Consider the following 72089-nt stretch of genomic DNA (forward strand, 5'->3'; position numbering starts at 1 on the left):
GTCTTAGATTTTTTTTCATATTAATCTGTATAGTAAATGGCCTTCATAAGGTCTGAGTGGCACAAAGTCCAAACAGCAGAGACAGGATTTTTAATGTTTACAAAACAGTGAAGTGCAAATCAAGTCCCCAAAAGATAAGAAAAAAAGTAAAGAACTTTTGTAATCAAAGTTATATTACAGAAAGGCAAGAACTCTTATTATATTAGTTAAGTGTTATGGGTGGCTGATGCCTTGAGAGGGAGAGCAGGGAGGGTCTGTGAGATAAAGAACTCTTGGCAGATGTTGGGAAGTTTCTGCTATCCCTGCCATGGGTTCAGCAGCTGGAACACACAGCCAAGTGGGATGTTCCCCATCTTTAAATTAAACTAAATGACAAAGAGACACAAAGTAACAATTAACAGAGACATTCTATGTAAAATGTTTACAGGTGCCACCACCACAGACAAGAGCTTCAGACCATACTCCTTGTCTGTCTAGCCACAGAAACCTCAGAGTGTTCTGCGTTAACACAACAACAACAACAACAAAAACCCCCCAAAACAAAAAACACACTTCAGCAGAGTAATGTTTCTCCTCCCAGAGTGGATCAGACTAAAGGCTTGGAGACCAGGCAAGGATCGCTGGAGGTTTCTTGCCACCAGTACCTACTCATCACCCAATAAAATGCATGCCTTGTGCTGTATATGCTTTCTTATAAGGAAGCCCAGACAAGAAGCAGCAATGCTTTGTGTGCCATATAAACATGCTTGATTCCTCCTACTTTCATATAAAAAGGCTTGATTCAATTTAGGTGGAAGGACTGGGATTACTAGAGCTGAGAGTGGACTCCCCAGGAAAATTTTTGCCAACGCTGCAAGTGAAAAAAAAAAGGTCCCAATTTCAGTTCCAGGAGCCCCCAGTCCCTGCAGCCAGCGGAGTCTCTGATGCTTACCAAGGAACAAATCCTACTGGGGATCCCTACGGAGTCCCCAAATTTTGTAACTGGATGATCAAAAGGTTTGGGTTGCCTGTCACCACTTGAGCCAATTAAGCAGAGAAAGGGTTGAATCATATATGAGTGTTTATTCCAATAATGCCATCAGTATGGGAGAGCAGTTGGTCACCTAAAAAATCTTCTCTCACCCTCCATGCCACTTGGCTGATTATATACATGCAAGGAAGAAGATAGCTACGTGCAGCTGCGAGCTGCAAGTGTAACATGGAAAGGGGAGGATGAGTCTGCAGTCCGGCCTTTAGGAGCTCAAAGTCTGATAACAAGGTGGCTAATATATGATGTTACAAACAGCTCAGCCCATTCCTGAGACCAAAGAATGGTCAGAATTCCTGAGAAAGACTCCCTGAGGGGGTCAGGGCCCAGGTGCAGCAACCAAATCTAATCGTGTCCTGTCCTGGCCTCTTCTCAAAATGTATTTCTTTGCTGAGTAATGGACCCATTGAGGCATCTTATCTTTTTGCAGCCTTGTTTCATCCTCCAGTTTCCCAGGGTCTGTAAGAAAACTTCTCATCTATAGTTAGTAAGGTGAATAATTATTGAACAACTGTGGCTCTATTCTCATTACATGACTTTCCCCACTCTCAATACCTCAGTCTTAAGCATGCTTTGTGTCCTTAAATCTCATGTTATGGACCTCCTTAGTGATTCTGTAAAATATCTCTAATGGCCAGTAGATATATGTACTACATCCCCTCATCTTCAAATAAAGATGTTTTTTTCTATTGCCTTTCCCCAGATTGAATTCATCTGTATTTTAATGACAAAACTCATTGTTTTCCTTTCCCAAACTGTTTAAAGCTTTTAGTTTCATAAGAGAGATGGCAAGGAAGTCTCTGGGTGGGACACAATGTCTTTTTTATTTATTTTTAATTTTTAAAATATATTTTTATTGATTTTAGAGAGGAAGAGAGAGGGAGAGAGAGATAGAAACATCAATGGTGAGAGAGAATCATTGATTGGCTGCCTCCTGCATGCCCCCTACTGGGGATGGAGCCTGAAACCCAGGCATGTGCCTTTGACCAAAATTGTACTGGGGACCCTTTGGTCCACAGGCCAACACTCTATCCATTGAGCCAAACAGGCTAGGGTGGGACTCAATGTCTTTTATTCAGCAATTAATCTTCCCTTCAAGCAGCTCTGCAACATGAAGGAAGCTTTTTCAGAAAGTTAAAATTGCTTCCAGTCCCTTTGTAACCACAAAACCAGCTCAAAACAGCCATATCCTGTTTAACAAGATACAGATTTGCTTTTCAGAAAAAACAGACGAAGACTTCAAGTCATGTAGCCATGGCATGTGCAGAGGAGAGAACTTTGACTTACAGTCACATTGGAATGAAAGTACTCTTCAACCCTAACAAAAGGACCAGAACATAATCAAAACTTGAACACCAGGACTCTTTCAGAAGCCAAGGATCCATTGTCCAGGAAGATCTTGTGTTAAAGCCCCTTATTATAAACTAGAGGCCCGGTGCAAAAACATTTGTGCACTTCGGGGGCGGGGGGCGGCCCTCAGCCCGGCCTGTGCCCTCTCTCAGTCTGGGACCCTTGGGGTATGCCCACCTGCTGGCTGAATGCCCGCTCCCCAGGGGATCGGGCCTAAGCGGGCAGTCAGACATCCCTTGGGCAGCCCAGGAGCCCTTAGATAGTGTCCACTTGACAGCAGGGAGAAGGCCTAAGCCAGCCAGGGGCAAACTACGGTCCGCAGGCCGGATCTGGCCCATTTGAAATGAATAAAACTAAAAAAAAAAAAAAAAGACCGTACCCTTTTATGTAATGATGTTTACTTTGAATTTATATTAGTTCACACAAACACTCCATCCATGCTTTTGTTCCAGCCCTCCGGTCCAGTTTAAAAACCCATTGTGGCCCTCGAGTAAAAAAGTTTGCCCACCCCTGGCCTAAGCTGTAGTCGGACATTCTTGGCGCTGCTGAGGCAGTGGGATAGGCTCCCACCACCACCACTGTGCTGGCTGCCATCAGCCTGGCTTGTGACTGAGCAGAGCTCCCCCTGTGGGAGCACACAGACAACCAGGGGGCAGCTCCTGCATTGAGCATCTGCCCCCTGGTGGTCAGTGTGTGTCATAGTGACCAGTCATTCCCAGTTGTTCTGCTGTTAGGGTCAATTTGCATATTACCATTTTCTTGTATAGGATAGAGGCCTGGTGCATGGGTGGGGGGCGGCTGGTTTGCCCTGAAGGGTGTCCCAGATCAGGGTGGGGGTCCCGCTGGGGTGCCTAGCCAGCCTGGGTGAGGGGCAGAGGGCTTTTTTCAGGATGGCCACATCTCCTACAGGATGGGGGTCCCCATAGGGTGCCTGGCCAGCCTGGGTGAGGGGCTGATGGCTATTTGCAGGCTGGCCACAGCCCCTTCAGGGTGGGGGGGTCTGCTGGGGTGCCTGGCCTGCCTGGGTGAGGAGCTGAGGGCTATTTTCAGACTGGCCACATCCCCTTCAAGGTGGGGTCCCCACTGGGGTGCCTGACCAGCCTGGGTGAGGGGCTGATGGCTGTTTGCAAGCTGGCCAAGTCCCCCTGAGGGGACCCTCACCCCATGGGGGGGTGGCCAGCCTGGGTGAGGGGCTGAGGGCCATTTTCAGGCTGCCCGGAGCCCTTTCAGGGTTGTGGGGTCTCGCTGGGGTGCCTGACCAGACTGGGTGAGGGGCTGATGGCCGTTTTCATGCTGGCCATGCCCCCCCAGTGACCCAAGCTCCCTGCCTCTCCTTTTGGGCTGGAAGTAGGTATCTGGGATTTATTTATCTACACTAATAAAAGACAAAGATGCTAATTGACTGTACCTTTGCTATGCCCCAAGCCACACCCTCCATCCAATCAGAGTGACTATATGCAAATTACCCCAACTAAGATGGCAGCCGGCAGCCACGGAGTTGGAGCAAGCAAAAGGCTTGGTTGCCCCTGAAATGGAGGAAGCCAAGCTTCCCACCTGCCCTGGCCAGCTGTAGCCTCCACTCAAGACAACAAAGTTTCAATTACAGAATATAAACAAATTCCAGATACCTGCTTTCAGCCATCCTCCAATGGGAGCTTGGGTGGGTGGGGGCCGTGGCCAGCCTGCAAACAGCCATCAGCCCCTCACCCAGGCTGGTCACACCCTCATGCAATGAGGGTCCCAGCTGGGGGGCTTGGCCAGACTGAAAACGGCCCTCAGCCCCTCATCCAGGCTGGCTAGGCAGCCCAACAGGACCATCACCCTGATCCAGGACAGACTTCAGGGCAAACCATCCGTCCCCCACCCGTGCACCAGGCCTCTATCCTATATAATAAAAGGGTAATATGCAAATTGACCCTAACATCAGAACAACTAGGAATGACTGGTCACTATGACACACACTGACCACCAGGGGCCAGATGTTCAATTTAGGAGCTGCCCCCTGGTGATCAGTGCGCTCCCACAGGGGGAGCTCTGCTCAGCCACAACCCAGGCTGATGGCTACCAGTACAGCGGTGGTGGTGGGCGCCTCTCCTGCCTCCTCAGCAGTGCTAAGGATGTCCGCCTACAGCTTAGGCCTGCTCCCCGCTGGCAAGTGGACATCCCTCAAGGGCTCCTGGGCTGCCAGAGGGATGTCTGACTGCCAGCTTAGGCCAAATCCTCTGGGGAGCGGGCCTAAGCCAGCAGGTGGACATCCTCTGAGGTGTCTCAGACTGTGAGAGGGCACAGGCCTGGCTGAGGGACCCCCCTGAGTGCACAAATTTTTGTGCACCAGGCCTCTAGTCTTCTATAATTGTAACTTTGTGGCCTTGAGTGCAGCCCAGGTCCAGCCAGGGTAGGTGGGAATATTGGCTTCTTCCATTGCCTGGGGAAACCCAAGCCTCCTGCTCGCTCCAGCTCTCTGGCCCCACCATCTTAGTTGGGTTAATTTGCATACTCAGTCCTGATTGGCCAGTGGGCCTGGCTTGTGGGTGTAGTGGAGTGGCAGAGTGATGGTTAATTTGCATGTTTCTCTTTTATTAGTGTAGACTAGAGCCCCAATGAACGAATTTTGTGCAAGTGTAGGCCTTCCTTCCCTCTGGCACCTGGGACCTGGACTGCTTCTGTCAAGCCACCTGCAGGCACCAGGGACTCTGGCTGGCTTCCCTTGCACCACCTGCGGGCACCAGAGACCCAGGCTGGCTTGGCTCCAGCACCGGCTTCCTCAGGAAGGATGTCTGGACGATGTGTGGTCTAATTAGCATATTACCCTTTTATTATTATAGATGGCTAAGTTACAAGATCCTCCAATGAAAACATTCCACCAGCACTTCTGCATACCTATTCCCTCAGCCCTTTAAAAACTCCAAGCCTAGTCCACCAAGCTAGATATATGTGAAACACTATTAATTCTCCAATCTTCTCACTTGGTACCTTCTTGCTTAATAAATGTGTGTGTTTTTTGCTTGAAACTCTGAGGTTTTGAGTTTTGTTTTTTTGAAGCATCAGGCACATATACTTTAGTTCAATAATACCTTTAACATACACTTGGTGAAATCCAAGGTGAAAAATTTGTGATTGAGAGCAAATTACTTTTTTGTCTACAGCTCTCAGATTCCATATTAAAATGCTAGCTTACACTCAACCTGTAACAACCCAGTGAAAATAAAATAGAATTTTTCTATCTTGTATGATGTTCATTTTCCAGTCTTTTCCCCATCTCTATAATCAAGTGTTTGCAATTTATTTTTCATGGAATATGCCTCGGTTTTCCTATATTTTGGATTAGTTGGTTGCCCTAAACCTCAACTCTCTGATGAGTCCATAATTTTCTAGCACTTTATTGTTTCTTTGTTTTGTTTTGTTTTCCCCTCTCTTTTTAGCTTTTTTTAAAATTTTTATTTTATTTTATTTTTATTGCAGAGAGAAAGGGAGAGGGAGTGAGATAGAAACATCAATGATGAGAGAGAATCATTGATAGACTGCCTATTGCACACCTCCTTACTGAGGATTGAGCACACAACCTGGGCACATGCCCTTATTAGCAATTGAACTATAACCCCCTGGTTCATGGGTTGATGCTCAACCACTGAACCACACCAGCTGGGCTCATTTTAGCTTTCTATGTCGTAAGTGGAAGCTGTAACCCTGTATATATATTTTGAATGATTGTGAAGAGTAGCAGAATATGCTACCCAAAAATATGTTTCTTTAGCATAAGGATTATTTTGAGTTGATTATTTTGAGAAACAGAAGTCAGGAGGAGTTCTGAAAACAGAATAGAAGTTAACATTTTGTAAGGAAAATTTACATTTATAAAGTAAATTTCCATTTGTAAAGCTATTTCCCACTTTGAACAGTAAGAGAAGGCTGACTGTAGATCACAAGAGACTCTTACCAATGGAAAAGAAAAAGATTCAATCTTCATGACAAAAATTTTACTTGTTCACCTTGCTTTTCCTGATACTGTCCTCATATTTGGCTTCTCTACACCTTTCTTTTTTTTTGATTTTTACTTGAAGATGGTATTAAATCTTGTGGTTTAAGTTAGTAATTTTTCCCTGGGTATGTACCATATATATGAAACTGATTAAAAATTATAATAGACTACTGTAGACAAAAAAAAGGACCACATACTAAACATGACAAGCTCAGATGAGGGCTGCAAAATGGGCTTCACAAACTCAGAGATATAAAGTATCCACATAGGATTGTCTGAAATTAAAAATTTCTAACTAAAAGCAAGTCATAGTGTATAGTCATATTGTAGGACAGCAACTTAACTGAGCTCATAGACTGTCTTTTTGTATCTATGATAACATACCTTTGGAATGTCAGAGTAATCCTATTTTTTCTAGATACCCCAGGACACAGTCTACCATGAGAATATGAGACCACAGTACCCTTCATTGTTATTTTATTTTCCCACATACTGATGTTGTAGGCCATTAGACAGATATGAGCAGAACAAGGACCATGGGCCAAGTACAGAAGGTCACCAGGATGGAACACCCTGGACACGTAGTCTTAAGAAAGAGCTGGTAGAGCAGATATTAGAGATATTCAATTCAAGACCTTGCCCCTAAGACCTGTCTCCAACCTAGAATGGCAGGTATTGCCCCTAGGAACTCTCTTTATCCTAGAATGCTTCCAGCCATGCAGGTGTAATTCTCCTTACCTTTTCTCCTCTGGCATGTGGTTAGTCATGTGGCAGATTCCCACCCATAGAGGAGAACAAGTGGAGAGGGGCTGGAAGAAAGCCCCATCTAACTTCCATGCAAGGACAGAAGACCACAGGGCAGTCCCTGATAGGTCAGTTTGAATAAGAAAGCAGTTAATTCCCCTCCCAGGGTTTAAAAGGGACCCTAGCCCACTCCCCAGGGCAACTCTTTGAGCTGTCTGCTCAAAATTTATCTTCAAGTGTACTTTCTCTTTGCTTGTTCAAATAAATGTTCTCTAGCAAGTTTGGGTCTTTGTTCTGAATTCATTTTTTAGCCAGAACTCAAATAGCGAGGTTGCTGAACCCAGGTTTGGTCTGACCCCACCAGTCAGATAACTGGTACCATTCCTACCTCCTATAACACCACTCTGTGTTGTAAATATTAATTATTAATTATCCTATACTCACTAATGTAAAAGAAGTATATGTTTCTCCATTTTACTTTTTATTCAATCTCAGAGATTTCCCCACTTTGCTTTCTCCCCCTCCATAATCTATTACCAGTGGATTTCATGTAACCCATTTATGTCCTTTGATTCTGATGTATAAAATGAGTGGTAAAACCGCCATTTTCTGGAGCATTTTTTCAACCTGTTGATATTTTACTTCCTGGCAATTGTTGTTGTAAGGCTTTTCTTTTTCTGTGCTGTGGTCTTCCACAGCACAGAAAAGCACCTGGTAATTAAACCCCAAGATTGATAGCTCCTCTGATTTAAACAGCCAATATGTTCAAACTACAAGACAAGATAAGTTACTCCCAAGGCTACATTCTTGCATTCCCCCTCCTCCCTGTTCAGAACTCAGGGATAATCCACACCAAGGAATTTCTAGTTAGTATAAAGTTCCCTTCCTCCTTCCCCTTCATACAGGCCTCTTTTGAACTCTTTATAACTTTTGCTCTAAGAATGTTTTACAGGCTATGGAAAAATACTGATAAACACCTCCCAAAGACACCTGCTGGACTGTTTCAGCCCCAAATCCTCCTCCCTTCCTTGTCACCTAGCAACAGCAATTATTACCCTTTAAAAGTGGAAATCACCTTATGTTTCTTTTCTTGCCCTTGTATTATTTATCAATGCTCTGGCCCTTTAGCTTTATGGAAAGTAAAATAAACTTCCTCTCTGCATCTTTTCTTTTAGTTGTGAATGCTTTCACAGCCTGAGTCACTGGCCAAAACCTAACAGTGGTCAGTTTGGCTCAAATAAACTCATAAAAATTCTGTACAGATTTGGACATTTACTACATTGACACAAAATATATAAGAATTTAGCTTTCAGTTAAAATTATTAAATTAGCCATCTTGAGAATCATAGCTGCACTGGAATGTAGTCAGGCTCTGGGGCCTACAACCTGCCTCTAAAGAAAGTTTCAGAAGGTATACTCTGCTTAATATAACAGAAGACTATAGTCTATTAAACATGTATAGCTCAGTTCTTTTTATTTATTTTTTAATCTTTATTGTATTGCAGATGTCCCCCTCCCACTGTCCATTACATCTGGTTCCATCCATTCCCCAGGACTTCACCATCCTATTGTCTTGTCTTTGTCCATAGGTAATGCATATCTTATCTAATAAAAGAGAAACATGCAAATTGACCATAACCTCGACACCCTTTCCATTGGCTAATCAGCAGGATATATTCAAATTAACTGCCAACCAAGATGGTGGCCAGCAGCCAGGCAGCTGAAGTGAATAGGAGGCTTGCTTGCTCCAGTGACGGAGGAAGCCAAGGTTCCCCGCCTGCTGCTGTCAGCCTCTGAGCTCCAACTCTAAGAAACAATGTTGCAAATATAGAAACTAAACACTCCCCAGAAACCTGCTTTCAGCCAGCCAGGCTTCAGCCAGCAGGATTGCAACAGTGTTACAATTATAGAACCCAAACAAACCCAGATCCCTGCTTTCAGCAGCTGAGGTCTCAGAGCTGGAGGTGAGCCTGAGAGCTAAAGCCAGCTCTCAGCTCCAGTGACAGCCATAGCAGGTAAATAAATCCCAGAATAAAAAAAAAAAGAAAAAAAAGGAGAGGTTGGGAGCCTCAGTTGACGCCAGCCTGAAAACAGCCCTCAGCCCCTCACCCAGACTGGCCAGGTACCCCAGTGAGGGCCCCCGCCCTGAAGCAACAAGATGGCGGCTAATTTGCATACTGAAGGCAGGCGGCAGCGGGCAAGGCTGTCCATGGTCTGGGACCGGATCTGTGACCCTGCCAGGTGGAGGGCAGTGCTTGAGACTGTCTGTGGTCCCGGGACGCAGATCCGTGACCCTGCTGGGCGAGGGGCAGTACTTGAGGCTGTCCACGGGACCAAGACATGGATCTGTGACCCTGCCGGGCGGGGGGTAGCGCTTGAGGCTGTCCATGGTCCCAGGACCCAGATCCATAACCCTTCCCAGCAGGGCGGCAGCTCGCACAGGGGCGGATCGGCCCCGGTTGGGCAGGGCAGGACACCTGGCTTCTGCCCAGCCCCAGTCACTCTGGGCAGGTGAGCAGTACAGAGAGCCTCTGGACAGGGGAGGCAGGCCGCCGGAGGGCTCCCTGTACTCCCCACATAGTGGTGGTGACAGCTGGGAGTGCTCCAAGCAGAGCCTGCGGGCTGAGCTGAAGTAGACCCTGCAGGCCATCATCTCGAAGGAGTGGCTGTGCAAGATCCGCCTCCTGGCCCAGAAGGTGCAGGATTGCAGGGACAGCCACTGTGGCGGGCCAGACTGACATCCTCCTGGCAGTACCATGGGGGTTTGCGAATCTGCAAAGCCAGAGGCCTCTGGTGTGCACATCCCCCCTGGCATGCGAACATCCCCCAGCACACTGTCACCCTCCCATGCCTGCAACAGTTGCAAACCAAGGACTGCACAAGTTCCCCCCGCCTCTCCACTGCATTTCCATCAACCCAGCATGCCTAATACCCCCACAGGATGTGCACACATCCCCTCTGATGCTCTCACATCCTTTGGAGAGTGTCTGGGTGTTCTGGCTGCTGAGGGTGGGCACCTGTGAGATGACAGTGAGAGGGCAGAGTGGTGATGCCCTGTTCCCATGGAGGCCAGTGCAGCTACAAGATCACCTCTGGGGGGTTAATGCAGGTGCTGAGGCAGGAGCAGATGCAGACAGACACACCTGGTGGGTGCGGGCAGCCCTAGCTGAGGTGCCTTCGGTCAGCATTCAAGATCAAGAACCCAGAGGTGGAGAGGAATTCCGTCCTCTCAGTGAAACGGTGGGATAATCGGGGCAACTGTAGAGGAGGAATGTGCACTTTTGGTGCCAGCACCCATGGGCAAAGGCTGCCCTGAATGAGCCTCGCTTTCTTGGGGCCTAGTGCACTCCTGCCAGGCAGCGGGTGACAGGACGTGCTTTTCCAAATTAATGAGAGAAAACGTTGATTCTCCTGCTGCCCACGAAGGTGGAAAGTGAAGTGGGGAGACATGGGGAATGAGCGAGGTTCCCTGTCTTGAGGTTCCAAATCTGCTGTTGGTTTCTTTCACCGCTGACTAGAGATATACAGGGTGTCCCCCCAAAATTTATACACACTTTGAATACCTGCTAATTCCAATGGTTTTAAGCATAAGAAAGAAACAACGATGGAGCTTTTATCTGTTAAAAGTGTGGTCACAAACAGGTAGTTTGACATTCCCTGAGGGGTCTCAGATTGTAGAGGGTGAAGGCCAGACTGAGGGGCCCCTTTCTGCCCTCTACCCCAGATTATTGCAGTTGTTCCTCTTTTTTTCCCCCCAATAGCTCCCACCCCACCCTCTGCCCTTACCGCCACCACTGTCCTCATCAATAGATGTACGATTTTTGTCCAGTCTCTTTCCGCACCCCTAACACTCTTCCCCCCCTAGAATTGTCAATCCACTCCCTTTCTATGCCCCTGATTCTATTCTATTCACCAGTTTATTCTGTTCATCAGATTATTTATTCACTTGATTTTTAGATTCACTTGTAGATAGATGTGTATTTGTTGTTCATAATTTTTATCTTTATCTTTTTCTTCTTCTTCCTCTTCTTAAAGAATGCCTTTCAGCATGTCATATAAAACTGGCTTGGTGGTGATGAACTCCTTTTGCTTTTTCTTATCTGTGAAGCTCTTTATCTGACCTTCAATTCTGAATGATAGCTTTGCTGGGTAAAGTAATCTTGGTTGTAGGTTCTTGCTATTCATCACTGAATATTTCTTGCCACTCCCTTATGGCCTGCACAGTTTCTGTTGAGAAATCAGCTGAGAATCATATGGGTACTCCCTTGTAAGTAACTAACTGTTTTTCTCTTGCTGCTTTTAAGATTCTCTCTTTGTCTTTTGCTCTTGGCATTTTAATTATGATGTGTATTGGTGTGGTCCTTTTTGGATTCTTTTTGTTTGGGGTTCTCTGCACTTCCTGGACCTGTAAGTCTATTTCTTTCACCAGGTAGGGGAAGTTTTCTGTCATTATTTCTTCAAATAAGTTTTCAATATCTTGCTCTCTCTCTTCTTCTGGACCCCCATAATTTGGATGTTGGTACGCTTGAAGTTGTCCCAGAGGCTCCTTACACTATCTTCATATTTTTGGATTCTTTTTTCTTTTTGTATTTCTGGTTGGGTGTTTTTTGCTTCTTCGTATTTCAAATCTTTGACTTGATTCTTGAGATCCTCTAGTCTGCTGTTGGATCTCTCTATATTATTCTTTATTTCAGTCAGTGTATGATTAATTTCTAGTTGGTCCTTTATCATATCCTCGAGGGTCTCACTAAATTTATTGGCAGTTTCTAGGCAATTCTTGAAAAACCTTATAACCGTGGTTTTGAACTCTATATCCAGTAGCTTGCTTTCCTCCATATCTGTCATTTGTGATTTGTTTCTTTGTCTCTGCGTTTTTGCTGCTTCCCTGTGTTGATAGAGTGGCTTTGTGTGCTAGGTGTCCTATAGGGCCCAGTGGCTCAGCCTCCCCAATTACTTGAAGTGGACACTCTTGGTGCACTCCTTTGTGGGCTTTGTGCACAGTTTTGTTGTAGTTAAGCCTTGACTGTTGTTGGTATCACTGGGAGGAATTGACCTACAGGCCAATTGGCTGTGAGAATCAGCTGTGTTTACAGTGGGAGAACTTCTGTGCTAGAGACACCCTTATGGGGCAAGCCTTGCTTCAGTGGGGCTTTGGTGCTCACTGAGTCTGCCCCCTGAGTGTGTCCCTTATGGATCTGAGGAGTTGTAATCTGGATGGTCCCACTCTGACCACTGGGTACACTGGCTCTTGGATCTCTAAGGAGTTGCTAATTTAGCCTCTTCCTGAGGCTACCCAGCAGGAACTATGGAGAGATCTGCAGATTCCTCTTCTTTGTATGGGGTTTGGAGGTGCCCAGATGAGGCCCAGCTGTGAAGCAATGCAAGCTGCTGTGGGGCCTTGGGCCTTCTTTTGGAAGTTCTGGGTCTCTCTGACCCAGCTGCAGTTTTTTAGGTAATTTTAGATTACAAAGGGCCAGGCCATTCATATGCAAAAGCCTCTGTGCACAGCCTGGGTGGGGCGGGGTCTCAGAGAATCAACAGGGCAGAGCAAACTGCTATGGCTTATCGTCAGCCCTGCCCTAAGGGGCCCCGGGTCTCAGTGTCCAGCGGTAATCACTGCAAGCACCTCTGAGAGAAAGCCGCCCTTGAGTTCCGCCCGATGCCAGACAGTCCAGTTTCTCCCCATATGAGTCTGAGTCCCCAGGGACTCTCCCAGAACTGGAGCTCAGAGAAGTTGGGAGCTTGTGTCTTCCTCCCAGTTGAAAAAGACAACCGCTTTCTCAGTTGCCAGCCCTTTCCGCGTGCACCTCTGTACCTCTGCACTTTACTTCCGTACCTCCTCTGAGTCTCAGTGTGTTTTTCTCTTTCCTTCTAGTTGTAGAATTTCCACTCAGCCAGCCTTCCTGTGGTTCTGGATGATGTTCGTTTTTGTCTTTTAGTTGTAGTTTTGAAGTGGTTGTTTGCGGCAGCAATTTCAGGTGTTTACCTATGCCGCCATCTTGGTTTCTCGTCAGTGAAGCTCTTAATATCACCTTCAATTCTAAATGATAGCGTTGCTGGGTAGAGTAATATTGGTTGTAGGTCCTTGTAACTCATCATTTTAAATATTTCTTGCCACTTCCTTGTGGCCTGCAAAGTTTCTGTTGAGAAATCAGCTGTCAGTAATATGGGTGCTCCCTTGTGGGTAACTAACTGCTTTTCTATTGCTGCTTTTAAGATTCTCTTTGGCCCTAGCTGGTTTGGCTCAGTGAATAGAGCATCAGCCTGTGGAATGAACGTTCACAGGTTCAATTCTAGTCAAGGGCATGTACCACGATTGCAGGATCCTCCCTGGCCCGAGCCCTGATGTGTTTCTTTCACATCAATGTTTCTCTCTGTCTTTTCCTCTCTCTTCTACTCTCTCTAAAAATCAATGGGAAAATATCCTCTGGTGTGAATTAAAAGAAAAAGATTCTCTCTTTGTATTTAACCTTTGGCATTTTAATTATGATGTGCCTTGGTGTGGGCCTCTTTGGGTTCCTCTTGTTTGGGACTCTCTGAGCTTCCTGAATTTGTAAGTCTATTTTTTTCACTAGGTAAGGAAAGTTTTCTGTTATTATTTCCTCAAAGAGGTTTTCAATTTCTTGATCTCTCTCTCTTCTCCTTCTGGCAACCCCGTGATGTGAATATTGGTACACTTGAAGTTGTCTCAGAGACTCCTTCCACTATCTTCATATTTTTGGATTATTTTTTTCTTTTTGCTATTCTGATTTGATGTTTTCTGCTGCCTCATCTTCCAAATCACTGATTTGATTCTTGGAACCATCTATTCTATAGTTGATTCCCTGTAAATTATTCTTCATTTTAGTTCATGCATCCTTCATTTCTGTCTGGTCCTTTTCATGTCCTTGAAATTCTCACTAAGTTCTTTGAAATTCTCACAAAGTCTCTTGAAGATATTTTTAAGACCTTGAGCATCCTTATAACCATTGTTTTGAACTCTGTATCTAGTAGTTTGCTTGCTTCCACTTCATTGAGTTCTTTTTATGGAGATTTCTTCTGCTCTTTCATATGTGAAAGGTTTCTTTGTCTCTGCAGGTTGGCTACTTCCCAGTGTTTGTTTCTATGTATTAGGTAGAGCTTCTATGTCTCCAAAAATTGGTAGAGTAGCCTTGTGTAGGGTCTGGTAGTTCAGCCTTCCCAGTCACCTGAGCTGGGCACTCTAGGTGCACCCCTGTGTGGGCTGTGTGTATTGTCTTGTAGTTGAGCCTTGATTACAGTTGGTGTCATTGGGAGGAATTGACCCCCAGGCTGTCAGGACAAGCTTCAATTACAGTGGAAGAGCTGCCATGCAGGATATACCTCTATGGAGCAGGACTTGCTTCAGTGGGGCTTTGGTGCTCACTGAGTCTGCCTCTTGAGTGTGTTACTTGTGGATGTGTAGAGCTGTAATTTTGAGTGCTCTGAAGTTGTCCACTTGGTGCACTGGCTCTGGGGCCTCCTGGAAGGTATAAAGTCAGTTACTGCTTGGGGCCACCCAGCAGGAGCTATAGAATTACCTGCAGATGGCTGCTACTTGTGTTGTGTTTGAAAGTGCCAAGTTATGAATCAAGGCAGGCTGCTGCTAGTGTCAGGCTTGGGGCTTCTTATTGAGAGGTATGCAGCACACTGATGCCAGCTGCTGCTTGTTTGAGAGACTTGATGAAAGTCTGAAGCCTGAGCCAGGACAGGCCATTGATATGGAAAAGCTGCTGCAAATAGCTTGGGTGGAGTCTCAAGGAATCACCACAGTAGAGCAAACAGTGTGAGCCAGGTTCATAGACTCAGATATGGTGCCTGCCAATCAGGTCTGTGATGGGGGAGGTCTCAGCATAGGAACAATGACCCCTGGGAGCACCTCTGTCTGGGAGAAAACTTCCCCTGAGTTCTTACTCTGATGCCAGACAACTTATTCCTCCTTGTATGTCCCTGGATCCTTTCAAGCTGCTCCCCCAGCACTGGGGCTCAGAGGGAGTGAGTCTGAGTAAATTCCTTTAAGAGAAAGTGCCTTTGTCTCCATCAGGTTCCCTCTCACTCAGCCACAATACCAGCTGGTTTTTATAGCCCAAAGTTCCAGGGGCTTCTCTTTCCAGCACTGGAATCCTGGGCTGAAGGGTCTGGTGTGGCTGGAACTCCATGCTCCTTAAAAAGAGGCCTCCTAAGCTTAGATATCCCTCACAATTTTAAAAATGCCACTGTGCATGTCAGACCAGCCCTTTCTGCATTCTGCCCTTCCTACCAATCTAGATGTGCTTTCTTCTTTACATCCGTAGTTGTAGGGCTTTCACTCAGTTAGATTTCAGGTGGTTCTGAATGATGGTTGTTCTGTATTTTATTTGTAATTTTGATGTGGTTATGAAAGGAGATGAGTAGTGGCATTTACCTACCCCACCATCTTGGTTTCTCTTCTAGATATGTTTTTGTTGTTGTTGTTTGTTTGTTTGTTTTCACCCTTAAGATAATGTCCCTGACTCACAAATATCAAGGTGCTCTCTTTCTGTTTGAGACCCGCTGGCCATAGTCATGTGGACACAGACAAAATGACACCAGGAGCTAAATAAATTAGATTGCTGAAACTTGCATAAGAATTCACTAGTCAACATAGCCTATGATCCTAAACATTTTACTCATAATTACTCATGATTTGGGGCCTTAAAAGTCCAAGCTAAGCCATTGGCAAGTTTTGGTTTTAAATGATATAGCTTTCCATTGTCCTTGCTTAATGCTCTGCAAGTAAAATGACTCTAACTCAGTGTTCAGTTTTGACTCTACTGTGCTCTTAGAGGGGGTGTTATAGGCAGTAAGACAGACATGAACAGATCAAGGATGAGGGGACAGGTACAGAACCTCACGAGAACAGAAAGCCCAGATGCCTATAAATGGGAAAAACTGGGAAACAGGGATCTTGCCTCCAGAGTAACCTTTCCTCCCTAGCATATTATGGGTCATGTGGTTTGGACCCTTGATCTTTTATATTCCTGGTCATGTGGTTTAGACTCAATGACCTTGTCGTACTTAAAGATAACATCTAGGCCTCAGTTTTATTTTGGCTCCAGGCCCAGAAAAGTTGCACAACCAGATAAATGATGCTGTGCCTGCCTCAGGATCAGCTACATCCGTGGTCGGAAAACTCATTAGTCAACAGAGCCAAATATCAACAGTACAACGATTGAAATTTCTTTTGAGAGCCAAATTTTTTAAACTTAAACTATACAGGTAAGTACATTGTTATTAACTTAATTAGGGTACTCCTAAGCTGGCCTTTGCTAAAAACATCCTCAATCTGATTGAGGTAAATTCGCTGAGGTCGACCCCTTCCAACTCTCCCATTCACACTCCTCTTGTATACTTGTTTCAGATAGACGAGTGTGGATAGGAGAGTTGGAAGGGGTCGACCTCAGCGAATGTACCTCAAAACAATGTACCTTCATTGACTGGCTTATTTCTTGTATGCATGCATATAAGCATAACCAATGGACATAAGACACTGGGGGATAGGGGAGGCTAGGGGACTGTCAAGGGCGGGGGGAAAAAAGGACACATATGTAATACCCTTTGTAATACTTTAAGCAATAAAAAAAATAAAAAAAATAATAATAATATTATAACAACTACATATGGTGCCAGTTAGGTACTTGAAACATTGAGGGAATTACTTTGTAAAGTATATGATTTTCTAACCACTGTACTGTAAAGCTGAAGCTAATACAAAATATTGAATATAAAAAACAAACAAACAAAAAAACAATGTACCTCCCCCGCACTGCATATCCCGTGGCCCGCCTGCCCTGCCTCTCCTGTCGCCCAACCGACGGACACCCCCCACTTCTTCTACCGCCACTTCTTCAAAATAGACTCGCCCAGGCCGAAAACCAACTTCTGTGCATGGGCCACGAAGTTTCAATCACACTGTACGTGTATGCCCGCACTGGTATTTTGTGGAAGAGCCACACTCAAGGGGCCAAAGAGCCGCATGTAGGCCGCGGTTTGCCAACCACTGAACTACATTGACTGATGACTCCCTGTTCTGGCATTGATCAATCAGTGGAGACCACAAACCTGAGAAAGCACACCTGGAGAGCTGATGAATATTCTATTAAGCCTCTCTCCTGAGACCTCCCCTAAGATTTCTACCTACAAGAGAGAGGTAAATACATTCATGATGAAGACCTCAGTGTTTGCTCTCCACCCCAGAGATGGGGTGGGGGGGAGGGGGCATAACTGTGCCATTCCCTTCCCCTTGTTTTCTCTAAGGCAGTGGTTCTCAACCTTGCACATTAGAATCACCTGGGAATCTTTTTAAAATCCTGATTTCTGGGCCTCATCCTCTGGAAATTCTGTTTCTTTGTAATGGAGTGGGACCACAACATTAGTAACAAAGAAACAATTGCCGGAGGATGAGGCCCAGAAATCAGGATTTTAAAAAGATTCCCAGGTGATTCTTACATGCAGCCAAGGTTGAGAACCACTGCTCTAAGGGAACCCATGGGACTTACAACCAGGGGAGCAATGGGCAGCAGCAATTTGTCCAGGACCAAACCTCTGAACCTGTATCCAAGGCCTCCTTTTCTCTGACTTTTCAGTGAGCCAAAGCAGCCCAGACTAGGCTTTCCTATTACTTCTTCTATGCCTATCCTTGTTTCACTATCCTAAGTATGTATTTGCTGAGGCCAATAAATTTTTACTTACTTTTCTACACTTTGTCTCTTGATTGAAATCTTTCCTCCAAGAAATAAGAATTGAGGTCTCATCATCTGGCCAGTAATGGGGGTGGGAGTGGCACAAACTCTCCTCCTGTTGCTTTACATATACATGTGGTATACATGTTAACATACTTCTGTTTATTTTTGTCATGTTAATCTGTTTTGTAAAGGATATCTCAGACAAGAACTCAGAGGTATACATTATTTTTTGTTACCCTACAATTTCAATTTCTTTGAGAATATAGTTAAATATATTTTTATTTTTCAAGGAACATATACTGATAGAAAGCAAACTTTAAAAATAAATATTTCATGCACTTAACAAATCAATATGTATTTTAGTCTTACCCAGATTTGAGAATAGACAACACATTTTTATATAGCTATAAAAAAATACTTTCTGTTCTATCCTGAAATTTAGGAAATAGGAATTTATCCACTTCACTCAGGTTGTCCAGTTTGTTGGAATAATGTTGTTCATAGTATTTGATTGCTATCTTTGTATTTCTGTGGTATCTGTTGTTATATAGCCTCTTTCATTTCAGATTTTATTTATTAGGGTCCTCTTTGTTTCTTGATGAGTCTGGCTAGGGGTTCATCAATCTTAGTTATCTTTTCAAAGAACCAGCTCTTGGATTTATTGATCTTTTGTATTGTTGTTGTTTATTTTGTTTTGTTTCTATGTCATTTATTTCCGCTCTGATCTTTATTATTTCCTTCTTTCTACTTCCTCTGGGATTTTCTTGCTATTCTCTTTATAATTCATTTAGTTGTAGGGTTAGATAGTTTATTAGTTCCTTTTCGTATTTATTGAGGTAAGGCTGTAATGTTATGAGCGTCCCTCTCAGGACTGCTTTTGCTATGTCCCATAGGTTTTGGGTGGTTGTGTGTTCATTTTCATTTGTTTCCAGGAAGTGTTTAATTTTGAGCTTTATTTCACTGGTAACACATTCATCCTATATAATAAAAGCCTAATATGCTAAGTGTCTGACCATTCCTTCAACCGTTCGACCAGTTGCTATTATGCACACTGACCACCAGGGGGCAGATGCTCTGACTGGCAGGTTAGCTTGCTGTTGGGGTCTGGTCAATTGAGACTGGGCTAGATGGGCCAGAAAAACCCTGGAGCCCTCCCACAGTCCCTCCCCGGCCCCGATCATGCACCAGTGGTATTCCTTGGCCTGGCCTGTGCCCTCTCACAATCCGGGAGCCCTCAGGGGACATCAAAGAGCTGGTTTTGGTCCGGTCTCCACATGCCTGGCTGAGGGACCCCACTGGTGCACAAATCTGTGCATTGGGACACTAGTTTTTTAATAACATGCTATTTAGCCTCCATGTATTGGAGTGTTTTTCAGTTTCTTTATTGTAGTTGATTTCAAACTTCATGCCATTGTGATCTGAGAAGATGCTTGGTATTATATCAATCATCTTGAATTTGTATAGACTTGTTTTGTGCCCTAACATATAGTCTATATTTGAGAATGTTCCGTGTGCATTTGAGAATAATATATATTATGTTGCTTTGGGGTGAAATGTTCTGTAAATATTGGTTAGTTTCATCGGATCTAGTCTGTCATTTAAGGGCTCTGTTTCCTTGTTAATTTTTTGTCTAAAGATCTATCCAGTGATGTCAGTGGTATGTTATTTCTGTCAATCTCTCCCTTAAGTCCATCAAGAGTTTTTTAATGTACTTGGGTGCTCCTACATTGGGTGCATATATGTTTACAAGGATTATATTTTCTTGTTGAACCATTCCCTTTAGTATTATGCAGTGGCCTTCTTTATCTTTTGTTATGACCTTTGTTTGAAGTCTATTTTATCTGATATGACTATTACTATTCCAGATTTTTTTCCTTTTGATTTGCATGAATATATTTTCCATTCCTTCACTTTCAGTCCTGTGTGTATCTTTGTTCTGAGGTGAGTCTCTAGTAGACAGCATATATATGGCTCATGTTTTCTTATCCATTCAGTCACCCTATGTCTTTTGACTGGAGCATTTATATTTAAGGTTATTATTGATAAGTATTTATTTATTGTCATTTTTATTTTTATTATGCCTATGATCCCTCTCTCTCTCTCTTTCTTCTTCTTAAAGCAGTCCCTTTAACATTTCTTGCATTGCTAATATGGTGGTAACGTACTCCTTTAACCTTTGTTTGTCTGGAAAACTTTTTATTTCACCTTCAATTTTAAATGATAGTCTTGATGGAGACAGTAGTCTTGGATTTAGGTCCTTGCTTTCATTACTTTGAGTACTTAATGCCACACCTTTCTGGCCTGAAGTATTTCCCTTGAGAAGTCAGTTGAAATTCTAATGGAACTCCTTTTTATGTTATTTCTCTCTCTCTCTCTTGCTGCCTTTAAGATTCTTCTTGTGCTTTAACATTTTCCATTTAATTATGATGTGTTTAGGTGTGGGTCTCTTTGAGTTCATCTTGATTAGGACTGTCTGTGCCTCCTGAACTTGTGTGACATTTTCCTTCACCAGATTGGGGAAGTTTTCTGTCATTCTTCTTTTTTTTAAATATATTTTTATTGATTTCAGAGAGGAAGGGAGAGCAAGATAGAGACAGAAAGATCAATGATGAGAAAGAATCATGATTGGCTGCCTCCTGCATGCCCCCTACTGTGGATCTGGCCCATAACAGGGTCATGTGCCCTTGACCGGAATCACACTGGACCCTTCAGTCCACAGGCTGATCAGCTCTATCCACTGAGCCCAACTGGCTAGGGCTATCATTATTTCTTTAAAACAAGTTTTCTTTTCCTTGCTCATCCTCTTCCCCTTCTATTATACTGTAATGAGGATGTTGTTATATTTTATGTTGTCCCAGAGCTCCCTAAACTGTCTTTCTGCTTTAAAATCCTTTTTCTATTTGCTGCTCTAATTGGTTATTTATTGCTACCTTATCTTCAAATCTCTGATTTTGGTCTTCTTCTTCCAATCTACTTTAATCCCTTCCAGTGTGTTTTTCATGTCAGATATATTTATTCTTCTTTCATGTATTCATGCTTCGTTGTTAATGGCCTCATTTCCATTTTCACTGCTGTTCTATTTTACACTAAGTTCCCTTAAGCATCTTATAACCATTGCTTTGAACTCTACTGATAGGTTGCTTGCCTCCATCTCATTTAATTCTTTTTCTGGAGAGTCCTTTTCTCTCATTTTGGGGTTGTTTCTTTGTCTCCCCATTTTTGCTGTCCCTTTGTATTTGCTTCTATGTATTAGATAGAACTGCCATGCCTCCCAGTCTTTATGGGAGAGCCTTATGTAGAAGGTATCTTGAGTGGTCCAGTGGTGTACTCTTTTTGTTAACCTAAGCTGGACACTCTAGGAATTCCCCTTGTGTGCATTTTTGGGGCTCTCTTGTTGTAATTGAGAATTAAGTATTGATGTCCCATGTGTGCAAGAACTTGCTGCCAGTTAGGTTTGACCCCAATGTCTTCTTGCCATCTGTCCTTAGTCAGAGACTCCTTAGCCCAGAGGCTGGGTCTGCCTTGAGTCTCATACCTTGACTGACCCTGTTTTGAGCTATACTTCCTTCATCCATGGAGCTGGTGTCAGCTGCAGGCACTTGGGGTCCCACTGGCTTTTGCCTCTTGAGCAGTTTGGGATGGCATCTGCAGCAGGGACCAAAACTTTTATTTCTGACTAATTAGATTAGGCTAAAAGCCTTCAGAGAACCGCCTCTTCCTGTAGACTGATTGAATCCATTTGGAGTGTCCTCAAGCCATAGTCCATAGGTGGGTTGTGAGGCCATTTAATAGGGTGGGACAATTGCTTCTGCCCGGAGCCTAATTGTTATTCTCAGTCTCTTAATGAGCCTTAGAAATTCCATTGGGTAGGGCAAGGGATTTTAAAATAGGGTGGGTCACCTGTCTTCCTCACAGTCAAAAATGGCAGGATAGTAAATGTCTGCCTGAGAAAGATACCCTCCACAGCATGAGGAATTATTTAGCACAGGAAACTGGGGTTTCTGCTTTCCAAGTTCTAACCCCAGATCCCCCCCCACCCTGGATTTTTCTCACACAGCTCCAGTTTAATCTGCCCTCCCTCTGCTGGAGCCCAACGTGAGTGGCTGCACACTAAATTTTGTGTATTGTCCCTTTAAGAGAGTACCTGCATTTTCAGGCATCTCTCCCTAGCAGTCAGCAACATTGCTGATTTTCACAACCAGATGTTATGTGGGCACCTTCCTCAGTTCTGGTGCTCTCTTCTGGGGAGCTCATCATGGGGATTATACCCCAGAGTTCTCAGTGGCAACCCCCCCATAGCTGAGATATATGTCCAGAACTTTAGCTGCTGTCTGTGGAAGCCCAGCTAGCACTTTGGCAACTTGGCCCTTTCTACCAGTCTCTATGCAGTCTCCACTTTCTGCCCTTGGTTATGAGAGTTCTCTCCAGGTAGCCTTCAGTTGACTATACAGTGTGCTTTTATTTTGTATTTTAGTTTTAATTCAAATTTGGTCCTGGGATCATGCCTGTGTAGCATCCTCTTATTCTACCACCATTATTTCCTTTTTTTTTTTGAAGTTTTTTTCTGTTATTTTTAAATTCCCTAATGAACAAATAATGAAAATCACCTTTTTAACTTTCACTTTCTGTATTTATCATATATATATATATATATATATATATATATATAATATATATATATATATATTATATATATATATATATAATTGTTTTATACCCCATTCTACACTTGACCAAATCACTGTGGTTTTTTTTTTTTTTCATTCAAGATAAGATCCAAACCTCTCCAGCTTTGTGATCACAGCCTTTCCTTTTCTAACTCATTTATACTATAATAATGCAAGGGATACAATTTACTCTCACTTATATTTTCTCAGCCTGAATTTGCCTATTGGTAAATGGTAAACTAAGGCTTATTGACAATTTCATGTTTTACTTGAGCATAAAGAAATTCAAATAAGCAGCATCCAATCTAGCAGATAGAAAGGATCTCTGAGGAGCAATAAAAAATGAAAGACTTTTAGAAGCAGAATGAAGCAGGAACAAGAAATTTATGCTGGGCAAAAATATGGGTTGGTTATTGCAAAGGTACTTTGCAGTGGTTCTCAACCTTCTGGCCCTTTAAATACAGTTCCTCATGTTGTGACCCAACCATAAAATTATTTTCGTTGCTACTTCATAACTGCAATGTTGCTGCTGTTATGAACTGTAATGTAAATATCTGATATGCGGGATGGTCTTAGGCGACCCCTGTGAAAGGTTTGTTTGACCGCCAAGGGGGTCGCGACCCACAGTTTGAGAACCACTGCTTTAGAGGATGGCAATGGTTTATCAGGCAGATTACTTCACTAGTGCTGAGCAGACAATTCCTGATTAATGGTTTGATTTCATTTCGGAGCGAGCCAAAACTGTAAGTGTAGTCTTGTTTTTCCGATGTGGGACTTACCACCAGGAACTACATTTTTGGCCTATTCTATTATTATTAACATTATATTTCTGGCTTATACTTACTCAGTCTTCAGATTTTAATCTAAATAGCATCTCCTACAGGAAACTTTCTTCTTAGATGAGTATATCACAAAAACTAGGTACTCAGTCAGCATTTCTTGAATAATTCAAAAATAGATATGAATTTTTAGATCACCTATGTGAAAAATCCAAATACAAGTGTCACAGAAAATGGCAGTGCTTATTAAAGCTTAAGCAAGATTATTGTGTGTGTTTTCTTTTAATGTGAGGTGCTTCTTGAAATCTTTCGTGAGGTTCCACATGAAAAAACATATTCACACTAAAAAATGAAAGTAAACCCTACTCAGTTTCAGCAACAGTATCCCATCAAATTAGTTCTGAAAAGCCTACCACACAGCAAATGTGATTTTCTAGAGCTCCCGTGATTAAAGTGTACTGTAAAGAAAAGGTGTTGATGTGTTAAGACTTGTGTAGTCAAGTCCTCTACTAGCCCATTAAGCAAACGCAAAGAACCCTAAGGTTAGGAGGACTCCTACTTGTTGAATTTACAACTAAATCACTCTATTTTTTCACATTGGTAGCTACATTTGCCTACTTAGCAGTATGAATGGTCACTTGTTATTCATGCACCAAAGTGCAGATGACTGAATGCAGCTCTATGTGAATCCTCATTAATGCACAGCACTTTTATGTCTGCCACCCTTTAATTTATTTTGAGATCCTCAAGGCACACAATAAGCTGAGCTTTACAGTATTCTGAAATACACTTAACATTGACCAAATGTAACTTTGTCATTCATTCACAAATGTAAAATATTTTTAAATTTTATAAAATTAAGATATTTTTCTAAATAAATTATGTTAACTCTGTACAGGTGTATAAACTACATGATTTGCATGGTAAGACATGCACTTTACAAACTTGTTTTGAATTTCTAAGTACTTATATTTCCATTACTATCCCAAAGCTGCAGGTGCACAGGATATTTAGACCAAAGGAAGGAATAATGTATGAATTATTCCTTCTTGTAGCTACTTCCCCTCTTTACTTCCCAGCCTGATAGTCTGATAGTAAATAGGACTGTGTTCAAAAAAGAGGGAGAAGAAAGAAACTTTACAGTTTGTGCCAAATGATTTTAATACATCTAAGAAGGGCATAAAGTAATCCTCTCACCCCACTCCACTTTCAACTCTGAACCTGAAGCTAGATACAGTATCTTTGCCTTGGGTTTTTAAGACTTCTCATTCTTAATTAAATTGAATAACCTTCACTGATTTCAACCACTAATTAGTTCAATTTATTAAGAATATATATTTATGGCTATCTTTCTTTTTTAATGTAGACTTAATTAAATATATCTGCTTATGTTGTTTACCCACGAAAGAGAAAATTTGTTTAGAATTCCATGTGCATTAAACAAAAGAAAACAGATAAACAAGACCTAGGTTTATTTCAAAAAGCCCTATGGTTTGTTAATAACACAAATTGCTGTTGAGTTACTGACACAACAAAGAGTAGCCTCCTTCTATCAGTTGTTTGTTTAAATGATGACATGTTTGTACTTTAAAATATAAAGATATAAAGTTTGATTTCCTGGCAATAACTTTGAAATGCTGTGAGTGATTTTATAAAGAAAAATATTTAAATATCCAGTCAGAATAAGTGCTTGGTGAATTTTGGTGTGGAATGAGGAAACAATGTAAAGAATACTCTTGTCTTTGTACTGTACTAAATTATTTTTAACTGCAGAACCATGTCAAAATGGTCTTACACTGTTTAATGAGATACTGAGTTACTTTTCAGAGACAACAGATCAAAACTGCAAATCATGCAGCCAAAGCACATGCAGAAGAGAAAACTTTGACTTTCATCTGTACCCACAACCAAAGTCTTGCTTTCTCCATCCCCAAACACACACAGTGAATCAAAGGACTGGGACACACTGGAATCCATTCAGAAGGAAAGAGTCCATTGTCCAGGAAGGTCTGGTGCTGAAGCCCCTTACCATAATGGCCAAGCTCCAAGATCTTCAAATTAAAACTTCTCTCACCAATGCTTCCATATATCTGTTTCCCCATACCCTTAAAAACCTGCTTCTAAACCCTGAATCAAAGAGTTCAGGCTTTTCAGCATTAGTTTCCCATTCTCTTGGGTGGCACCATTCATGGTAAAATAGCCAATCTTTCTCTACTATAATTCTCAGTGTTTACTGTCCAGCTCTGCTAGAGTTGGATGGATGAACTCTTCCCGTTTAGTAGCAATCTGAGATTTGTTGGGATACAATTATATTCAAATAGAGAAAGAAAACTGATAGATCCTCCCTTCCCCCAACTGGTAGGCGGAGTATGACGTAACCTGCAGCCCAGAAATACCTGAGTGACTAACCAGGTACCTTATATGGACTATACATTGGACCACCAATCCACACCTGCCAAATACCCTAAGCCTTTGTCCTATATGGACAATGCAGTAAGCCACCAATCAGTGTGCGCCCCACCTCTTCCCATTCCGCCCCTCAAAAGGCGTGCCCACCCCTGTACGTGCTGCTGTCCTCACCTTGCGAGACAGCCTGGCAGGTCCTTCTCCTCTAATAAAGCCTGTAGTCCTGGTTTTTCGGCCTCTGTCTGATCTTTCAAAAACATGTTCTTTGTTCTCTCTTTTTTTCTATTTTTCACAAAATGCCATTATAAACTCCTTTGTAAAGACTAGTTAATTTTAGGTTCTCATAGAAGATTCTCAGACATATACAAGCCAATAAGTTTAAGCACAAATATTATGTTTTAGGCAGTTTTTAAATTACCTAATGAATAAATGAATGAGTGAATGAATTATCTATACATATAAAGAGGTAATATGCTAATTTGTCCATAAATGTGTCCCCATAATGACCTATTTGCATATTGATGTGGGAGCAGGAGGGGCCGGGCAGCCTGAGCCAAGTTCCTGGGGGTCTGAGGAGACTGCCTGACAGGAGCCCAGACTGGAAAGAAGGAAGAGGATGCGGCCATGGGGAGCTCTTCCAATCCCCTTGCACGGACACCCTACCCCAGCCCCCACACCCTTGGCGGGGGGGACAGGCGGACATACTACACCAGCTCCCACACCCCCAGAGGGATGGGAGGCTAGCTGGACAGGGAGAAGACCCAACCTCAAGGGTAGCTGCAGCCCGCACCTCCAACTCCTGATTTCTTCCCCTGCCACCCCCACCAGGGGCACCCACAACAATAGCATGCTGGCGACCACTGATCAGCACCTCCAGGTCCGCAGCCTGCCACTGCTGGGTCCCCTCTGCTGGGGCCAGGCATGCCTCTCCTCCCTACAACTCCAGACCTGGTGGAGGCAGGCCTGAGCTTACCCCCAGGGTCAGACCCTTCCTTCCCCGCCATCCCCCACAGCAGCAGTGCTGTCTCAGCAGAGGAAGCACGCTGAACCTCACCGGGAGCGTGGCTAAACCTGCCCTCCTAGCCCACCTGGCTCTGCCCTGGCCCTGCCCCCGCCCTGGCCCAGCCCCCATCCCACTCCAGGGGATTGGAGCTCCGCCTTGAGCAGGTACAGCTGTGAAACAGCCACATACAATTTAAAGAATGGCGCCAAGCAGGAAGGTTTGACAGTTACCTCCCCTTTGGCCTTGCCCCCCCCTAACTCCCTGCCCCCTGCCAGCACCTCTAGGGATGACTACCGCTACAGGGCTGCTGGCCAGAGCCCACCCCTCCGAGGCCTGTTGAACCTTCTGCAAAGCTTCCATAGCTACAGTCCAGGAAACAATCATGTCCTCCTCCCCTAATCAGCACCTGCTACCTGCGAGGATACCCGTGAGCTTAAAAATAACAATCCTTTCTGGTTTAGACATCACTTACTTGATGAAACATTTCTAGGTTTATTAGCTCAGAACCTCCTCATGACAACCCAGTGAGGTAGGCGGAGAAGAGATTACAATTCCCAGGGTATAAGCGTATGTATTCAGAAATGAAGCTCAGAGAGGAAAAGTGTCAAGCCCACTGGTTCCCAAGGTGAAGCACACACCCCAAGTGGAGGGCAATTTGCTTTTAAGTGGGGGCAATTAGAAAATAGTTAACAGTGAATTTTTTGCATTTCTCATGGTTCTAGGGGGCCTCATCTACAGCGTATCCTACATAATAAAAGGCTAATATGCAAAGGACCAAAAGGTGAAATGACCAGTCACTATGCACGCTGACCACCAGGGGGCAGACACTCAATGCCGGAGCTGCCCCCTGGTGGTCAGTGCACTCCCACAGGGGGAGAACCGCTCAGCCAGAAGCCAGGCTCAAGGCTGGAGAACACAGTGGCAGTGGTGGGAGCTTCTCCAGCCTCCATGGCAATGCTCCTTCAGTCGGACATCCCCCCAGGGCTCCCGGACTGTGAGAGGGCACAAGTCAGGCTGAGGGACACCCCCAAGTGCACGAATTTTATGCACCAGGCCTCTAGTATATATATACGAGGTTGTAAACTATGAACTAGAAATTTCAGAAGCAGCACCATGGAGGAAGCTAAGACTTAGGAACTGTGAACTTTATCTTTGCTTTTGATTTGTTTGTTTTTCATATTCTTCATATAAACAGATATGTTCCTTTTGTCAAGCAATAGTCATTGAACATACCTAGAGAGTGGAATTCCTCCCATGCAAAGCGTGGCACTTTGTATTTATTTTTATTAAAAAATACACTTTTTAAAAAAATTTATTTCAAAGAGAGGAAGGGAGAGGGAGAGAGAGTTAGAAACATCAATGATAAGAGAGAATCATCCATTGGCTGCCTCCTGCATGCCCCCATGTGCCCTGATCAGGAATGGAATCAGTGATCTCCTGGTCCATGGGGTGATGCTCGACCACTAAGTCACACCAATTGGGCAAAGTTGTTACTTTTTATTACATTTAGCAGCAACTAAAGGAGCTCAGAACTTGTTACCCCAAAATATGCTGCTCTAGCATATTGACTCTTTTGTGTTTACTTGAGTAACAACAAATGCAAAAAACACATTTCTTTTTTAAGCAGGAGATGAAATTTCCATATGGAAGGTGTCCTCCCTATACTAGTACACTAAGGTAAATAACATTGTCATTACTAAGGACAAGTTGAGACTGAGAGAATTTTATACAAACTGGCTGGTGTGGCTTAGTTGGTTGAGCATTATCTATGCACCTAGAGTTGGCTGGTCTATTCTCTGTTGGGGCATATGTCCAGATTGTGGGCTTCATCTCAGGTAAGGGGTGTACAGGGGGCTGCTGATGGATGTCTCCCTCTCTCCCTCTCCCTTCCTCTCTCTCTAAAATCAAGTAAAAAACATATTAAAAAAATTCTTGTCTTCCATTTAACTCTCAAGCCCAGCTGAAAAGAACTATAAGAAGGTAGAGGTACAAATTTGCCTTCCCTACACAACCACCTTTTATTAAACAACATCCAGGCACTAGGCACTATGTTTATGCTGGGGAATATAATATTGAACAAGACATTGTGATTTTATAAACCTTAGTTATGGAAATACACAAAAGCAGATAAAAAAAATGATTACTCTTCCTATAAAACAAACAGAATAATCTCAATCAGTATTTTGATCTTTCTACTACATTTATAGCTCTGTTACTTTTGATAAAGGTAATTTCAATTTATCTTTGTCTTTTAATGAGTATGATTATATTGATTAGTGAATACTGAAACAGAAGAAAAATATAATACTCTTTACAAATACTTTCCTATATCTCAAATTATAATATAGCTAGGGGTAATTATTGTGAAACTGGTTTACTAAATTAAATCTGCTTCTATTTTCTATCTAAAAAGATTTAGAATAACAGTTTTGTTTTTAGAACTACATGAAGCTTATTATTATGAAAGTGAGTGGAAAAGTATTATATAAAACATTTTGAGTTCTTGGTAGAGAATAAGACGTATTTCTGAACTATGTTAGAATATTGTTATGAAAAGAAGCATAAATGATCAACACACTGCTAGGTACAGGTAGATTTAGTCATTTGACAGTTCTGAGAAAAGAGAGTAATATAACTGTCCTAGAACATTATGTGCATTTTCTCTGTAATGGAACAGTTTTGATGAACTTCAAATCTATGCAAAATTATTTCTGTTTTGTAATTCTGATTTCTAACTTTGTCATTTGTCAATATACATATCTAGGATGTTTTCTTAGCATTTGATACCAATTTAAAATATACTATGTACATTAATGACTATCAAGTGGCAGTTCTTTTTTTATAGAAAATAATATGCAAAAACAATATATAAATTCATAAAACCCCATAAAAAAGACATTGATATTCTTAGTTATTTTCCAATAGCACAGCTTCAATGGTATTAGCCACAATTTACTCTTTTGATATCCTCTATTTATATCTAAACTAGAGGCCTGGTGCACGAATTTGTGCATGGGTGGGGTCTGGCTCGCCCTCCCCAATGGGGGCCCATTGGGCTGGGCTGGTGGGGGGGAGGGTCCATGGGTGGTTGGAGAGCTGGCCCCACCCCCAATTGATGTGTTGGGGGCAGATCAGGGGCCTGGCCAGCTGCGGGGGCAATTGGGGCCCAGATCAGGCCAGTTAGCTGCCACAGTGCTCACCATAGCCACCGGTTGTTCTGGTTGTTCCGCTGCTCCAGTTGCTGGATATATATATATATATATATATATATATATATATATATATATATAGAGAGAGAGAGAGAGAGAGAGAGAGAGAGCCTTCCTATGTGGCAAATTTTAGTCATTTCTTGGTGGGTAAAAAGATTATTGTCATCGTTGTTTTTAATAACTTGCACTTATTCTGTGTCATATGTCTTATTTTTGTTATCTTTTAATTGCAATTATTTGATTGATTATAGCTAAAATAAACACCTATACTTGCAATTAAACTATTTGTATTTAAAGATAATTTATGATTGATATACCTTCATCTGAAAAGGTACTTGGTCAGTTGAAAATTGTGAAAGACATGTTCTTAAGGAGCTGAGTTTTAAAAATTACAAATTAACCTGGCCAATGTGGCTCAGTTGGTTAGAGTTGCTCTGTGTACCTAAACATTGCAGGTTTGATTTCCCATCAGGGCACATACCCAGTTGCTAGTTCGATCTCTGGTAGGCCACATGATGCAGAAGCAGCTGATGTTTGTTTCTCACATCAATGTTTCTCTTTCTCTCTTTCCTTGTCCCTTCCTTTCTCTCTATAAAAATCCATAAAAACATATTCACAAATGAGAATTTTTTTAAAAATACAAATTAAAACTAAAAATGTTTATTGTTTCTTCATAAAACAAATGTGCTTGAGATATAATTATTTGACAATGCCACAAAATACATACATTTACGCTGTTTACCAATCCCCCTCATCGCAGCAGATGAAAATCTTAAAACTCAGCTGAGAAGGGTGAAAATAGAAATAAATGAATAGGTCATGAAGGATCTAAATGATTAATTTTCTTTGGAAATAGTAATAATATAGCAAATTATTTGTAGTTATTTTTATACATTTTAAATATCATAATTTTTCATATAATGTCTTATTATAACTTTAGCAAAGTATTATAAATAGGGAACTGTATATTTCAAATATTCTACTCAAGTAATCAGTCCTGTTATGTTTAAAAAATACTGGCTACAGATTATTCATGAAATTTTTAGGCTTGGCTTTTCTTTCCTATTGACAATATTTAAAATTTTACTTGAAGTTAAGAATTGAAATAACCACTAATTTTGCGTTATGAAGACTAAAGGGTTTATTCTGATGGGTCTTAAGACTATGCCAACTAAATCTAACCCAAATGTTTAACTTGCATGGATAGATGAAAATGAAATCCTTCAGTTTACATTATTTCCTTTGAGGCTGTTTAGAAATTTGCAGTGTTTCTAAAATTGAACATGTAGCCACTGGATGATTAATTTTTAGTTTTCATCCAGTGCCATCTCAATAGCAAAGTATACACATTTTGTATTTGTTTCAAAATTGTCCTTGTTAGTGTGTACTCCCAGATAACAAAAGATAAACTTTTGGAAACAGAATAACCGAAGTTAAGCCCTAGTTTATTCTTACCTGGATTTGTGACCTTGGCAAATATAGTCGAATAGCCTATTTTTTTTTCTTATTTGTAAATTATTCTGTCTCGTAGAATATTTGCTTGATTTTTGGATGGGCATCAGAATTGGCGATACTCTTTGTAAATGATTAACATACACATACACACATACTTATGATAAATGTGCATAAATACTGTATCTATCGCTCTGTGATTATATTTCCAGTTAAAATTAGTGTTCTATCTATCTATCTATCTATCTATCATCTATCTATCTATCTATCATGTAATCTCCTATTTCTATTTCTTAAAATTATGGCTAAATGTGCACCATATAGTTCCACATTAAGATTGCCTACTTAGATTTTCTGGTTGATGGCAGGTGGGGTATAAAAAGGAATCAGTTAATTGAATATTTTAAAATTAAGCCAATCTATAATAATAATATTATTTTCAAGTCTTTTTGGAAAAATGTTAATCCCCTTGCTCTGTATGAAATACAGGGATTTCTTCATTTCTAGCACCTGTGTCTATCAATCACTCTTATGCACTATTAAACTTCTAGACATTGAATTTTAACTCTCTAGTCCTCAAAGATTGATTGGTAGGTAAACTAATTATTGGCATTTGGTATCTTTGCTACCATTATTTTATTCATATTATATGAATCAATAATATCAGCTAATTATTGACTAAATGCCACTCAAACATGAATCATTTTTAAAGAGCATATTTTGATATTTTTTATTAGCAATCTCTTATTTGAATGTTCTGGCATTAGGCATATTTGTTCTCAGTAAAATTGAGTCCATAAAAATCTTTTTTTTTTTTGAGGAACCACACCATAGATTTCTTGACTTCTTAGCAAATATGTCCATTTCATAAATGTACAGACATCTATTTATTTGAATTATATTACAGTCAATTCTGCAATAATGTTGATGTATGATGGTGTAAACCTTCACTGTTATTTGAGGACAATTTTAGATAATTAAGGTCCTGAAAATTGGAAATGTTTATAGTATTACAACCAATTCTTCTGTAATCATTGTCATTACCTATATGGGGGTGAAAAAATAATTTTTATCACAACTTTCTAACTTATCCTGACTGAGATAATAATCAAATTAGCATGACACAGATTAACAGGAAAATGTCCAAAATTTATTACATATACATGTGATAAATATTTAATTAGTATATATATATATTTTTGTACACTCTATTTTAATCTAATAAAAGAGAAACATGCAAATTGATTGTACCTCAGCTACACCCAAAGGCCACGCCCACCAGCCACACCCACCAGCCAATCAGGAGCGAGTATGCAAATAAACCCAACCAAGATGGCGGCGGCCATGGAGCTGGAGGTAACAGGAAGCTTGGGTTGCCCCTGGCAATGGAGGAAGTCAAGCTTCCCACCTGCACTGGCCAGCTGTAGGCTCCGCTCAAGGCTACAAAGTTTCAATTATAGAAAATAAATAAATCCCAGATACCTACTTCCAGCCGCTGTGGCCTCCACTCAAGGAGGATCTGGGAGCCTGGGTTACCCCAGGCCGTGGCCAGTCGGCAAACAGCCATCAGCCACTCACCCAGGCTGGCCAGGCACTCCAGCAGGGACCCCACCTTGAAAGGCGTGTGGCCAGCCTGAAAACAGCCATCAGCCCCTCAACCAGGCTGGCCACACCCCCCCAGTGGGGACCCTCACCCCCATGGAGCATGGCTGGCCTGCAAACCACCACAGGCCCCTCGCCCAGGCCGTCCCACATCCCAAGGGAACCCCCACCCTAATCCAGGACACCCTTCAGGGAAAACCAGCTGGCCCCCACCCATGCACCAGGCCTCTATCTATACTAATAAAAGGGCAATATGCTAATTAGACTGGGAGACCTTCCAGAAGACTTTCCAGACGTCCTGTACAAAGCCATGGTGGTGGGGCCAAGGTAGAGGTGGTTAGAGGCCAAGAGGGGAGGGCAGTTGTGGATGATCAGGCTGGTGGGGTGCAGGGCTGTTGGGGGTAAGCAGACCTGCAGGGGAGCCAGTTGGAGGCAAGAAGGATATCAGTGGGGGTCAGTTGGAGTTGATCAGGACAGCAGGGGTCAGTTTGTAGTGAGTAGGCCAGCAGGGGGGCATTTGGGGGTGATCAGGGTGGCAGCGGGGGCATTTGGGGGCAAGCAGACTGGCAGGCAGAGTGGTTAGGGGCAATCAGGCAGGCAGGCAGGTGAGCAGTTAGGAGCCAGCAGTCCTGGATTGCGAGAGGGATGTCTGACTGCTGGTTTAGGCCCGATCCCTGTAAACTGGCAGTAGGACATCCTTCGAGGGGTCCCAGATTGGAGAGGGTGCAGGCCAGGCTGAGGAACAGCCCCTCCCCTATGCACGAATTTCGTGCACCAGGCCACTAGTGTTTTTATAATTGTCTACACTTCCCCATTGAAATCCTAGACCTCTGCCTCTCTCTCCTTTGACCAGAATAGTATATAAACCTCAACTTCCAATGAGACCTGACTGGTGAGATCTGATTGATAAGTTGAGGTTTATATGTTTTTCTGGACAAAGGAGAGGGATGCAGGGATCTAGGATTTAGTGGAAAATTAGGCAAATTTATAGGTAGATAAGAAAGAGCAAATATGTGGTAAACAAATTTTTGCTGGGCTCTCTAGAAACAATGGGACATAGAGGGCAGTCCAAGAAACATGCTATGATAGATTTCTCCCTGTCTGCCACAGCTACATATCTACATGCAAAACAATGAATTGAGTCACTTCCTCACACTATATATAAATTGAACTTGAAATGGATTATAAACCAAACAGAAGAGCTAAAATTACAAAATTCCTAGAAAAAAAATCACAGGTGTCAATTTGGCTTACTCAGTGGTTTCTTAGTTACAAAGCCAAAGTATACCAACAAAAGAAAACATAGATAAATTGGAACACAACAAAATGAAAAATTTTGTATTTCAAAGGACATATTGAAAATTAAATATCCCATAACATGTAAAAATATTTCTAGATTGTGTATCTAATAAGGAATGTACATAGTGAAAAGAAAAAGAATTCATATAACTCATCAATAAAAAGACAAGTCAGTTCTTTTTAAATGGGCAAAAAATTTAAGTGACATTTCTCTAAAAAAGATATTTGAATGCCCAATCACACATGAAAAGATGCTCAACATCATTATTCATTGAAGAAATGCAAATTTAAGGTACAATGACATCATTTTACACACATTTACTGATGTGGAGAAATTGGAACTTCCTTCCATTGTTATTGGGGTTTTAAAATGTCCAAACCACTTTGAAAAACAGTCTGGTAGTTGCTTGAAATGTAAACAGCCTTGCGATGGTTACTTTTATATATCAATTTGGTTAGACTATGGTGTCAAGTTGTTTTGTTAAACAGCAGTCTAACTATTACTGTGAAGGTATTTTTTAAAAGATATAACTAATATTGAAGTCAAAAGACTTTAAATAAAGCATATTATCCCTTCATAATGTCAGTAGGGGCCTCATCTAATTTTTTGAAGATCATCAGAGAAAATACTGAGGTTTCCTGAAGATGAGGGAATTCTGTCTCTAGACTAGTGATGGCGAACCTTTTGAGCTCGGCGTGTCAAAATTTTGAAAAACCCTAACTTAACTCTGGTGCCGTGTCACATATTGAAATATTCATATTTTTTTTTATATTTGCAACCATAGTAAAAAATAGATTTATATTTTTGGTATTTATTTTATATATTTAAATGCCATTTAACAAAGAAAAATCAACCAAAAATATGTACAAAATGAACAAAAACAGAAAAACAATGTATATTTAGGAAAAAATAATAATGAAAACAGTGATAATCAAATGGTACAAAAACTAGAAATGAGTGACTTTTTTGGTGCTGAAGTTTGTCTGCTAATTCTTCGATTGCAGGTTCATACTTGGTGCACTTCAAGGCCAAGCAAGCACCACTAACTTCATCTGTTAGCTGGTTTCTTTTGTTCATTTTAATATTATTTAATGCTGAGAAAAAAGTCTCACAAAAATATGTTGATGAAAGAATTGTTAGCAAAGCCATCGCTAGATTTTTTATGTCGCTAAAAGTGTCAGGTACTCTGTTCCAAGCACTCAAAATTTCTTGTTCGTAGTTGCACTCTTCTTCATTATTCAAACGATTTCGTTCCAGATTTTCAAGTTTCGACCTCAAGTTGACAAACACATGAGTCCAAATGCTACCTTGAAAATCTGAAAGTTGCATCTCTAAATCGTCAATTTGCATCCATTGGAAATCCTTCAATTCCAAAGTACTGTAAACAACTACATCCAGATACTTAATTATTTTAATCGTCTGTTCTAGGCTTCTAAATTGGTCGAATCTTTCGCTGAACTGTTCAAATAATGAGTTTACTATATTCTGGTACATAAGTATGGACTCCATTACACTCATTGTAGTGGCCTTCTCAAAATACTTTTTTTATCTGAGGAAAATACTTATAAGTTTTAGTTTCAACATCTTGCTTGAAAATTTTAAGTTTACTTTCAAAAGATTTGACGTCAAACAGAATGTCAATACTTTTGCCAAAACCTTGTAATTTTAAGTTCAGTTCATTCATATGAGCAGAGAGATCTGTAAAAAACATCAAATTGCTGATCCACTTATGATCATTGATCTGAGGAAAGTTTGCCAGATCCTTATTCTCAATAAATACCGTAATTTCTTCAAAGCACTCCACAAATGGCTCAAGTACTTTACCTCAACTCAGCCATCTCACATTATTAAACATCAGTAGTCCACTGTAGGTTGAATCAACTTCCTGTAAAAGTGCAGAAAATTCTTGCTTGTGAGGGGGCCGAGAAGCTATAAAATTCACAATTTTTGTTACAACTGACATTAAATCATTCAATTCTGAGAATCCCGATTTGGCACACAACACCTCCTGATGGATAATGCAATGAAAAGGTACAAGTGGATGTCTAATAGCTTCCATAAACAATTTCAGGAATCCCACATTTTTTCCCACCATATTTGGTGCCCCATCTGTCGTGACTGACACAATTTTAGAGATATCAATGTTTAGGTCACGGAATGCTTTTATAACAACCTTACATATTTTGTTTCCTGATGTACTTATTGGCACTGATTCTAACTTTATCAACTCTTCTCTCATTGTGAGACCATCAGAATATCTAGCAATAATGGCCAACCGAGCATTTGATGTGACATCAGTAGTTTCATCAAGAGAAATCAAAAAATATTTACAACTATTTAAGTCTTTTTTAATTGATGTTGTATGTTTTTGTTAAGATCTATTATTCTGTCTTTGATAGTATTTCTACTGAGTGGTAACTCAGAAATTCTTTTTATTATCATCTTTATTTTTCATATTGTGAAATAGAGCTGGTGCACATCTTAGAAATGTTTCCTTAATAAATTCTCTGTCACTGAGGGCTTTCCATGCTGAGCTATGGAGTGAGCAATACAGTAACTTGCTGATGTTAAATTTCTAGAGCATCTTACAAATTTAATGATGGAATTTGATTGACTTTAATAGAGGTGTAGCTGCCTAGAAATGTATTCCTTCCTTTCATCGATACTTTTTTTTCAAGAGCTGACAATGATTAGTTTCAAAATGTCTCTTTACATTCCACGTTCTGCTTACTACCGTTTCATTACACAGTATGCACAAAGATCTGTTGTTTGTCGACAATCCCGTACACCTCGGTCCATATGACTTGAAAGAGTCGCCTATTGCTACTTCTACTTTCTTTATCATTCAATCTTGCTTTTTTATTTTTTGATTCTCCATCACAAGGCTGAAAAAATAAATAAATACAAATCACGGCTTTTTTTATAAAAGGTTGATAGGTTTCTTACCTATTAACTTTTTGCAGTGTTGTTGCACTGACTCCTGGTGCAAAACAATTCAAAGATAGCATGTATAACCAACAAATATATGGTGCTATAATCAATTATCTGACACGCAGAATGTCTCGTTTAGCACTGTTGCACTGTATATCTTTTTCTTCTAACCCTCCCACTCCTGTTTCCTAATGAACATGGCGATCGAGTGTGTCTGTTTGCCGAATGCACCCGAATGCACAGGAAGCTTACCCGAGGCACATGTTGACAGTAACGAGGCCGTTTCCAGAATTAGGCATTTTGTCACTGGAGTAAAAATAAAATGTCATGAGTAAAGATTAATCTCTTTATAGTGCAGTTCTTAAGCTTTTTATATTAATGTCAATATTGGAGCAATGTATTTTGGATGTTTTCACTATGTATCTTTGCTACACAACACCGATGCACATGTTTATGTCCGGTTTTAGAATTGCATTATTGATCATGATTAACGTGAGTAATAATATTACTCAAGTGATGCCCAACTCTGGCTGTTGAGAGAGACAAATATATGAATTATGCAATTTTTTTAATTATGCAATTTTTTTGTCTCTGTCGATGCGTATCACCCAAAATGAGTTCGCGTGTCACCTCTGACATGTGTGTCATAGGTTCGCCATCACTGCTCTAGACTGCCCTTGGACTCAAAACTGCAATAGCAACTCTGGCCAGAATTTCCAACGCACTGGTTTTCCCTAAGGATTTTAGATTTGCCAGGTCCCACTAGCCTGTGAATCTATTTCCTCAAAATTATCTCTCACTTATTGATTCTGTTTCTCTGGAGAACCCTCACTAATGACTAATACAAATTTTGGTACTGATAATGGTTCTAGTAGAATAAAACCTTATGGATGAGTTTTGTAAATTAGTTCTTGGGTTTCTGAAATTGGTTAGCTAATCTCATTCTTTTTAAAGGCACTAAGGACTCTTTTTCCAGTAGTAAAAACAGCACTGGTAGTCCATAGCACGTTGTGGAAATGGAGATATGCATAATACCATCTTGGACACTCTTAATCCAATACTTTAAGGTTCTGGATGACCGTGTATTTGATACATTTTAACATTTTTTTTGTCGAATTAATGAGTAAATAAGATAGGCTGGTTGCTCCTAAATAAGCTGGAGAAAATAAGGAAGGAAAAGAACAAGCTTAGGGATTTGAGTTCCAAGCTCACATATGGCATAAATGCCCTAAAAGTTTCTATGTCTGCCCTCAAATAAACCCTTATTTACTGAAACTGTATATCTGGGATTGTTGAAAAGCAAACCCAGAATGTCACCCTTCAAGTGGCTTATTTTCAGCAGAAATTGAATTATCAAGCATATGGGATATTTATTATTAAACTGAGTCCCCATACCAATTCTGTATTGTTTTTCCAGGTCTTTAATGCATAATAGGATGTACAAGGGTTGGCAAACATAGGTTTACAGTTGTTTGTAATAAATAATAAAATAATTAAAAAATAATAATATAAGAATAAACTCTGTGTTTCACATACTCACAAGTGTGAATGTACTTTTGCCCACCCCTGTACATGCTCAGCAGTTGATGGTTTCCTGATCTGTGGAGTGAGGGCTATTTTGGTGGGAAAGGCCAAGTGAAACCACAAAACCTGCCTCTACAAATAAAAATAGTAAACCTAAAACAATACTGCATTCTTGGAAGGACTGCAGAAATTGGTTTCACCATCAAGAACTTGAAAGATCTAGTGGTGCTGAGTCCTTCCACATATCCATTTAACTCACCTCTTTGGACTGTGTCAAAAATAGATGGATCTTGGAGAATGACAGTAGATAATCATAAAGCTTAACCAAGTGGTGACTCCAATTGCAGCTGCTGTATCAAATGTGGTTTGACTGTTTAAGCAAATTGACATATCCCTTTATAGCTCATGTGCAGCTATTGATCTGGCAAAGATTTTCTCCATATCTGTTAGAATAGACTACCAGAAAGAGTTTGCTTTCAGCTGGCAAAGCCAGAAATACAACTTACTATCCAACCTCAGAAGTGTACAACTCTCCAGCCCTATTTTATATTTGCATTTGCAGTGAATTTGATTGCTATTCTATTCCACAAGGCATCACACTGGTTCATTATACTGGTGACTTTATGCTGACCAGACCTAGGGAACAAAAAGTACCAGCTAATCTAGATTTAGTGGTTAAGGAAAAAAAAATAAAAAGCATATTAGTGGATGTGAAATAAATCCAACAAAATTCAGGGATAGTTACTTCAATGAAATTTCCAGGGATTAACTGGGGTGAGAAATGCCATTTTTAACCCTTCTATGATGAAAGATAAATTGTTGTTCAAGAATCCTCTTACAACCAAAAGAGAGGAATGATGCCTAGTAGGCATGTTTGGATTTTGGAGGCAACATATTTCTCATTTGAGTTTTACTCTGGCTCATTTACCAAGTGATCCACTGTTAGTTTTGAGTGAGTTCTCTTTTTTTTTGGGGGGGGGCTATATTTACAAATTTTATTATTTTTTATCCCAAAATACATATAAATGAAAACCTGCTCTTCAAATGCAGGGAGATTTTACCTATAATGTAGCATTACATTTATATCACAAAACAGCCTCATATGAAAATCAGTTGCAGCTCTTTCATACACAATTAGATATATATTCACACTATATATATGTAAGTAGTTATGAATTATCTACTTACGCAGATTCCTTTAGTGGAAAATTAGGAAATTCCCATGCTTTCCAGCCTTGGGAAGGTAAATACCACCTCTCTAGATGTTTTTAAAAAGATGAAACATGTAAACTACACAATCTCCTTTAGACATGTACACATGTTGCTAGAAGAAAGCAAGGACCCTGCCACATAAATAATAGTGTGTTTCTCAAAAGAGAAAGAGATAACATTTGAATAAAAATGCAAAGTTGAAGAACAGGTAAGATGGTCAAAACTTTTATGTACACGCTCCATGGAGAAATGAGAATTCTCTCACAGGAAACAGATCCTCGATGCATCTCAGCCTCTCGTGACATTAAATCGGCCCCCACTGGCAGTAGTCATGATCTTCCTGTACAGTCAAATGCTTAAGCATGCTCCTTAAAGCATCTGTTTAAGTCCAACAGTCAATAATGAGGTCATGTGGTAAATTCCCACCCCCACCCCCACCCCCCAAAAAAAGAAGTGCAAAATCAACTTCTGTGACTCAAGAGCTCAACCAGGTCAAAGCTTTGGTATATACAGGAGGCTGTTTTGGTGATAACCAAAGCTTAGAAAGATTCTGTTAAGGGATTTGCCCCAGGAACAAAAACAAAACAAACCCAGTCCACAAAACCTATAAATAAAGTAACTGTACAAAGAGAACAAGCCACAATTCCCCTTTAGACAAGGGTTTATAGTTTCCTAGGCAGCAGTTCTGAAAGCACCAACTAAAGCCACAATGCTTCTACGAGAACACAATGTGTTGGTGAGACTGTTCTGAAAACATATGCCCACAGGCAAGTGGCTAATGTGCCACAGAAAAAAGTTCAAACACAAGTCAGTTTTCTTACATTAAAACATAAGCTGGTCAGCAACCGAAGAGAGACTTAAGGCAATAAGAGGCGTTACAAAGCGTGCCACGGTGCTCGAGTCAATCAAAAAGCCTTCGCAGAAAGGAAAGGTCTCTTAAGAGTTTGGGTTGTTTATTAGTTTGCTAGCTGTCAGATACTTCCTCCTCCTCCTCTTCATCCTCATCTTCTTTCCTGTCTACTTCAGAGGTGTCAGAGGACTCATGCAGCAGAACATACTCTCTGCTGCTGAACCCAAATTTAAGTACGTCTTTTTCCTTCAGTTCGTAGTATCTCTGTGGCTCAATGCGCTTGTTATTCAAGAATGTTCCATTGCCTGAACCAAGGTCAATGATGTAGGGCTTCACCCTGCGGCCAACTGTCCCATCAGCACGGGTGTATTCCACAAGCCTATACTGAAAGACCGCGTGCTGCTTTGAACAAGAGGGATGATCGATTGGAATGTCTGCAATACGGCGGTGTCGCCCCAGGAGGTAAGCGCTTTGTCGATGGATGTACATGATTGGAAGCACCTCATCATTTTTAAATGGGTAGAGACGCCACCGTTTTTTAGGGATACGTGCTTCGGGGGGCTCGCTATATTTAATGACTACACCTCGGAAGGTGTTAGTGTCCTCAAGAAGTGCCCCAGAAAGTTCAAAGCTTGGCTTTTCCTTGACGGGCACCTCTTTGTTTTTGTTGTTGCCACCAGGTGGAGGAACCAACTCCTGAGACTCATTACCTCTGGTACTGACTTCATTCTTTTGGCGATGCTCCCGCCTTCGGGCATTATAAAACTCCCGCTCTGCTTCCTGAGCCGGCAGGTTCTGAAGGTCTAGATCACGTCCCTGAGCCGACCCACTCCCAGGTCTCTCATTAGAGGCTCTCCTCTGGTGGGAGTGGCCCCTGTGCCTGCTTCGGTCACTATTCCTAGCTCGCCTGTGCTCCTGTTCCGATGCTTCCCGGTGCTGCCGATCTTCCCGTTCTCTCCGGGGTGGATGATCTTCACGCTCCTGCTTCACTTTGACTGTCGAGTGGTGAGGACTTCGGCTTCTGTTACTCCGAGGAGACTTGCTTCTTCTCCCTGAGGACGTTTTCTTTTTGGCTGGGGACCGGCTGCGTCTCTGCGCTCGGTTCCCGCGGTGACCAGGGCGGCCCGGCTCGCGGGCCGGCTGGGACGCGCTGCCGCCTGAGTCAGGGCGGCGGTGAGCAGGAGGAGCGGCCTTGGGGCTCAGGCGCTCTTGCTTCACCACCACCGTCGTCGCCGCCCTCGCCACCGCGTCCTCATCCCGGTGCCTGCGCCGGCTCCCCCGCTCCCGCTCGCTCTTCACCTCTTTCATGATGCGATGTCCGCGGAGCGCAGGGGAAACTCGGCCGTTGAGCTCCCCTCGTAGACAGGAAATCTTGAGTGAGTTCTATAAAAAGAAAATGCTCTATAGTAGATCCAGGCTGCTGTGAAAGCTTATCTGGCTCTTGGGCCATATGATCTAGCAAATCTAATGGTGTGTCAACAGTCAATAGACAATAGGGATGATGTTTGAAGATTTTGGCAAGTCTCTATTGGTGAATCTAAATACAGACACATAAGATTTTGGAATAAAAACCTGTCTTCCTCTGTAGAAAATAATTTTCCATTTGAGAAACAGCTTTGTGCTTAATACTGGGCCTTAGTAGTGATTGAGTGGTTAGCCAAGATCCACCAAGTTGCCATGCATTGTGAACTGGGTTAGTGAATCATGAACTGGATGTTGTCTGATCACCAAATCATAAAGTTGAATGTACTCAACAGAACTCCATCACCAATTGGAAGTGCTATGTACAAGATCAGCCATATGAAGACAAAAAAGAACACATACGTGATATGAAAAAGTAGCCTAAATACCTGTGCTTTGACTGCTACGATATTACCTTCTCTCTTCTAGTTTGCAGCTATGGCTTCCTTGAGATCTCCCAAAGATTATTTGACAAAAGAAAACTTGAAATTGGTTTACAAATGATTCTGAATGATATACAGGCACCACCAGAAAGTGGACAGCTACAACACTATAGGCTGTGACAAAGAGTTTGGTTTGGGTGGTCAGGAACTTGGAAGAGACATAATTAGAAAATTGGTGACAAGGAAATCTTTTTTGTTTATGTGATTTAAAAATGTTTTGTTTTATTTTATTTATTTACTTTTTAATTCTTCATTGTTGAAAGTATTACATTTGCCCTCCTTTCCCCCATTATCTTCCCTCAGCCCGCCCCTGCCCACTAGCCCAGGCCTTCACCACCCTATTGTCAGTGTCCATTGGTTATGCGTATATGTATACAAGTTCTTTGGTTGATCTTTTACCGCCCCCCATGCCCTGCCCACCCTCCCCTTACTTCCCCTTGTGGGTTAACAGTCTCTTAGATGCTTCTAAGTCTCTGGATCAATTTTCGTTCATCAGTCTATGTTGTTCATTATATTCCACAAATGAGTGTGATCATGTGATACTTATCTTTCTCTGACTGGCTTATTGTATTTAGCATAATGCTTTCCAGGTCCATTCATGTTGTTGCAAATGGTAAGAGTTCTTTCTTTTTTTACAGAAGCATAGTATTTCATTGTGTAGATGTACCACAGTTTTTTAAACCACTCATCTGCTGATGGGCACTTAGGCTGTTTCTAAATCTTAGCTATTGTAAATTGTGCTGCTATGAACATAGGAGTGCATATATGCTTTCTGATTCGTGTTTCTGGTTTCTTGAGATACATTCCTAGAAGCGGGATTACTTGGTAAAATGGCAGTTCCATTTTTAATTTTTTGAAGAAATGCCATACTGTTTTCCACAGAGGCTTTAGCAGTCAGCATTCCCACCAGCAGTGCACAAGGGTTCCTTTTTCTCCACATCCTCGCCAGCACTTGTCCTTTGTTGATTTGTTGATGATAGCCATTCTGACAGGTGAAAGATGGTATCTCATTGTCATTTTAGTTTGCATCTGTTGAATGATTAGTGACTTTGAGCATTTTTTGATGTGCCTCTTTGCCTTCTGTATGTCTGCTTTCTAGAAGTGTCTATTTAAGTCCTTTACCCATTTTTTAATTGGATTGTTGATGGTCCTTTTGTTAAGTTGTATGAGTTCCCTATAAATTTTGGAAATTAAACCCCTATCAGATGTAATATTGACAATTACACTCTCCCATGCAGTGGGCTCTCTTGTTGTTTTGTTGATGGTTTCTTTTACTGTGCAGTTTTTTATTTTTATGTAGTCCCATTTGTTTATTTTCTCCTTAGATTCCATTATCCTAGGAGATGTATCGGTAAACATATTGCTATGAGATATGTCTGATATTTTGCTGCCTATGGCTTCTTCTATGATTTTTATGGTTTCCCATCTTACGTTTAAGTCCTTTAACCATTTTGAGTTTATTTTTGTGTATGGTGTAAGTTGGTGGTCTAGTTTCATTTTTTTTGTATGTATCTGACCAATTTTCCTAACACCTCTTATTGAAGAGCCTGTCTTGACTCCATTGTGTGTTCTTGCTTCCTTTGTCAATTATTAATTGACCATAATGGCTTGGGTCTATGTCTGAGTTCTCTGTTCTGTTCCATTGAGCTGTATGTCTGTTCTTGTGCCAGTACCAGGCTGTTTTAAGAACCATGGCTTTGGTACGAGCGCAAGAGGGCATGGGGTCAGGGTGTCAGACACCATTGTGTGACTCCATTGCGTCGGAGACCGAGGCACGGTGGGTGACTACTTTCTTTTCTTAAACTTCATTTCGTTTTTACTAGCAAGAAGAGAGTCCTCTTTCCGTGCCTAGCATAGCCATGACTCATGGTCCCAAGAAGCATCTGAAACGTGTAGCAGCTCCAAAGCATTGGATGCTGGATAAACTGACCGGGGTATTTGCTCCTCGTCCATTTACCGGTCCCCACAAGCTGAGAGAATGTCTCCCTCTCATCATTTTCCTAAGAAACAGACTTAAGTATGCCCTAACAGGAGATTAAGTAAAGAAGATCTGCATGTAGCGGTTCATTAAGATCAATGGCAAGGTCTGAACCGATGTAACCTACCCTGCTGGTTTTATGGATGTCATCAGCATTAATAAGACAGGAGAGAATTTCCGTCTGGTCTATGACACCAAGGGTCACTTTGCTGTTCATCATATAACACCTGAGGAGGTCAAATACAAGCTGTCCAAAGTGAGGAAGATCTTTGTGGGCACAAAGGGAATATCTCATCTGGTGACCCATGATCCTTGTACCATCCGCTACCCTGATCCCCTCATCAAGGTGAACGACACCATTCAGGTTGATTTGGAATCTGGCAAAATTACTAATTTCATCAAGTTTGACATCGGTAACCTGTGTATGATCACCGCAGGTGCCAACCTGGGAATAATTGGTGTGATCACCAACAGAGAGAAACACCCTGGTTCTTTTGACATAGTTCATGTCAAAGATGCCACTGGCAATAGCTTTGCCACCCGGCTCTCCAACATTTTTGTTATCGGCAAAGGCAACTAACTATGGATTTCCCTTCCCCGTGGAAAGGGTATTTGCGTCACCATTGCTGAAGAGAGAGACAAGAGTCTGGCGGCCAAACAGTTGGTGAAATGAGCTGACGTGACATGATTAGAAGAGTCTTTGTACTTAATTAAAGATAATGCAGTATGGGGTGGGGGTGAAGATGGGGGAAATGGACATGCCCACTAAGATGCTAATAATTCATAACCTAAATTTCATTCCCTTTTCCTGTGGAACTTAACAGCTAAATGAGTATGACAGTCCTTTACCCTAAAGTCATTCTCACTTCAGCCTCTTCCTTTTTTTATATACCTGAGTTAGTTCATTTTACTTTTCAGTTTGTAACCAGCTATCTGCTCCTGAAAAGCACTTATTTCATTTATTTGTTTATTCCCTTTTAGTCACATTTCTTACTTCCTATCTCATAGCTGCATGGACAATTACTCTAATGTATTTTCAGCATATATTTGAATTTGTAGGTTTCTAGTTTTGTTTTGACTGTTTATGTAATTGCAATTGAAATGCAAATACAGACTTTAGTTAGTGGTAATGTATTAATATTAAATGTAACAAATACACCATACCACTGTAGGATGTTAGTAACTGGTGAAACTGATGCCAGGTACATGACAGCTCTGTACTATTTTAGTTTTTCTGTAAATGTAAAATTACTTTAAAAAATAAAGCCTGGGAGTGCCTGTTGTGGTAGCAGGGCCTCCTTTTCCAGGATATCCCAATCTGCCAGTCCCCAAGACTCCGGCGAGATCTAACTGTCCCTCACTCACCCCCCCCCCCACACACCACATACATTCACATACTACCTTCTTACTCCTTTACTTACATGCTCTCCTCACTGCAGTCCTGCTGCCCACCATGTTAGGATCTCAGTGACAAGGAAATCTTAAGAAAATGTATATGGATAGATCTTTATGAATGGGTAAAAAACATGTTAATCCTCAACAAAGAGTTACCTCAGCAGGGTAAGATTTTAATAATCAAGTGGATAGAATGATTTATTGAATATAATTTAACTTATTTTTTCCAACAAGTCCTGTCATTCACCAATGGGCTCATGAACAAAGTGACCATGTGACAGAGTTGGAGGTTATGCAAGGGCTCAGCAACACAGACTTCTACTACCCAAGGCCATACTGGGTATAGCCATTGCTGAGAACCTGAGACTAATGTTAATATTTTACATAATCATGGTATATTTACCAAAATTTAGAAATTAATATTGATATATAATAATAACTAAAATACATATTTTATTCAGATTTCTATCACTATCCTTTTATTCTGTTCCAGGATTCAATAAAAATACCACATTACATTTAGTTGTCACATCTATTCTTTTTGTTTCAAACACAATAATATTAATGATGTTCCTGAAATTTAGGTTACATAATAACTTCTGGCTGAATGAGAACCAAACGATTCATGAAATTGAAACCTGCATTTTGCATGTGTTGTTTAATTCTTTTAAAATATATATTTTTTATTGATTTCAGGGAGGAAGGGAGCTGGAGAGATAGAAACATCAATGATAAGAGAAAATCATTGATAAACTGCCTCCTGTACATCCCCTACTGGGGATGGAGCCCACAACCCAGGCATGTGCCCTGACTGGGAATTAAACCATGATCTCTTGGTTCATAGATTTATGCTCAACCACTGAACCACATTGGCCAAGCTGTTTAATCCTTTTGAGTAAGTCTAATCATACCAGATTGGCAGAAATTGGGATGTTCTATTGTTTCCAGAAGAAGTGATTAACTACCTTGTGTCTCATAAATTCTGTCTTATCTTGTCAAATGTATCATTGCCTGAGGAAAAAAAATATGTTTGAAAAGATAGTCAGGATGTTCACCCAGGCACCCAGCATTTAAACATATCAAAGGATAAATAAGATGAAGGATAATAAACATGTAATGGTAGGGTAATACTTGAGCATGAGTTAGAGAGAGAAATTGATTTCCAAGTTATTATTTTGCTTATTCAACAAAGTTTGGGCTAATTAATTACATAGCACTAAGATAAATAAGAACATATTTTTATTTATATATTTAATACTAGTAGCCCGGTGCATGAAAGTCATGCACATTAAAAGGGAATTAATTGCCCTAACCAGTTTGGCTCAGTGGATACAGCATCGGCATGTGGACTAAGGGTCCCAGGTTCAAATCCGGTCAAGAGCATGTACCTTGGTTGCAGGCACATCCCCAGTGGGGAGTATGCAGGAGGCAGCTGATTGATGTTTCTCTCTCATTGATGCTTCTAACTCTCTATCCCTCTCCCTTCCTCTCTGTAAAAAATCAATAAAATATATATTTTTTTTTAAAAAAAGGGAATTAATTAGCAGATATATTTTAATATTGTTATTTGCCCTTTCTCTATAATTGAAGTGTGAGAGATGAAAGGAAATTAGTAAAATGTATATGAAAATAATATATACATTTATTAATAAATAAACAGTAACAAAAGGATATAACAACAGAGGCATGATATAAAAACAACAAAAACATGATATGAAAACAACAAAAACATGATATAAAAACAACAGTGATGCAAACAAAGGCTGATAAAGTGATTAAACTTATCCTAATATCTTCCTTTACACCACATTAAGAGTGAAAACACTTTCAGAGTACTTGACTAATTTCCCTTGTGATGAAGTGCTTAGAACTTTAACTGTAACATCACATGCTCTTCAAACTTGAGAGAATGCAACATATAACTGACCATGTGCAAAAACAGGTTCAGGTAGGAATATGCCTACTTTGTCTAGAACTTGTCCTTGTGATTTATTAATAGTCATCACAAATGCTGGCATCACGGGAAACCGTCGTCGAATCAATTTAAGTGGGAGGCCAGTGTCAGATGGAGACAAATTAATTCTTGGAATCAGAACAGCCTCTCCCTCTGCAGATCCTGTTAACACTTCAGCTTCAATAATGTTAGGTCATAATCTTTTGATAATCTGGTACCATTACAAAGACCCCATTTACTATTAAGATTTCTCAATAGCATGATGATTGCACCCACTTTCAATTTTAATTTATGACATGGCATTCCTGAAGGAGTAATACTATTAAGAAATTTGATGGAAAAATTTTTCTTTTCAGCATCATCTATGGAATCAATGGAATCATCACTCAAATATGTGTGAAAATCTCCATTTGAGTATATCCAAAATTTCTTCCTTTAATTTTTGAACATGCTCATTTTTTTTTGGACAAAGAATTGCACGTTTATATATATTTTTAATATTATCTATAGCAGTGGTTCTCAACGTTGGCTGCACATTAGAACCACCTGGGAATCTTTTTAAAATCCTGATTCCTGGGCCTCATCCTCTGGAAATTGTTTTTGTTATGGAGTGGGGCCACAACATTAGTAACAAGGAAACAGAATTAAAACTTTATTGTGGGGAGCCGCTACAGTGTTTTGGACAGGTTCAAGCCTTGCATTGATGAGAGGGCACAGTTCTCTCATTGCCACATGCAAGTCCCAGCTTGGAGGGCAGAGCCCTCCCAGCACAATTATAGCCAACAGCTGTAGTTGTAAGCTTGAACCTATGGTCCAAACATGTGGCCCCTCATGCCTGAGTGATGTAGGCTTGATAGAGTTCAGGTGCATGTAGTTGAGTGGGATTGAAACCCAGGAGAATGTTGTAAACATCTTGGTCATGCCCTTACTTTGCCTCGTAGCATCTGCTATAAAATAAAGGTATGGCTGTGGGTGTGGTCACTGTCTCAGAGAAGCATCGTCCCACCGAGACCTAGCTTTCATTCTCTTGTCTGTATTTTCTAAGCCTTTCAGCCAGCCCCACTCAGGTTCACCCCTGGCCATGCTGGCGTGGCACACTTTAGAAAGATATGCCTCTACGCTCCCAGGGCAGGTTCCTGCCTCAAACTCCGCCCTTACAGGAAACAGCTCTGGGAAACAGCAAGGTGGAGGGAGCAGCAGTTGCCAGAACAACCCCTGAAGGACTGACTTCCTTCAGCTTGGCCGTGGTTCTGGTCGTGAGGACCACCACCCAGGGTTTTTATATAAGTAGATAAGTGTGTATAATGCTTACTATGTGCCAGGAAGTTTTCCGACATTATTTCTTCAAATAGGTTTTCTAACCCTTTTTCCTCTTCCTGTCATTCTTGCACCCCTATCATTTGTATGTTGCTTCATTTCATGTTGTCCTAAAGCTCCCTTAGGCTCTGCTCCTATATTTTATTTTTTGTCTCCAATTGCAGTTCAGTTTGGGTGTGTTTTGCTTCCCTGTCTTCTAATTTGCTAATTCGGTCCTCTGCTTCTCCTGGTCTACTGTTTAAATTTTCCATGGTGTTTTTTATTGCAGCTATATCACTCTTTATTTTTTCCTGATTCTTACATAAGTTGTTGATTTTTTCATCCATCTGGTTGATGAACTGCATGACCCTTATTCTGGGTTTTATTTTGACATATTGCATGCCTCCGTTTCCCTTAGCTGCTTTTCTGGCAATTGCTCCTTATCTTTACTTTGCATGTCATAATAAGCGATCAGACTCAGACTGTCAAACCTCAGAGGGAAGGTAGGGGAGGGAGCGGATAAGGGGGAGAGATCAACCAAAGGACTTGTATGCATGCATATAAGCCTAACCAATGGACATAGACAACAGGGGGTGAGGGCATAAGTGGGGGGGTTGGGGGAGTATTGGGGGTATGAGGACACAAATAATAATAATTATAATTTTATATATATATATATATATATATATATACAGAGAGAGAGAGAGAGAGAGAGAGAGAGAGAGAGAGAGAGAGAGAGGTAAGAAAGGCCACTTCATAATACTAAAGGGATCAATTCAACATGAGGGTATAACCCTGGTAAACATATATGCACCCAATGCAGGAGCATCCAAATACAAAACAAAACAAAACAAAACAAAACAAAAACTGCTGAAATATATCAAGAGATCAAGGGACAGATCAACAAAAATAAAATCATAGTAGAGGACTTTAATACCCCACTGACATCACTGGATAAATCCTCTAGACAAAAAATCAGCAAAGAAATAGCAATCCTAAATGAGTCACTAGATCAGATGGACTTAATTGATATCTTCAGAACATTTCACCCTAAAGCCACCGAATATACGTTCTTCTCAAGTGCACATGGGACATTTTCAAAAATAGACCACATATTGTGGTCACAGACAATGTCTCTCCAAATTCAAGAAGATTGAAATCATATTGAGCATCTTCTAAGACTACAATGGCATAATATTAGAAATAAACTACAATAAAAACAATAAAAAAATACAAACTCTTGGAAGCAGAATAGCATGCTATTGAACAATAATTCGGTTATAAAACATATCAAAGAGGTACCATTAAAAAATCAAAAACATCCTGGAAATGAATGACAATGAAAACACAACAATCCAAAATCTATAGGACAGTGAAAGCAGTCCTGAGAGGGAAGTTTATAGCTTTACAGGCCTACATCAAAAAAAAAATAAAAAATGGAAATTAATCATCTAACTCTACAACTAAATAATTAGAAAGAGAGCAATAAGAAAAAGCCAGAGTGAGCAGAAGGAAGGAGGTAATAAAGATCAGAGCAGAAATAAATTACATAAAGACCAAAAAAAAAAAAAAACCCATTACAAATATAATGAAACGAAGAGCTGGTTCTTTGAAAGGATAAACAAGATTGATGAACCTCTAGCCAGGCTCACCAAGAAGCAAAGAGAGAGGACCAAAATAAATAAAATCAGAAGTGAAAGAAGCAAAATAACAACAGACCCCACAGAAATACAAATGATTGTTAAAAAATACTATGAACAACTCTATTCCAACAAACTAGACAACCTAGAGGAAATGGACATATTCTTTGAAAAATGCAACTTCCAAAACTCAATCAGGAAGAATCTAAAATTCTCAATAGGCTGATAACTATGGAAGAAATTGAAGCAGTCATTAAAAAGCTTCCAGCAAACAAAATCCCGGGGCAAAATGGCTTCACAGGGGAGTTTAACCAAACATTCAAAGAAGATCTAAAAGCTATCCTCCTCAGACTATTCCAAAAAATTTAAGAGAAAGGAACACTTCCAACCTCATTCTATGAAGCCAGCATTACCCTAATCCCAAAACCAGATAAAGACAACACAATGAAAGAGAATTATAGGCCAATATCCCTCATGAACATAGATGCCAAAATCCTCAACAAAATTCTAGCAAATTGGATCCAGCAGTACATCAGAAAGATCATACACCATGACGAAGTAGGATTTATCCCAGGATGCAAGGATGGTACTATATCTGCAAATCAATAAACATGATACATAACATAAATAGAGAGACAAAAATCACATAGTCATATCAATTGATGCAGAAAAACATTTGACAAAATCCAACACCCTTTCCTGATAAAAATCCTCAGCAAAATGGGAATAGAGGGATCATACCTAAACATAATAAAAGCCTTGTATGATAAATCTATAGCCAACACCATACTCAATAGGCAAAAACTAAAACCATTTCACCTAAGAACAGGATTGAGACAGGGATTCCCACTTTCACCACTCCTGTTCAACGTAGTAATGGAAGTGCCAGCCATAGCAATTAAACAACAAGAAGAAATAAAAGGTATCCAAATTGGAAAAGAATATATAAAATTGTCATTATTTGCAGATGACATAATACTGTACATAAAAAACCCTAAAGACTCCATCAAGAAATTATTAGACCTAATAAATCAATTGGGCAATGTAGTGGGGTACTAAATTAACACCAAGAAATCTATGGAATTTTTATACACCAATAGTGAACTTACAGAAAGGAAGACTAAAAAAGCACTTACATTAACCATTGCACCAAAAAATTAAGATACCTAGGAATAAACTTAGCTAAGGAGGTAAAAGATCTGTACTCGGAAAACTACAGGACACTAGAAAAAGTAGATAGAAGAAGGCATAAACAGATGGAAGAACCTACAATGTTTATGGATTGGTAGAATCAACATCATTAAAATGTCTATACTACCCAAATGTCTGTAGATTCAATGCACTCCCCATTAAAATACCAAAGGCATATTTCACAGACCTAGAACAAACTCTCCAAAAATTCATGTGGCATAAAGAAAGACCCCAAACAGCTGTAGCAGCCCCGAGAAAGAAGAACAAAGTAGGAGGGATCTCAATACCAGATATCAAGCTGTATTACAAAGTCACTGTTCCCAAAACTGCCTGCTACTGGTACAAGAACAGACATGTAGACCAATGGAATAGAATAGAGAACCCAGAAATCTATCCAAACCACTATGCTCAATTAATATTTGACAAAGAAGAGAAGAACATATAATGGAGTCAAGACAGTCCCTTCAATAAATGGTGTGTTGGGAAAACTGGACAGATATATACAAAAGAATGAAACTATACCACTAGCTTACACCATACACAAAAATAAACTTAAAATGGATAAAAGATTTAAACATAAAACAGGAAACCATACAAATCTTAGAGGAATCTACAGGCAGCAAAATCTCAGACATATGCTGAAGGAATATCTTCACCGATGCAGCTCCTAGGGTAATGGACACTAAAGAGAAAATAAACAAATGGGACTACATCAAAATAAAAAGCTTCTGTACAGCAAAAGAAACCAAAAACAAAACAGCAAGAAAGCCTACTGCATGGGAGAACATATTTGCCAATGTTATCTCCGATAAGGGTTTAATCTCCAACGTTAATAGGGAATTCATACAACTTAACAAAAGGAAGAAAAACAACCCAATCAAAAAATTGGCAACAAACCTAAATAGATACTTTTCAAAAGAAGACAGTAGGAAGGCCAAGAGACATATGAAAACATGCTCAAAGTCACTAATCATCTGAGGGATGCAAATGAAACAACAATGAGGTACCATCTCACAACTGTCAGATGGCTATCAACAAATCAACAAACGACAAGTGCTGGGGAGGATGCAGGGATAAAGGAACCCTCATGTACTGCTGGTGGGAATGCAGACTGGTGCAGCCACTGTGGAAAACAGTATGGAATTTCCTCAAAAAACTAAAAAATGGAACTCCCATTGGACCTAGTGATCCCACTTCTAGGAATATATCCCCAGAAACTATGAACAACAATCAGAAAAGATATATGCACCCCTATGTTCATAGGAGCACAATTTACAATAGCTAAGATTTGGAAACAGCCTAAGTGCCTATCAGCAGATGAATGGATTAAAAAAACAGTGGTAAATCCACACAATGGAATACTATGCTGTGGTCAAAAAAGAAGGAAATCTTACCATTTGCTACAGCATGGATGGAACTGGAGAGCATTATGCTAAGTGAAATAAGCCAGTCAGTGAAAGATAAATATCACATCTGTGGAATATAATGAACAACATAAATTGATGAGCAAAAAGAGATCCAGAAACAGAGAAATAAAATCTTCAGACAGTCAAACTTAAGAGGGAAAGTAGGAGAAGGTGGGGGTAAGGGGGAGAGATCAACCAAGGGACTTGTATGCATGCATATAAGCCTAACCAATGGACACAGACACCAGGGGGGTGAGGGCATGAGTGGGGGTATGGGGGGAAATGGAGTGATATGGACACATATGTAATACCTTAATCAATAAAAAAGAATACCCTTCAACATTTCATATAATACTGGTTCGGTGATGATGAACTATTTTTAGCTTTTTCTTTTCTGTGATGCTCTTTATTTGTCCTTCAATTCTAAATGAAAGCTTTGCTGGGTAGCGTAATCTCGGTTGTAGTTCCTCTCTGTTCATAACTTTGAATATTTCTTGCCCCTCCTTTCTGGCTTGCAAAGTTTCTGTTGAGTAATCAGGAGAGTTGTATGGGCACACCCTTCTAGGAAACTAACGTCTTTTCTCTTGCTGCTTCTACTCTCTCTAAAAATCAATGGAAAAATATCCTCTGGTGAGGATTAAAAGAAAAAGATTCTCTCTTTGTCTTTAACCTTTGGCATTTTAACTATGATGTGTCTTGGTGTGGGGCTCTTTGGCTTCCTCTTACTGCGGATTCTTTGCACTTCCTGGACTTATAAGTCTATTTATTTCCCTGAGTAGGGGAAGTTTATGTCAGTATTTCTTCATATAGGTTTTCAATATCTTGCTCTCTCTCTTCTACTTCTGGTACCCCCATAATGCAAATGTTGATACACTTGAAGTTGTCCCAGAGGTTCCTTACACTATCTTCATATTTTTAAATTCTTTTTTTCATTTCGCTCTTCCAATTGGGTGTTTTTTTCTTCCTCACATTCCAAATTGTTGATTTGATTCTCAGAGTCTTCTACTCTACTGTTTAATCCTTGTAAATTATTCTTTATTTCATTTAGTGTATGCTTAATTTCTAACAGGTCCTTTTTTATGCCTTTAACATTCTCATTAAGATCCTTGAAACCTCTCATGAAGACCCTTGAGCAACCTTATAACCATTGTTTTAAACTCTTGTATCTAGTAGTTTTCATGCTTCCATTTCATTGAGTTCTTTTTCTAAAGATTTCTTCTGTTCTTTCATTTGTGGCAGGTTTCTTTGTCTCTGCATTTTGGCTGTTGCCTTGTGTTTGTTTCTATGTATTAGGTAGAGCTGCTATGTTTCCTAGAATTGTAGAGTGGCTCTGTGTAGTAGGTGTCCTGTAGGACTCTGTGGCTCAGCCTTCGCAGTCACCTGAGCTGGGCATTCTAGATGTGCCTGTTTGAGGACTGTACGCACAGTCTTGTTGTAGTTGAACCTTGATTGTTGTTGGTATCTCTGGGGGGAATTGACCCCCAGGCCAATTGGCTGTGAAAACCACCTGCAACTGCAGAGTGAGAGCTTCTGTGCAGGAAAAACCCCTATGGTGCAGGACTTGTTTCAGTGGGGCTTTGGTGCTCACTGAGTCTGTCCCTTGAGTATTTTGCTTATAATCTGGCATGTTGTGAATCTGTCCACTAGGTGCACTGGATATGACAAGAGCTATAGAGCTATCTGCAGATGGCTGCTACTTGTTTGGGGCTTGGAAGTACCCAGGTAAGGCCAAGTTGTGTAGCAAAGCAGGCTGCTGCTAGTGCAGGGTCTTTCTGATGTTAGCTACTCCTTGTTTGAGAGAATTTAGGAAAGTCTGAAGCCTGAGGCAAACCAGGCTAGCCATATGGAAAAGCTTTTGCAAATAGCTTGGATGTAGCTGCTAATTGGATGAGGTGGGGTTAGGTGGCGTGGGGTGTCAGGGAATCACCAGGGAAGACTGAACAATGTGAGCCAGTCTGATGGAAACTCAGATATGGCACCTGTCGGTCAGCTCTGTGATGGGGAAGGTCTAAGCATAGGAACAATGACCCCTGGGAGCAACCCTGTCTTGGAGAAAACCACCCCTGAGTTCTTGCTCCAATTCCAGATAATTTAGTTCCTACCCATATGTCCCTGGTTCTCCCCAAGCCTCCATCCCAGGACTGGAGCTCAGAGGGAGTGGAACCATGTAAGTTTGTGCACCAACCTTTAAGAGGTACTGCTTGGGTCTCCAGTAGCCTTTGTGTCACTCAGTCATAATACTTATTAGTATTTACAGCCCAAAGTTACAGGGACTTCTCTTCTCAGTCTGTAGCCTTGGATTGAAGGTCTGGTGTGGGTCTGGGACCCCTTCCTCCTCATCAGAGACTTCTGCAGCAGAGACATCCCTCCCAATTAAAAGAACACTTTCCATAACATTAACCTTTGTCCCAGACTCAATGTGCTTTCTTCTTTAATTTTCTAGTCATTGGACTTCCATTCAGCCAGATTTCAGGTGGTTCTGATTGATGGTTGTTCTGTATTTTAGTTGTAATTTTGATGTGGTTGTGGGAGGCGGTGAGTACTGGCATTTACCTACACTTCTATCTTGGTTCTCTTTTCCCTCGTTCCACCTTTCAGTGACACTGTATGCCAGGGGGCATGGGCCAGGGGAGCTTGCCACCACAGGCACCAGGTGCAAGAAGTTCTCTCCATGCCTCACAGACAAGTGGAAATTCCACAACAAGTACCCAGCCATGGAAGCCTCCTAACCCTCCTCTCACCATACCCCACTCTACCTCCAAAGGCCTGAGACAACCTTTCTACCACCGGAAAATATCAGATTACTTAGGTCTGGAGAGAAGACTTCTGCCCCATCATGCAGCACCAGCAGGCACCAGCATGAAAAAAATAAAAAATAAATAAAAAAACACAAAGTAAACCAAAATAACACTACAAATGTTTTGAAAATTCAATTGTTCTTGGAAGGACAGCCTACAAATAATAGGCTAGCACCTGTATGCTAAAGCTAAATATGGTGACTGATTGATAAAAGATTTATATAGAACCCATATTCTCCTATATATAACCAAACTATTCAGTACATAATAGGAAATCAGCCATCATGCAATGAACCAGGAAAATGAAAACTTGAATGACAAAGCACAATGAAGTGACGCCAACATTGAGATGATGAACTCAGATGGAAATCAAATGGAATCAGGTTATGAAAATTTCCCAGAAGGAAACCACCATAACAGATGGTCTACACATGAGTTTTATCAAATTTTCAATGATCAGAGCAGACAAGAGTGGCTATTATCAACAAGGCAAGTAATAACAAATGTTGGAGAGGTTGTGGAAAAAATGGAACCCTCATTTGCTGCTTGTGGGAATGCAGACTGATACAACCACTATAGAAAGTGGTATGGTGATTCCTCAAAAATTAAGAATAGAGCAACCCCTCTCCTGAAAATGTCAACAACATATATTCGCAAAGACATATGCACCCCTATCTTCAATGCAGCATTTTGCACGCTGGCCAAGGCATAGAAACAACTAAAGTGTCTTGCTATAGAGGAATAGATAAAGAGCACAAAGAGCACTGTAGTGATTGCCAGAAGTAAGGGGGTGGGAGTAGAAGGGTGTCCTAATATATGGTGACAGGAGAAGATTTGACTTTGGGTGGTGGGCACACAGTGTAATATATACAGATCTTGTAATATAGAAACCCACACCTGAAAACTATATGATCATGTTGACCAATGTCACCCCAATAAATTTAATTAAAAATCAGATCATCCAAATATTATACAAATTCTTTCAAATAATTGAAAAGAGGAATATCCCCAAATTAATTTAGTAATGCTACCATAATACTGTTGTCAAAACCAAAGACCAAATAAGACTGGCCAGTATCAGTCCAATCTCAACCAAGCTCATAGATGCAAAACTCTTAAAAAAAAAAAACAGCAATGTTTAAAAAAGATAATAAACCATGATTAAGGTGGGTTATTTCAAAAAATTCAAGGATGTATTAATGTTAAAATATATGAATGTCAACCACATTAATAAATGTAAGAAGAAAAATGTATGACCATTCCAGTAGTGTCATAATAAGCATTTATTGAAATATAACCCTTATTCATTAAAAACTACTTGGAAAAGTAAAAGAACATTTCTGAACTTCAAAATGGATATTATTAAAAACCTACAGTAAACATCACTATGAATTGGAATAAAGTTATCCTTTCCAAAATTAGTAATAAGATGAACATGTTCAGTAATATTTCTTTAATGTAGCATTTGCAATAATAGCCAGCAAAAAGAGCAGGAAAACTTAACAATATTATAAAAAAAGAAACAAAAGTGTAGAAGTATACTTCTCTTCCAATGGTTATAAAATTTGAATAATATATACACACATATTGTGCTAAAAAATTATTTACCAATTTGTTGGAAATGATATATAGAATAAGACTAAAATTTCAAAAGTCAGTATCAATAAGTAATATCAGCTATGAATTACCAATGCGATAGTAATAGAAACCTTACTGTGATTGGGTAGGTAGGAAAGCTTAATAAATAAGAAATTGTTCCCAAATTGATAAAAATAATAGATGTCTTTAAAATCAAAATCCCAGCAAGGATTTTCAAGATATGTGGAAATCTGATTCTAAAATTAGAGATAGGTAGAAGAAGTTATCCTATCTAATAATAGACAAACATGGCAATTAACCGTACCTCTGGCATGCTTCCCATTGGCTAATCAGGGCGATATGCAAATTAACTGCCAACTAAGATGGCAGCTGGCAGCCAGGCAGCTGAAGCGAACAGGAGGCTTGCTTGCTCCAGTGATGGAGGAAACCAAGGTTCCCTGCCTGCCACTGCCGGCCTCTGAGCTGCAACTCTAAGAAACAACGTTGCAAATATAGAAGCTAAACATTCCTCAGAAACCTGCTTTCAGCCAGCTGGGCCTCAGAGCTGGAGTTGCAGCAGTGTTTCAATTATAGAAGCCAAAAAAACCCAGATATCTGCTTTCAGCAGCCAAGGACTCAAGCTGGAGCCAGCCTCAGAGCTAAAGCTGGCTCTCAGCTCCAGTGACAGCCATAGAAGGTAAATAAATCCCAGAATAAATTAAAAAAAGGAGAGGTTGGGAGCTTCAGTCATCCGCCAGCCTGAAAACGGCCCTCAGCCCCTCACCCAGACTGGCCAGGCACCCCAGTGGGGACCCCCATCCTGAAGGGGGTTTGACCAGCTGCAAACAGCCATCATCCCCTTATCCAGGCTGGCCAGGCCCCCAAGCGGGCCCCCCACCCTGATCCAGGACACCCTTCAGAGCAAACCAGCCGGCCCCCATCTGTGCACCAGGCCTCTATCCTATATCGTAAAAAGGTAATATGCAAACTGACCCTAACAGCAGAAAGAGTGGAAATGACTGGTCACTATGACACACACTGACCACTAGGGGGCAGACGCTCAATGCAGGAGCTGCCCTATGGTGGTCAGGGCACTCTCACATGGGAGGAGCTCTGCTCAGCCACAAGCCAGGCTAATGGCTGCCAGTACAGTGGTGGTGGTGGTAGCCACTCATGCCTCCTCAGCAGCGCTAAGGATGTCCGACTGCAGTTTAGGCCTGCTCCCCACTGGCAAGTGGACATCCCCTGAGGGCTGCCAGGCTGCCAGAGGGATGTCTGATTGCCATCTTAGACCCAATCCCCTGGGGAGCAGGCCTAAGCCAGCAGGTGGTCATCCCCTGAAGGGTCCCAGACTGTGAGAGGGCACAGGCAGGGCTGAGGGACCCCCCTCGAGTGCATACATTTTTGTGCACCGGGCCTCTAGTAGGGGGTATAAATGTTGATGGAAGGAGACTTGACTCGGGGTGGTGAACACACAATACAGTGCACAGATGATGTATTATAGAATTGTATATCTAAAATGTAAATGATTTTATTAACCAATGTCACTCCAATAAATTCAATAAAAATAAATAAATGAATAAAAATAAATTTAGAGACAAACCATTCTGAATATAGTAGTACTATCAGTTATCATGCATTATTTTAAAGCTATGGATTTTTTAAAGTATCTTTCTTTTTAAAGTCAGATATATTGTTTTAATTAGCAAAGTAATATTTGTCATTTTTAAGTATATGGTTCTCTGAATTTTGTCAAACATGCAGTCATTTAACCACTATAAAAATTAAGATATAGAAAAGTTCAAGGACCCTGAAATATTCCCTCATACCCCAATTTATTTAAACTCCTCTACTAACCCCAAATGCCTTGCAAACTTTTATCTGTTTGCAGCTCTTTTAGAATTGCCTTTTATAGAATATCCTACAAATGGAACCATGAAATATGTATATTTTGTTTCTGCCTCCTTTCGCTTAGCATATTGTTCTGGGATTCATCTATAGTGATGTATGCATGTTTTTCAGTAAGATTTTAATTTATGGATTGATTAAAATTTATCTACCCATTAATCTGTCAATAAACATTTCAGTTGTTTCCAGTTTGGTGCTATTATGAATAAAGCTACTATAAGCATTTACATATAAGTGTTTGTATGGAAATATGTTTTTATATTTCTTGGATAAATACCTAGAAATGGAGTTTCTGACTTATATAATAAGTGTGTTTAACTTTATAAGAAACTGAAAAAATGTTTTCCAAGTGCTATTTCATTTTCCATACGTACTAGCAGTATATAAAGAGAATAAGTTGTTCTTCATCCTAAGGAAATGTTTACAGACTTTTTAACATTTAATAAATTTTTCATTTTAGAAGAGTTTTAAATTTACAGAATTATTCTGAAGATAATACAGAGACTTCCTCTATACCTCACATTTATTTTTCCCTATTACTAATATTTTGCATTAACATGCTACATTTGTTAGGATTAATGAACCAATGCTCATACGTTATTGTAACTAAAGTCCATGTTATTCAAATTTCCTCAATTTTTGCTTAATGTTCTTTTTCATTTCAGTAACTCATCAGAGTACCAATTACATTTAGTTGTCATGCTTCCTTAGACTTCTCTGGACTGTGACACTCTTTCAGACTTTCCTTGTTTTTGATGACCTTGACAGTTTTGAGAAATACTGAACAGGTAATTCATAGAATGACCAGAATGACCTTGAATTTTAGTTTGACATTTTCCTCATGGTAACACAGTATTTATGAATTTGGGGAGAAAAACAGGATAAGTAAAGTACAATTTTTGTCACATATCAAGGGTGTTATTAACGTTAATGATCATCAATAACCTGATCCCTTGGCTAAGGTAAAGTTCATTAGGTTATTTCACTATAAAATCATGCTTTCCCTCTCATCAGAACTGTACTGCTTAGAAGAAAGCTACCATGTGCAGCCAACAACTGGGGGGCTGTGGGAATGGAGAGTTTGCTACATTGCCTTGAGGGGGTAGTAATCTACATAAATTATTTGAAATTCTCTACAGGAAAATTTTCCATTCTCTTCATTTATTTCTTAAACTAATGGATTGGTGCATGAAATCTGTGCACATTAAAAGGGAATTAATTAGAGGAAATATTTTAATATTGCTATTTGCCTTTACTCTATAATAGAAGTGTCAGAGATGAAAGAAAATTAGTTAAATGTATATGAAAATCTCCCTCCTGTCAGAGTATGGGGTGCACAGTGGGATCTAGAGTCAAGTCCTCGCCCACCACCTGCACGAGCTTCAAAAATGCAGGATACCCAGATCCAGCCAGCTCCACCAACACTGGGTGAGACCCAGACCTAGTCGGACCCACCCCCATCAAGACCCTCTGGGCTGGGGATGCAGCCTCAGGTCTCCCGGCCTGGCGCCAAGTGGGAGGTGCAGCCTCAGGTCCTTTGGCCCAGTGATGGCACAGGAGGTGTGGCCTGAGGTCCCCTATCAAGCCCCTCTGGGTGGGGCCATGGCCTGAGGTGCCCCATTAAGCCCTGCTGGGTGAGGGGCACAACCTGAGGACACTGTCAAGCCCTGCTGGGCAAGGGGTGCAGCCTGAGGTTCCTGTCAAGCCCTGCATGGGAGGGGGCATGGCCTGAGGTACCTCACCCTGGCCAGGCACCATTCAGCTTCAGGTCCCTGCTGTTCAGTCAAGATGCTACAGTGTCCCAGCTAATTTGCATATTCCTCTATTATATAAATAATTTATTTATGTCAGTAAAAACTTATGGGTATCTTATCTAATAAAAGAGAAACATGCAAATTGACTGTACCTCCACTACACCCACAAGCCACGCCCACCAGCCAATCAGGAGTGAGTATGCAAATAAACCCAACCAAGATGGCAGTGGCCACGAAGCTGGAGCGAACAGGAGGCTTGCATTGCCCCTGGAGATGGAGGAAGCCAAGTTTCCCACCTGCCCTGGCTGGCTGTAGGCTCGCCTCAAGGATACAAAGTTTCAATCATAGAAGATAAATAAATCCCAGATACCTGCTTCCAGCCACTGTGGCCTCCACTCAAGGAAGGTCTGGGAGCCTGGGTTACCCTGGGCTGTGGCCAGCCGGCAAACAGCCATCAGACCCTCACCCAGGCTGGCTAGGCACCCCAGTCGGGACCCCCATCCTGAAGGGGGTGTGGCCAGCCTGAACACGGCCCTCATCCCCTCACTCAGTCTGGCCAGGCACCCCAGTGGGGACCCTCACCCTGAAATGGGTGTGGCCAACTTGAAAACAGCCCTCAACCCCTCACCCAGGCTGGCCATGCCCCCCCAGTGGGGACCCTCACCCCATGGGGACGTGACCGGCCTGCAAACCACCACAGGCTCCTCACCCAGGCTGCGCCACGCCCCAAAGGAACTCCCACCGTGATCTGGGACACCCTTCAGGGAAAACCAGCTGGCCCTCACTCATGCACCCGGCCTCTATCTATACTAATAAAAGGGTAATATGTTAATTAGATTGGAAGACCTTCCAGGAGACCTGTTGGGGGTAAGCAGACCAGCGGGGGGCCAGTTGGGAGCAAGTAGGCCATCAGTGGGGGTCATTTGGAGGTGATCATGACAGCTGGGGGGGGAGTTTAGAGTGAGCAGGCAAGCATGAGAGGCAGTTGGAGGTGATCAGGCTGGTGGGGGGGGGGCATTTGGGGGCAAGCAGGCTGGCAGGCAGAGTGGTTAGGGGCAATCAGGCAGGCAGGCAGGCAGGCAGGTGAGTGGTTAGGAGCCAGTAGTCCCGGATTGCGAGAGGGATGTCCCTCTGCCAGTTTAGGCCTGATCCCTGTAAACCAGCAGTAGGACATCCTTCAAGGGGTCCCAGATTGGAGAGGGTGCAGGCCGGGCTGAGGAGCATCCCCTCCCCCGTGCATGAATTTCATGCACCGAGCCACTAGTTTATTTTATAATTTGGATGGTAAACCTATGCTGCCTTATTCTACTGCTCAAATTAAAAGTTCTTCTAGCATTGGCCATTGGGAGCTGTTTCATGTGGCTGCTCTGTGCCTTTGACATATCACAGTCATGAGTTTCTATCTCCAACTCTAATCCAACACCACACGGATTATGTAGCCTCTTCACCTGCTTGCCTTAATTTTCTCCTCAAACGGTGAGAAACCTGGTTCTCATCATCCACTATTTCATTATTTGATCAATTCCTGTGAACATGTATGATGCTTGTAAATTGTTAACCCACAACCTCATGGGAAATAAATTTATGATTTAAAATGCAGACCATAAATTTATGATATAAAACTGTACAGTTTTTTTTGTCTTTAGCTTTACATTCCCATTTATTTCCAAAGTTATTTAGGTCAGTTCAGTACCCTTTCCCCTCAGTCCCTGAGTGACATCATGTCAAGCATTTGTAATATAATTAAATTATTTGATCACAGTCTATATTTCACCCTATGGTAATAGGAACTCCTGAGGTTTTTGTTTGTTTGTTTTTTAAATTTGCATGCATTAAGATTCATTCTTTGTGCTATAAAATAATATGTTTTGCCCTATACTTAGTATAATGTACCCACTATTACAGAATCATACAGAATAGTTTCACTACCTTAAAAAGTCTTCTATACTTCACCTATTCAACCCTCTCCCTCTCCAAAACCTGAAGAACCACTGATCTGCTTTTAATCTATATAGTTTTGCATTTTTAGAATAGCATTTAAATGTGATTTACCTATGTTGTTACATAGTTCATCCTTTTATTTTTGCTAGATAGAATTTCATGATATCGATGGACCATTTTATTTATACACTCATATATTAAAGTGCATCTTGATTCCAAGTTTTGGTGATTATGAAAACTCACTTATAAACACTCATGTGCAATTTTTGAGCTGTCATACATTTTCAAATAAATTGAATAAATACCTAGGAGTGTGACTACTGGATCATATTCCAAGACTGTTCAGTTTTATAGGAAACTGACAAACTGTCAAAGTAGCTGCACAAATTTGTATTCTCTCTAGCAATGAATGGAAGTCCCTATTGCTCTGTTTCCTGGCAATCTTAGCTTTTCATAGGCTTGTTTGCCATTTGGATTTCTTCAGTAGCATGTGTGTTCAGAACTTTTGTCCATGTTTAAAATCTGTATGTTTGTTTTCATAAGCTTTAAGGACCCTTTGCATATTCTACATATATATATATATATATATATATATATATATATATATATATATATATATATATTGAGTGGCCAGATTATTATGACCACCTGACATGTGTAGGCAAATTAGCTATAATTTCACGCTGAAGTTGATAGAGGGCCAGACCATTATAAATAGGGAAACAAATTATTTACCACGACAGTAGAAGTGATTTTTTTCTGAAGACATGGGTAAACAATGCGATTTAACAGCCTTTGAATGTGGGATATATATATATATATATATATATATATATATATATATATATATATATATATACATAGCCTACAAACGTCAGGTGGTCATAATAGTCTGGCCATTCAGTGTATAAATATATAATTTAAAAATTATATAATATTTTATTCTAGTCTGTGGCTTATTTTTTATTCTCTTAGTAGTGAATATCAGAGAGCAATTTTTTAAAAATTGTAATAAAGTTCAATTTATGAAAAGTTTCATTTATGAGTTGTGTATTTGGTGTCCTATATAAAGTATCATCACCAATCCCAAAGTCACACAGCTTTTATTTTATTTTTGTGTCTATGTTGAGAGTCGCTGAGAAAAAAAGTTGAGAGTCTAATTCAAGTGATCTATGATGTGGCCCTCTCTGCCTTTTCTGACTTTTATCCACAGATGGGTCATTATAGTCACCTGATAATTAAAATCCCCCTCTGCTGAAGTCACCCTTTGGTGAGCATTACCATGGGACACAGATATCTTCATAACACTTTCCCATTCAGAAAGGACTATGGACATGCCTCTTTCCAAGACATTACAATTTTTCTAATCCCCTTCCTTGCAAAACTTTGATCCTTTAGCCTGTGCACTGGTTATGGCCTCAAGATTGATACATAATTATATGTCTGGATATTTCTCTTTCCAAACAAAATAATCAAGTAGATGTATTGCCTAAAATTTGGCTCCTGGGAGGATTTCCCTTTATCACTGTCCTCCAGTGATGTTCCAAAAAAAAAAAAAGACTGCATTGTTACAGCTGTCAACATTTGGATAATAACTGTATATCACACAGAACCATTTGTAAACTAGGCACAAATTTTCTCTCCTTTAGTCAATTGATCACCGGTATGAGAACATAGATGTGGAATGGGAGAGAGAAGGTAATGTAGAAAGAGTGGAGACTATGGGCATTCGGGCAACTTCATGTAACAATATGCCTTCAGAGCCTGCAAATACCACTTTAATTTTATTATGGAGGGTTGCTGTGCACACCCAAATTTAAGGCTTAGTGTATCAGATAACTCGTAGTTCATAATGGATGACAAAGATTGCATAGTAACTTCTTGGGCCATAGTTAAGAATTTTACCTTTCCTAAGAATAATTATCAAGCCAAAAGCTGTTTCTCAAGTGGTGCCAAGACCATTCAATGGAGATAAAAATATTCTTTTCCCCAATTAGCATTTGTGATAATATGGATAAACCTAGAGTGTATTACACTAAGTGAAATAAGTCAGTAGGAGAAAATTCAATATTATTTTGTATTAGTTTCAAATTCAATATTAGTTTAAAATCAATATTATTTTGTATTACTTTTAAGTGTACAGTATAGTGGTTAAACTGTTATATACTTTACAAAGTACTTCGGGTACCCACCTTGCACCATAGATAGTTATTGCAATACTAGTGGCCCTGTGCACGAGATTTGTGCAGGCTGGGCTGATGGGGGGTTCCCCTAAGCCCAGCCTGTAGCCTCTCCAATCGGGGACCCTTTGGTGGTCAGACATCCCTCTCACAATCTGGGACCACTGGCTCCTAACCGCTCACCTGCCTGCCTGCCTGATTTCCCCCAACTGCCTCTGCCTGCCTGATTGCCCCTAACTGCTCTACTCTGCCAGCCTGATATCGCCCCCAACTGCTCCCCCTGCCAGCCTAATCGCCCTCCACTGCCCTTCCCTCCTGGCCTGATCACCCCTAATTGCTTCTGCCTTGGCCCTACCACCATAGCTTTGTTCAGAAGAATATCTGGAAGGTCTAATGGAAGGTCTCCCAGTCTAATTAGAAAATTACCCTTTTATTAGTATAGACTAGAGGCCTGGTGCATGAATTCGTGCACCCGTGGGGTCCCTCAGTCTGACCTGCAAGATCGGGCCAAAACTGGCTCTCCAACATCCCCTGAGAGGTCCCGGATTGCGAGAAGGTGCAGGCTAGGCTGAGGGACCCCACTGGTGCACAATGGGGGCTGGGGAGGGATGCGGAAGGTTGGCCAGCCAGAGACGGACCGCGGGAGGGCTCCAGGGCATCTCTGGCCCATCTCACTCAGTCCCGATCGGCCAGACCCTAGCAGCAAGCCAACCTACCAGTCAGAGCGTCTGCCCCCTGGTGGTCAGTGCACATGATAGCAACTGGTAAACTGGTCAACTGTCTTCTCCCTGGTGGTCAGTGCAAGTCATAACAAGCAGTTGAGCAGCCTTAACATATATTAACATATTATGCTTTGATTGGTTGAACAGATGACCAGACGATCAGAAACTTAGCATATTAGGCTTTTATCATATAGGATGTTCTGCATAGTACAATCTATGCAGCTAGAACATATATTTGTGATTGCATGGAACTGAAGGTATATGGGGTAATAGCTAAAGATTATGGTTTGTCAAACACTTTATATTCTGGCTACTAAGATAGGAAATAAATTCATTACATGAAGAATATGAACAGCATATTTTACAAACAATATTTTATTATTATCATTGATATCCTTTTTATCTATTCTCATTATCATGTTTTTGTATTTTCAGTCCATTCTAGCAGTGATGCATGCAAATTACATCATGGCTGGTGTAGTTCTTATCAAACTTCTTTCAGAAATAGAAGAGACCTAAGCCCTTTCTTTTATTTTTTTTTCTATTTTTTCTATTTGAAATGCTAAATCAAGTGACATTGAGACTGCCTCATATACCCAATGTCTATGCCATTGCCAGCCTTTGAACAACTTTGGAGATATAACTTCCTTGTTGGCAGATTGTCCAAACTTAGGTTTATTAAAAGAATTAACATTTTTATACCAGATTTCCTGGTCTATTTCTTTTAATATATTGCCAAAATAAAACTTATGAGTGAGTTAACCATGCTTCTATGGTAACAGTAAGTAATGCCTCAACTGCTGCTCAGCATGTACAGAGGGAGTAGCTATCATAGTGTTAACACTACTAAGAATAGCCCAGAAATAAGTTTTAATCTTTCTCTTATTATATAGTCTATGGCATAAAACTGAAATATTCTAATTCTTTCTTAAGTCTATGCAGAAATTGTTGCATTAGTTATTCTCTTTTAGTTCTTAAGGTGCCTCTTGCTTTCATGTACTGGGAAAATTTGTGTCTCAAATAAATTGTATATGAGATAGACAAAGATTACATTTGAAACCTAGCCAGTTTAAGTAGATTCACAATAAAATAAACACACACACACACACACACACACACACACACACACACACATCTTAACACACAGAGGAAGAAGGGGAATAGTGAAGAGATGTACTAGAAAAGGGGAGTAAAGTAAAATAGTATAAAAGTTTTTTAAAAAGTGTAGATTTCTAAAGTATTCTGTCCACTCAAAGGCATTTTCCTGAGTTGTTTGTGTGGGTAATAAAAAGTTGGTACAGAAAAATATAGAGCTGTAGCAGATTCAGAAATATGTCACCTTAATTCATGAAAGAACATATTGGTCGCACCTTAGGCATCTCTAGATATTTCTCAGCCTTGTTTTTTATTTTTTACAAAATGGGCATTTATCATCCCATAGTAGAAGCCATTTCAGTTAATGTTGTCTTTGAAGAACTTCACATTGAATTGCTGGTATCTTAAATAGTAAAATATAAGACATCCTGGATTTATAATAATTTGATATTATTTTATTTCTGTTACTGGGCAATTAACATTCTTTTAAAAATAATTGAGGGTTAAAGAAAGATGTTGTATTATTTAAAAATAAGAAAGAAAATTTACTTAAGGTTCAGAAGGACATCATGTTCAGAAATTTGAAAAATCCTTTTGTAACAAAAAATAAAGAAAAAAACAGTATGAATATTTTTCAGTTTTGAGTTATACATTAATTATTTATATAATTATTTCTGTAAATAGTTGAAAATTAGAAATAACTTCAGTATATCTCTAGAGAGAATGAGCAGCTGAAACAGATAACATCCACCCCTGAATTGACAAAGTATACTCAGCTGGTGAGACAGTTTACAGCCGGGAAGTGCAGAGTTCTGCTGGAAAGGTAAAAACCAGGGACCTAGGCAGGAAAGTTTGCCAGATCTCTGAGCCCAGAGGGTCAGAGGAAGACCATGCGACAGCCAGCCACATCCCTTGGCACAGACACAGCCCCGCACTGGGGAAAGGAAATCTGCAAGACTGGTGGCGCCGGGGGAACTTGAGATCTGGGTTCTGTAATTATGGAGGACTGAGCCTAAAGGTGGCAGCCTGAAGCACTGACCAGACCATTCAGTGCCGGTAAGAGAGGAGCTTACAGAGACTCAGTCTTCCTCATTTTTGCGGCCGGCATTTGTTTGTTTGTTTTCACTGAACCCTGTTCATAGGACATTTTGGATACAGACACTCACCCGTGCTGAGGAGGAGGAGAAGGTGCAGATGTGTGGAATCTGGGAAAAGACTGGGGAGAGAAGGGGGTCCAGGAGAGGTGGCAGCAAATTGAGTGCTGAGTCATGCCTGAGCCCAGGACTTGGGCAGCCATTTTCTCCTGAGGATATAACTCCTCCTTCCAGCTCCCAGGCAAAGAATACAGCCACACCCAGATTCCACCCTGAATGGTATGAAGGATTAAATAAATCTCATTAGTCCCTGGGAGTTAACAGGGTCTGGCCTATAGAGGGGCCTTCAGTCCCAGCAACAGAAAAAAAAAATCACAGACACTCCAGAAAACTGGGATCTTAAGCCAGCCAAATGAATGACACTTCAATTTTTCATTTTTATTATTTTATTATTATTTTATTAGCTCTTTTTCTTTTCTTTTTTCTTTGTTTCCTTTTTTTTTTGTTTCTTGCTCTATTTTTGCTTTTTTCTTTGTTCTCCTTTTTGGTTTGTTGCTTTATTTTCTACTTATTTTCACATTATTTTTTCATCATTCAATTTTATTTTATTTGTACTTGTTATTTTCTATTTTTATACCATTTTTTAAATCAATTTTTTATATATTATTTTGTTCCCTTTCTGTCTCTTCTTATCCACTCATCCCTTTTCTACCTCCACTATACTGAAGTGAGGTCCTCCCCATATTTATCCAATTCTCAACCTTATTTCCTGTATATCAGCTCAGCCTCTACAGATTCTGCCCCCACCCTCTTTACTGGATGTTTGGTGTTTCTATTTGTTTGGTTTATCTATTGGTTCTATGGTGTTTTCTCTCTCTTTCTCTCTCTCTCTCTCTCTCTCTCTCTCTCTCTCTCTCTTTCTATATATATATATATATATATATATATATAGATATAGATATAGATATAGATATAGATATAGATATAGATATAGATATAGAGTATATATATATACATATATATATATATATATTCTTTTTCTTTTCTCTCCTATATATTTTTTCTTTTTTTCTCTCTCTCTGTCTTAGATATCACTTGTACTCTCTTTTCTCTCCCTTAATTCTCTTTTCTCAGGTGGTCACTTATATTGGGGATATCAGTGTCGTGAGTACATTCATGCTTAGTTCCCCTTGAGTCATGTCTTGTTAAGGTGAATTTTATCCTGTCTGGCTAAAGTGCTACATAGCAAGCCTCATAACCAGACACCTGGAGAGGAGCAGCAGTGACGTGTGCAGCTCACTCCCATCTAAAGTGCAGCAGCCATGCAAGCAGCCCTCCCCCATCCGAGGAGCAGCAAACTTGCAATCAACCTGTCCAAGTCCAAGGAGCAGTAGCCCCACAAGCAGCCCACCACATCAGAGGAACAACATTAGCGTGCAGCCAGCCACCATTCTAGGAACAGCAGCCACGTGAGCAATCCTCCTTAGTTCAAGGAGTAGCAGCTGCGTGTGTAGCCTGCCCCCCATCCAAGGAAAAGCAGCCTCGTGATCAGCACACCCTCTGTCTGAGGAAGAGCAGCTGTGTGAGAAGCCTCCCTCCACCAGCCAGAAGAGGCACAATGGCTGTGAACACCACCCACCAGAGGAGCTGCTGCCAACTGAGGAGCAACTGCTACCACAACTGCTCAGGGAGCAACCGCAGCCCGAGGAGCCACTGCCACCCAAGGAGAAGCCTCGAAATAACTCAACATCTAGCTCTGTCAGTGAGATCAAACATGGGTAGACAAAGAAACCCCCAAGGGAAAGAAGAGGAGGACTCGCCAGAAAAGCAGCTAGGTGAAAGAGAGGCATGCAACATGTCAGAAAAAGAATTCAGATTAAGGGTTCTAGAGTGCATAAACCGGATAGAGGAACATCAACAACTTATACAAGAATAAAGAAGAAACAGATGAAAAAAAAATCAATAACTTATGTAAGAATCAAAAAGAAATGGAGCCGAAACCGGTTTGGCTCAGTGGATACAGCATCGGCCTGTGGACTGAAAGGTCCCAGGTTCGATTCCGGTCAAGGGCATATACCTGACTTGCGGGCACATCCCCAGTAGGAGATGTGCAGGAGGCAACTGATCGATGTTTCTCTCTCATCGATGTTTCTAGCTCTCTAACTCTTTCCGTTCCTGCCTGTAAAAAAAAAAAAAAAACTCAATAAAATATATATTTAAAAAAAACACAAAAACAAAAACAAAACAAACAAACAAACAAAAAGAAATGGATGAAAAAAATCAATAACTTATGTAAGAACCAAGAGGAAATGAAGAGTGATATTAAAAACGCCATTGAAAGTTTCAACAGTAGACTAGGAGAAGTGGAGGACCAAATTAGCGAATTAGAAGACAGGGAAAAGAAACAAACCCGAACTGAACTAAAATTGGAGAAAAAAATGAAAAAATGACCAGAGCCTAAGGGAGCTATGGGACAACATGAAATGAAACAACATATGAATAATAGGGGTGGCAGAACAACAGAAAGAGGAACAAGGGTTAGAAAACCTATCGGAAGAAATAATATCAGAAAACTTCCTTGAGGTGGGGAAGAAAAAAGTCACACAAGCACAGAGAGTCCCAAACAAGATGAACCCGAAAAGACCCACACCAAGACACATCATAATTACCATAGCAAATGTTCAGGACAAAGAGAGAATCTTAAAGGCTGCAAGAGAGAGAGAGAAAGTTACATACAAGGGATCTCCCATTAGATTATCAAATGATTTCTCAACAGAAACACATCAGGCCAGAAAAGAATGGATGGAAATTTACAAAGTGATGCAAAGCAAGGGACTGAATCCAAGAATACTCTATCCAGCAAGGCTATCATTCAAACTTGAAGGGGAAATAAGAAGCTTCACAGACAAAAAAAGGCTAAGGGAGTTTATCACCACCAAGCCAGCAATGCAAGAAATGCCAAAGGGACTGGTGTAAAAGAAGTAAGAAAAAGGTAAGGAAAAAAAAAAAAACAGGCACAAAATTAAGAAATGGCTACAAAAAAGTACTTTTCAATAATAAGTTTAAAGGTAAATGGACTAAATGTTTTAATCAAAAGACATTGAGTGGATGAATGGATAGAACAACATGACCCATATATTTGCTGTCTACAAGAGACCCACCTCAGAATAAGGGACTCACACAGACTGAAAGTGAAGGGATGGAAAAATATCTTCAGGCAAATAGAAATGAAAAAAAAGTTGGGGTAACAATACTTATATCAGACAAAATAGACATCAAAGTGAAGGCCATAACAAGAGATAAGGAAGGCCACTTCATAATACTAAAGGGATTGATACAACAAGAGGATATAACCCTGATAAACGTATATGCACCCAATGCAGGAGCACCCAAATACATGAAAAACTCCTGGAAGATATCAAGGGAGAAATTGACAACAATACAATCATAGTAGGGGACTTTAATACACCACTGACATCACTGGATAAATCCTCTAGACAAAAAAAAAATCAGCAAAGAA

General features: G+C 40.7%; 1 protein-coding gene and 1 pseudogene across 1 annotated transcript; one reads left to right on the forward strand and one right to left on the reverse strand.

Annotated features, from left to right (window-relative positions):
- Positions 1–39744: 39744 nt before the first annotated feature.
- LOC132223346 (smad nuclear-interacting protein 1-like) lies at positions 39745–42088 on the reverse strand. Its single transcript, XM_059678591.1, has one exon. The coding sequence runs from the start codon at positions 42041–42043 to the stop codon at positions 40850–40852; it is 1194 nt and encodes a 397-aa protein (XP_059534574.1). The 5' UTR covers positions 42044–42088; the 3' UTR covers positions 39745–40849.
- Positions 42089–44411: 2323 nt separating this feature from the next.
- LOC132224032 (small ribosomal subunit protein eS4, X isoform-like) lies at positions 44412–45659 on the forward strand (annotated as a pseudogene).
- The last annotated feature ends 26430 nt before the right edge of the window (positions 45660–72089 follow it).

The sequence above is a fragment of the Myotis daubentonii genome, chromosome X (assembly GCF_963259705.1).
Source record: "Myotis daubentonii chromosome X, mMyoDau2.1, whole genome shotgun sequence".
Classification (NCBI taxonomy): domain Eukaryota; kingdom Metazoa; phylum Chordata; class Mammalia; order Chiroptera; family Vespertilionidae; genus Myotis; species Myotis daubentonii.

Coding starts and splice junctions, on each gene's coding strand:
- LOC132223346 (XM_059678591.1), bottom strand. CDS start 42,043: ATGAAAGAGGTGAAGAGCGAGCGGGAGCGGGGGAGCCGGCGCAGGCAC.